This window comes from Vipera ursinii (genome assembly GCF_947247035.1).
Source record: "Vipera ursinii genome assembly, chromosome: 1".
Classification (NCBI taxonomy): Eukaryota; Metazoa; Chordata; class Lepidosauria; order Squamata; family Viperidae; genus Vipera; species Vipera ursinii.
The window spans coordinates 201,441,834-201,513,922 of NC_139512.1; the positions used below are offsets into that span (position 1 = coordinate 201,441,834).

At 38.7% G+C, this 72,089-nt stretch overlaps 2 protein-coding genes and 1 long non-coding RNA gene across 3 annotated transcripts; 2 read left to right on the forward strand and 1 right to left on the reverse strand.

Annotated features, from left to right (window-relative positions):
* The first annotated feature begins 15,229 nt into the window (after nt 1–15,229).
* Nucleotides 15,230–16,641, forward strand: LOC310633022. Its single transcript, XR_014490964.1, has 2 exons — nt 15,230–15,409; nt 16,145–16,641. It is a non-coding gene; the product is annotated as an uncharacterized lncRNA (long non-coding RNA).
* Nucleotides 16,642–25,674: 9,033 nt separating this feature from the next.
* THAP5 (THAP domain containing 5) lies at nt 25,675–35,572 on the reverse strand (the record flags this gene model as incomplete). The annotated part of the gene is made up of 3 exons (XM_083348360.1): nt 25,675–26,711; nt 28,809–28,998; nt 35,415–35,572. The coding sequence occupies 3 exons, from the start codon at nt 35,570–35,572 to the stop codon at nt 25,704–25,706; spliced, it is 1,356 nt and encodes a 451-aa protein (XP_083204486.1). The 3' UTR covers nt 25,675–25,703.
* Nucleotides 35,573–35,695: 123 nt separating this feature from the next.
* On the forward strand, nt 35,696–43,435 carry DNAJB9 (DnaJ heat shock protein family (Hsp40) member B9). The gene is made up of 3 exons (XM_083353098.1): nt 35,696–35,891; nt 40,652–40,878; nt 42,413–43,435. The coding sequence occupies exons 2-3, from the start codon at nt 40,662–40,664 to the stop codon at nt 42,841–42,843; spliced, it is 648 nt and encodes a 215-aa protein (XP_083209224.1). The 5' UTR covers nt 35,696–35,891; nt 40,652–40,661; the 3' UTR covers nt 42,844–43,435.
* Nucleotides 43,436–72,089: the final 28,654 nt, after the last annotated feature.

Below are 72,089 nucleotides of genomic sequence, written 5' to 3' on the forward strand. Positions count from 1 at the left end.
TTACTAGGTGAAATCTTTATCATATGCATGTCAACTTTGCTGGATGGCCTGCTTATGTAACCAGAAAGAATGAATACAAGGATTTTTTTGTCTTTCGGGGCTGCTCTCTTTTAGAGGAGCCCGTCTTTTGTTCGGCTGAATAAAAATGTAAAGATTGAAGGCAACTTCTGGTTTCCTGTATTTTTTACCAGCAAAACCTCAGAACCTGGATATCACATCAACTATTTTATAGACTCGAATCTTGAGTTCATCTCACTAAGCCAGAATTGTTTCAACTGTGTTTATTGAATTAGCCATCAAAATCAAGAAATCTCAATGGTTATGATGAGTTATCCCAAACCCAGCCTCCTTCATCTACCTTCCTTGTTTGCTTTTGTTTCCTTCCTAGACTTTGTCAAAATCCAATTGGCATGAGTGATTATGAGCATGGCCTCCCAAGCCAGGAATGGACATAACTAGTCCACAACACAAAGTTGTGCAAAGCCCTCCCCTCCACCCATGGCTGCCACCTGCTCCTCAAGCAGGAGCTATGAGTCAAGGAAGATGCCCATATTGAATCCGAATCCCAAATATACCAAAATTCTTTGGCTGTTCCTCTCTTTCTCTCCAATTTATACTTCTCATCATGTTAATTTTGCACTAACTTGGAAAAAAATCCTGCTGATCTGAGTCTGGTTCTGTGTTTCCAGAGATCAACAATGTCTGGTTACTTCCAAATGTTGTTGTTGTTGTTAGCTGCGAAGTCATGTCCGACCCATCGCGACCCTATGGACAACGTTCCTCCAGGCCTTCCTGTCCTCTACCATCTTCTGGAGTCCATTTAAGCTCACGCCTACTGCTTCAGTGACTCAATCCAGCCACCTCATTCTCTGTCGTCCCCTTCTTCTCTTTCCCTCAATCTTTCCCAGCATTGGGCTCTTCTCCAGTGAGTCCTTCCTTCTCAAATTTGTTGTTGTTAGCAGCAAAGTCATGTCTGACCCATTGCAACCCCATGGACAATGTTCCTCCAGGCCTTCCTGTCCTCTACCATCTTCTGGAGTCCATTTAAGCTCACGCCTACTGCTTCAGTGACTTCCAAATAGCTCTCACCTATTCTTTTTCTTCTTCTTCTTTGGCATTAATTGGAACATTAAAGTCTGAAAGTATCTGCTTTTTGTCACTTCATAAGAATTAATACAGTTTATATTACCTAAAGGAACAGGGCTATCAAATGCTTAGAAATTACTGAACGTGAATAGATATTACTTGACAGCAGCATTCATGTGAGATGTGCCAAGCAAAAACCAGGAACAAGAAAGTAAGGCGGGTATGAATTAAACTAAAATTTAGTTGCATGTAATGAAATGAATGTGATTTTCATTTTTTAAGTTTAATTTTACTAATACTATTTGGCCTTAGTCTATATTCATTCATGGCAAAATAGCCCATCTCCTGTTTTCAATTCCAGAGAAAACCATTGATTTAAAATTGTACAAAAACAACCATAAAAAGGAGGCATATTTTTATTCACTAAGCCTAAATTGGAAGCACTCCCAGCATATAGTCTTCCCTAACATAAATGTTAATATAATTTGCACTTAGCACATTTTCATTTTTGCAGTCATTCCTGACATGCTATCATCAGCAGACTCCTCATAGATTTGCTGTCTTAAACAATCACTTGGAGCTCCTTTAGCATATTCCTCCAAGCTTCACTTTTCTGCAGATACACATTTCTCTACTGTTATGTACTAGGCTTTTGGGAACCACACCACATGCGTTGCTGGAGAGCTAACGGGCTGTCTCCGGTCCTGCAATTGGTCAGCCTCAGGCGGCAAGCGCGGGTTCAATCCTATTGGCTGCTACCATAGGGCTTGGCTATATATTGGGGGCTGGGAGCGGCCCAAGCTCAAGTACAGTTCCATCAAGAATAAAAGAATGAGTTTCTCTGTACTCAGCCTTGAGTCTTCATTCTTGCTTACCAGAATCCACAACATAACATCTACAATGCACTTTTTTCTACAAAATTGTTATTTCAGAATATTGGAAAACGACACTTGTTTTCTGAAACATGGAAACTAATGCCAAAGCATGTGCTTATTTACTGAACAAATCTTGCTATAATCCAGAAAATGGTCTGTCAAACAATTGCTAAGTTCATAATCGTTAATTCATAATGTAATAGGAAAAAAAGGAATTGGGCACAGATAAAATGGAAACACATATTGAAGTAGAGGGACATCCTTCCATATAGAACTTCTACATCTGGGCTCCAGGATAATGTGACTAAACCAGCACCTCTGATGTATTACAGTTCATTGACATATTTACTTAACATGAAATATTATGCGGGCAGGCAGATAATCCTCCATCTCTAAATTAGTTGAATCGATACCCTCCATTCAGCTCCACAGAGTTGGTGAAACAGATCAGACAGTTATTCTGATCACATACATGTACATGCTGTAGAGCTCTAATGTTAGAGTCCAGTTTAATTCAACCTAGTCTCCATTCTTGTTGTTTTACAGACTACAAGGAAGAAGGCTTTTGTCTCCATGAACCATTTTCACTTGCATCACCACAGAAGCAGAGCATATATTCAATCTGAAATTTCTTCCCTATTAACATGCATTAGAAATCAATCCCTCTTGGGAGCTGCCTTGTCTGTACAGAAGATTCATGGCATAAAAGCTTCTGCTCGGGTTATTCCAGAGAATTTTAAGAGGATGGTAGCCCCATTATAACAAGCAGTTAGAAACCAATTATAGTTTTGGTCAGTGCTTTTTTTGTAAAAGAAAAAGGTGCCGGAACTCACACATGTCATACAACCCGCCTTGCCTACCCTACAAGGTTCCATCCGAAAAAGGTGCCGGAACTCCGTTCTGAGCGTTCAATGAGAAAAAAGCCCTGGTTTTGGTTTCCCTATTACCATGTTGGCAACAGGGCATGTCAGTTTCTAAATACAGAGTGCAAAGAGATCTGCATATGATGCTACAGAATGTATTCATGAAACAACAGAATCCATGTCTTCGCAGGCTAAGTTCCTTTTTTACAACTCCGTGTAGTGAAGATGTTCCCGTTTATTTTTGTGTCTGCTACAGTTCCTCCACTCAACTTTTTGCTCCACTGATCTGGATTAAAAATACTGCCATCAGAGTTGTTATGTTCATTTCACGGGCATGGTAGAGGAAGTTTTATTTGTGTAAGATATTTTGTAAGCTGGAAAAAAAATTGCTGCTTTGTAATATTTTGTTCTCTTTAGAATAGCTCCAGATATTGGCCAGGAGATCCTTTTGGATCATCTGTAGTAGTAGTACTGTAGTTCTGTTCCTCTCTCTCACTAGTTTGTATTTCAAAACTAGTAACTGCATCACCTGAGATTGTTGTTCTGCTCTTTGAAACAGGTGGCATTGTATACTGTTTCTCAGGCCTTGATCTGGTCTCCAGTGCTTTCTAATAACTACGTGAAGCCACTGGGGAGATCATTGGGAGACTTAGAAATCTGATAACAATATGCTGATGACATCCAAATCTGTTTCTTTGTAATATCACCATGTAATAGGCTGGCTCTCTTACATGCCTGCCGGGAATCCCAGTGAGTTGGATGAGAGATAATGAACTGAATATAAACCCAACATGGAAATACTTGTGAGTGTGTGTGTGTGTGTATGTGCCTGTCACTGTTCAACAATGGAAGCAGTTGATTCGGAGCATGGGACTATATTCTCCATCATTCAAAGTGCCTGATTCTCCAGAGCCACCATTCAGTGAAGAGGAAGTTTTCTCTTGTAGAATCTCGTCCTTGAGAGCCAAGGCATCCAACTTCCGCAACTTTAAGACTTGTGGACCTCAACTGTCAGGATTCTCCAGTTGAAGTCCACAGGTCTTGAGGTTACCAAGGTGGAACACCCCTGTTCTAGATTTAGAAAATGAAAAAGGAGGGCAGGTTAGCCCAGTGATTCTTTTTTCTTTAAGCAATTTATTTTCATGGTTCCCTCCTCTGTCAGTTTACTTGCTTTCAACACCAGCTTCTTTTAAGCCTGTGTTTATTTATTTATTTATTTATTTTATTTTAATCCCATTTATATCCCGTCCTTCTCTGAAGACTCAGGGCGGCTTACAATCTAAGCACAAATCAAATGTGCTTAGTAAATCAAATGTGCTTAGTGTTCTCAGTGAATGCATAACAATTCTCTCTTCTTTCACTCCATCCCTCTTGGGAATGAATAAGGAAGCTCAGAAATGAGAAGCTAGACCAGGGGTAGGCAACCTTGGCTCTTTTATGACTCATGGACTTCAACTCCCAGAATTCCTGAGCCAGCACGGCTCAGCATGGAAACCTCTCCCTTTCCCCTCAGCATGACGGGCTCAGGAATTCTGGGAGTTGAAGTCCACGAGTCATAAAAGACCCAAGGTTGCCTATCCCTGAGCTAGACTGAATCCCTGGAAGAACTAATAAAGACCATAGAAACACCTGCACTTAAGATTTTACACTGTTTCCAAATTAGATGTGAAGTGCTAGGGTATTAGTTTCAAAGTTCTAGTTTCTTCAGGATATTTTTTTTATATATATCATCAATGAGTGTCTCAAGAAGGTATTTCTCAACAGATGCTCGGGTCTTGTTTAAACACTGAGGTTTAACCAGTCTTTTGGAATAATCCTCTGCAGAATTGGGAGGGGGGGGAAAGCTTTCTCTTTTGTTTCTTTCTGAAAGGCTTAACATACACCCCTACAGAGGGGGGTTTATCAGTTGACTAGTCAACTGTCCCCTCCCCATTTCTAGTTTTAACTTGATTTTAGGCTATAAGATTTTCTATTGTGTGTGTGTGTGTGTGTGTTTGTGTGTTTCTAATCTATTGGGAGCCCTTGGTAATTAGTGGTAAAATGCCTAATAAAAGAAATCATATTACATTACAGGTCTTGGTCTGAAATAAGCAATATTCTGCATCCTCAAGCAGAGATGCATTTGTCTGTCTGGAGCAAAAGATCATAGTTATAATGATCAAAGTGTCCAATTAATTTAAGAACTTAAAAAGGGACATTTTTAACATTGATGTTCTGTGGAATGAGTTGAATCCTCTGTATGATTTATTTCTTATTCAAATTACATAAGTATGAGCAATAGCCTAAAGCAAAATAGCACTTCTTTCACATTTCTCTCTTTCTCTCTCAATTCCAAAAGGGATAGCAAAAAGATTTTGCATTCAGAAAATATAATGCTCATTCCAGTACATGGTCACCTTTTTTTCCAGACTAACATTATTTTATTTTATTTTTTAAAAATTGAACAACTCCTTTCTCTGCAAAATTAAGATGTCTATATGTTGCACTATAAAGCTATTAGGATTACTTCTCAGAACATTGTCCAGTTTGGAACCGTGGTTAGGATAATTAAAGTTAGAAATAAAATAAGTAAAAACATGAACTTAGATTTTTGGTGTATCTTGATACATTGCAAAAAAAATTCCTCATAAATGAAAAGCCTCCATTTTTATGTATTTTATGTATTTCACAATAAAAAACCTATGGATATTAAAGGCTTCTATTCCATTTATCTGGCAATATGGGAGAGAATATTTATTTTGTTTTGTCTGAACAACAACAACAAAATCTTTGCAAGGCACAGTACAAGTAGTTCTCACTTAGCAGTGGGCTAATGCCTCCTCAAGTAACACCAGCTGCCTGCAATTAGTGCAGGTTCGAGTCCCACCAGGCTCAAGGTTGACCCAGCCTTCCATCCATCCAAGGTAGGTAAAATGAAGTCCCAGATTGTTGGGGGCAATAAGCTGACTTTGTAATAATGCCGCTTGGGGGCCCCCGAAAGCCCTAATAAGCAGGCATATACATAGAATGAAGGCTATTGCTAAGCACATTGATTTGTGCTTAAATTGTAAGCCGCCCTGAGTCTTCGGAAAAGGGTGGGATATAAATGGGATTAAAATAAAATAAAAAAATAAAAAATTCACAATTGGGACTGGCAACTAAGCAGAAAATCATGTGACCACAATGGGCTTATGATGTCACTTCCCATTTGTTTGTCAAACAAGATGTCACCTGACTGACTTGTGATTTTATGTTAATTCTCTATTAATTCTGCTTATTGGAAGTGATGGTAAAGCATGCGAATGATGACCACGTGACCGTGGGATGTTGCAGTGGTTGTAAAAGGAATCAGTCAGTAAGCAAGGACTACCTGAAGACACAATACTGTATTTTTCTTTTTCCTATCCTCCCTTGGAGAATGAGAAAGAAGGAAGTGCATGTTGTGAAAGATAGAAGAGTAAGCCATCTACCAATAACACTACAAAAACTAATGGGTTTGGTTCCCCTGGTTCCTATGTTGGCACTGCTGTCCTCTTGTTTCTTGCTGCTTGTGAGAATCTGCTTCCGGTTAGGTGGGCGTCTCTATGCAAGCATGGGCCTGCCACTCAGTGTCTAAAAAGGCACAGTGTCTTTCTCCAGTACAGCTATAGTTTATATGTTGTTCTCTTTGTATGCTTTTTCTTTTAATAAGCCTTCCCAGGGGAATTGATCTAGTTCTATTGATTTGTCTATTGGGTGGGTAGTTCAATTTCATGAATGCCTGGTTTAATTCCATCAGATGAGCTTCTGCCAATTTGGTCAGAATGTAATTTACAGCCTGGCTATAAATAACAGATTTGGTAGTGCGTGCTGGCTGTAAACTGGAAATGTGCACAACAATCTGAAAGTTTCCTATATAGGACATGCTGTTTATTTGTCTATAGGTAGACAAACTTACAATAGTTCGTTTAGTGACCGTTCAGAGTTCCAATGACACTGAAAAAAATGACTTATGTCCGTTTTTCACAGTTACAGCTGTTGCTGCAACCCCACGGTCTTGTGATCAGAATTCAGACGCTTGGCATCTAACTCATATTTATGTCCCAGGGTTATGTGATCTTCCTTTTGCAAACTTCTGACAAGCAAAGTCAATGAGGAAGCCAGATTCACTTACCAACACGTTACTAACTTAACCACTGTGATTCACTTCACAACTCTGGCAAAAAAAGTCATAAAATGAGGCAAAACTCACTTGTCAATTGTCTTGCTTAGCAACAGAAACTTTGGGCTCAGGTGAGGTTATCGTTAGTTGTCTAATGAGCTAATTGGGAGAAGAGCTGTGAGAAACTTTATGTGGGTTGCTCCCTTCAAATGAATCCTTGTTCTTTTTTTTTGTATGACTTTCTTGGTGTGCTAAATTAGTTCTAATTAAAGTGACACCATGCAGCAGTTTCAAAATCAGATCAATAGTTTCATGACTTTTGCTTTTTTTCACCACCTTCTGTTTAAAAACAACCAGCATTTCTAATCGTTTATTTATTTTATTTTAATTCCATTTATATCCCACCCTTCTCCGAAGACTCAGGGCGGCTTACAAGCTTAGCAGTAGCCTTCATTCTATGTATATGCCTGCTTATTAGGTCTTTCACACACACCCCAAGCGGCATTATTACAAAGTCAGCTTAATTGCCCCCAACAATCTGGGTCCTCATTTTACCTACCTCGGAAGGATAGAAGGCTGAGTCAACCTTGACCCTGGTGGGATGTGAACCTTCACTAATTGCAGGCAGCTGGTGTTACTTAAGGAGGCATCAGCCCACTGCTCCACCAAGGCTCTGTGCAGTTAAACTTTCATGTACCAGTTTGTTATATCTGCATCATCTTTTCCTGGCTAATTTAGTTGTTATTATTCTGAGGCACAAGACAAGTGATTTGTATGCTGAAAAAAAGGAAATCTGAGAGAATTGTTTGGTTCAAAACCCAGCTTCTTGGCTAGGCAATAAGCAAGGAACAATTTATCATCATAAATTCATGATAACTATTTTGAAATAAGTGGGGATTTTTTTTTCCTCAGCAAAGAAGTTATTATTTTTCCTCAAGCCATTGCTAGTAAATAATACAGTTTAGCCTAATTGGTGTAGGGCTTATTCAGCTTAGATTGTCTGCCAGGATATAGCTTTAATAGCACAAATGTTAATTTCTTTTTAATTTTACTCTTTAATTTTATAGAGATATACTACAAAGTAATCATTACAATTGTTGCACTACTGGGGGGGAGTGCTATGAGCAATTGGGACTTTTGGGAAATTCCTTTTAAAAAGTGGTGTAGAAACTTTTATAAATTTAAAATAAGCAGTTTTTCCCTATACTTTCACTTCCCATACTAAAAAAGAGGTAGGATACAGTTGATTGTTGTTGGGTATTTTTGGCAACGCTGTTAACCATGATGGAATAATCTTGATCTTTTAAAATTGTAGTAAATATGGGAAAGTGTTGGGATGGGAAAACTTTAGTATAGTATTTACAGAAACTTTCCTATTTCTAATCTGTGGTTTGAGATAATTACTCAAATATTGTTTATACAGTTGTCAGTGCCAAATCAGGGGGGAAAGGTTATGTATTGTATTACCAGTGCTATATATAACATATGTGAAGGATCCCAATTTTTTATCAGCTTTAAAAGAACAGTTTGAATATAATTTGACAGTATAACAGAGTTTTGAAGAGATTTGAATGAATGTCATATAAAATATTTGTATTTGCTTTCATTTAGACTTCCAGTTCCATCCTGTAGCAACCCGGCTGAGGGATCGCAGGGCTCTGCACCCCACAGCTGATTTTGCCCTGCCAGGAGACCCTAAATGGGTCAAAAGTCACCTTGGAGAGATGACAAAGAAGGAGGGGTACCCCGATGATTGTGGAACGATGGCTGTTGATCCACTCGATCTGGAGGAAGCCCTCCAACCTGACAGGAGAAAGGCTAGCTGCACATCAGTGTCTAGCCCAAGCTACAAGCAGCTGAAGTCCAAAAGCACAAACCAGAACAATGGTGAACAATGTGCTTGAAACTGGGTGAGAATGTTGTTTAAGCTCAAGAATTGTTTGCAGAAAAAGAAAAACTGACTTTTGGCTAATCTTCTAGGGGGGAATTTACTAGTGTTCAAGATGGCTAAACATTCTGGATTGCAACTCTGACTGGTTGATATTTGACCCCTGAATAGAAGAATTGTTATGAAATACTGCTTTCACTGATGCCTTGACAATTGGAAACACATTGGATTACAAGAACCATATGTAAAGATAAGAACTATGTAAGAGTTTTTAGACTTTGAGATCGGCTGGTTTGATAAGGCTAACTATAGAGACTATGGTACTGGTAAAAGACTATTTGGAGGTGGCAGATGAAATGGATATTGCAAATTTATCTAAAAGGGACAGGAAATCACACCTAATATGCCCCTCTGAAAGATGTAGCCTGGAACATCAGAGATCTGCTGGAATAATACTCCAAGATAAGACAAGTACTTTTCAGGAGGAAATGTATGCCATGCTATGACAGATTCAAATAACAATAGTATCAAGCCATGATGAGATCAAAAACAACTTTGATGACATAAATGAGCACATCTTCAATCTAAACTTACAATTAAAAAACTCAGAAAATGACGATAATGAACAAATCAGATAACAGAAGATAAACTAGAAGAAAGTGACTTAAATAGGGAAACTACAAATGAAGAGAACTACAACTTAACACAAACAGAAAAAAATCTACAAGATTTTACCACAACAGTGAAAATGGAAAAGATATTTTATCCATCAGGACTTCAAAACAAATTCAAGGATAAGAAAGAAGATTTAACAAAACGGATTATGGAGTTGCCAGGAAAATCATCAGTCTGGGAGACAAAAAGCGTATATTTTACTCAACTTGTCCCTCTCACTCCCAACAACACTTACAAAAATACAGGAACTTCTTGGCAAGCGGAATATACTAACTTGGAAAGCTATTTGGCAAAAGAAGGCTAGAGTTAGACTTAAGAGATTTTATTCGACTTACCAGATGGAGTACTACATGATTAAACATTTGTTTGAATATGGGTAAAAGAATAAATAATTTTGGATATAAAGGGACCCTATAGTAAGAGGGATAAGAGATATAAGTAGTATGTATTTTTGACAATATATGAAATGTTAAAATACTGGGATGATGTACCGTATATACTTGAGTATAAGCCGACTCGAGTATAAGCCGAGACCCCCCAATTTCACCCCCCAAAACTGGGAAAAGTTGTTGACTTGAGTATAAGCCGATCCGCCATTCTGCAAGCCTCCGCCGCCGGCGGAGGCTGGATCCGCGCTCTGCAAGCCTCTGCCGCCAGCAGAGGCTCGATCTGCCATTTTGCAAGCCTGAATACACAGGAATACCCTGTGTGGCCGCGGCTCTCGGGGAAGCCCTGGCTGTCCGCTTCCTTGCTCCACGCTGCCATTCGGGGCCCGTGCATTCCCCGGGCAAATCGCGGCGCCCAGCAGGTGAGGAAACACGCCCGCTCCAGTCGCCCCCCCTTCCCTCAGGAGACGCGAAGCAAGTGACCGCCCGGAGCTTACCGAGGACTTGCGCGCGGCCGAGGCTTCGGTGCTTCCAGGATCGCGCGCACCTCTCCCAAGCCGCCATCGTCCGGAGACCTGCCGAAGTTTGGGGAGATTTAGGGAGGTGCGCGCGCAGGCTGCTTCTTTCCGCTGCGGAACGAAGCAGGCAGGCAGGGCGCGGAGGTCCGGAGACCTGCCGACGTTTGGGGAGGTTTGCGCGCGCACCTCCCCAAACTTCGTCAGGTCTCCGGACGGCAGTGGCTTGGGAGAGGTGCGTGCGATCCCGGAAGCACCAAAGCCTCGGCCGCGCACAAGTCCTCGGTAAGTTTTTTTTGTTGACTGGAGTATAAGCCGAAGTGGAATTTTTCAGCCCAAAAAGTGGGCTGAAAAATTCGGCTTATACTCAAGTATATACGGTATGTGAATGAAAAGTTTGGATATTTAAAGGTAATTAATTTTGAGAGAATTATGACCAAGAAGAATGATTTGAATACCGAGGGGAAATTAAGCTTAAGTAAGAATTTTGAAAACAGGACATGTAGTGACTTAACAAGATGACTTTTACAAATATAAGCCATTCAGAAAAGATGTTATATGTGGATGTTATAGGATATATAAGTAGTATAGTATTTTTATAATATATTAAATATCTTCTAATAATTGTTTGCTACATTCTGAGGGCATGCAAATTTTACAAATTGAACATTACTTTTAAATTTAAGCCACCATCTATTTTTATAGGAGCTAGTTTGGTGTAGTACTTAAGGAATCGGGCTAGAAACTGGGAGAGTTCTAGTGCTGTTAGACACAAGGCCAACTCTCTTTCTCTCTGTGGCCTAGGAGGCGGGCAATAGCAAACCATTTCTGAAATCTTGCTAGGAAAATGAAGGGACTTGTCCAGGCAATCATCAAGAGTCAGCAGTGATTCAAATGCACACATATTCATAGATATTTTTTTATTAACAGTTGAATAGCATTTTGTTATGTCCTTATTCTTCACCTTTGACTAGTTTTACTGCCTCTAAAGGATTCCAGAGAGACCCAGTGCAGCCAACTATAGCAGACACATTTTTTTCCAGACTTATATGGAAGACTGAAAAATACAGGGTTGTTTTAATAACTAGCTGAGAGATGCTGTGCTCACATTTGCATTGTTTCCAGAGGAGCTCTTTGGGACAATTTTGAAGCATGCCTAGCCCTAATACATGATGCTATTACCATGGCTGAATGTTTAGATATGTTCATTTGTGGTTGAAATGTTAATTATAGACCATAGTGAGAATATAGGACTACAGTGATCATAGACTCCATGTTTATAATTGAATCTACAACTTCCATGACTTTATTCATGAATGTATTGCTGGAATCTGTCAGCATTCTTTGAGGAAATGCTATTAGGAGGATACAGTTAACAGCTGCTAAAACAGGAAGCTGTTGTTTTATCACATGTGATTGTATTGTTCTTGCTTCAGGTTACTTTAGAACAGGGGTGTCAAACTCAATTTCATTGAGGGCCGCATCAGCATTGCGGTTGCCCTCAGGGGGCCGGGTGGGTGTGGCCTGGGTGGGCGTGACCTACTGGGTGGGCGTGGCTAGAGTGCGTATGGCCTACTGGGTGGGCGTGGCCAGCTCTACATCGTTCACATCAAGGGTGCCTACGGGGTCCTGGGCAGGAGTGGGACAGATCTGAGGGTCTCTGGCAGAAGGAGGGTCTCTGGGCCAGGGCCAAGGCAGTGGGGGCCATTCCCTCACTGTTTCCAGGATGGCTTCGCGGGCCGCATGAACCACTTCGCGGGCCGGATTCGGCCCCCGGGCCTTGTGTTTGACATGTCTGCTTTAGAACATAACCAAGTAAGACCAAGAGACATTGTTGAATAGTACAGATCACCCAACGGTCTAACAATAGACATTCTCTTCCACAACAAAATACCGGTATATTCTGAGAACTATAGAATTTCATCTCCAAATAGTATAATAAAGGAACATCATGAATTGTCTTTACTCTTGAGACTGAGAGGTGATAGCTACCATCTACAGATTTTTGATCAAATTCAATGTGACAATTCCTACTTGAAGCTGAACTATAGATATTGAAGGAGTTATTTATGCCACTGAATCCAACCCTTAGATCAGAGACTGGAATCCAAATGGACACATTCTCAACAAATAGCCATTCTCTGCTTGAACACATTCAGCCTTTGCAAGAGAAGGGCTCAAAAAAGGGCTCAGGATGTTGGCTGCAGCAATACACTCAAAGCCTCACCCTTTCTAAGATTAAGACACATGAAAGTGCTCAGAATTATTCAGGCCAAAAGAATATTTGAAGAGAATTAAAAGGTATCATTTAAAAACAGATTAAACTAACAATAGCAAAAACCACCATTTTTTCAGGTCTACTAGACTCTTCCACAAATGTTAAAAAAAGACTAGTTCTTGTCCTATTAATGCTGGATATGTGATGATGGAGCTAAGTATGTCTTCAGGGGGAAAGTGTTTTATAGCATGGTGACTGACAGAGAAGTTCTGCTGCCTAGTCTGTTTCTCATGTTGCTCATGAGGAAGCCTTCACTAGATGTTTGGACTGGATGGGCAGATCTATCCCAAAGGTGCTTTTCTCCAAACAACAATCGGACTTCCTTGATTTTCTTGAATCTGGTTCACTTCTCATCCAAGAATTTCTTCAGTTCTAATTAACTGGTGGGGAATTAAAAGGATTTATATTCTTTTCAGTCAGCAGTCATTAACACTCTGAGGTTTTGAAATCACATGGGGGTTAATCTGTGTCCTCAGCTCACCTGAATCAGAGTGCAAATGAGTGTGGAATCTCCCTTGACACAGGTAGATTTAGTTTTGACAAGGCAATGCTGAACGTGTCCTGGAACCATACCATGTAAGGCTTTGAAGGAAATGACCAGATCTTTCAACTGGACATGGAAGCCTACCAGAACTCATGCAATAATAATAATAATAATAATAATAATAATAATAATAATAATAATAATAATAATAATAATAATAACAACAACAACAACAACAACAACAACAACAACAACAACAACAAAAATCAATGTTATTGTAATATGGCAAAGTTGTACTAGCAATAATCTGTCTACCGTATTTTATTCCAGTTGCAACTTCTAAGTTGTTTCCAAGGTCAACCAGATGTAGAATGTGCTACAGTAGTTTAGGGAAATGGCAATCAGGGCATAAGTTATTTTTGTCAGAATACTTTAGTACAGGTAGGGTTGTAAGTGATTCAACCATCTGAGTGAGGGCAAAAGACCATGCTGGCTATGCCTTCCATCTGCTGCATAAGGAGGAGCTATGATTCCTCAAGGATTCCCAAGTCATGAGAGCTGCATCTTTATGGGGGAATCTAAATCTGTCCAGGTTAACCACTGGGACCAATGTTATTGTATGCTTACCAATGAATAGCAACTCCAAGACGACAGTTACTAACTGGTGGTCTGTTAAATGTATTGTCTCAAGCATTTCCCCAATTTTCTATATATCTCCAAGGCTTATTTGACAAGACTTGTGCTTGACAACTCCTTACCGATCTCTTACTAATCACTACAGATAGTCCTTGACTTACGACCACAATTGAGCCCACAATTTCTGTCGTTAGGCAAGACATTTGTTAAGTGAGTTTTGTCCTGTTTTACGGTCATTCTTGCCTTAGCTGTTAAGTGAATCAGTGCAGTTGACAAATTTGGCTTCCCCACTGACTTTGTGAGACGTTCGCAAAATGGGATCACATGACTCTTGGATCACGGCCACAGTTGTAAATATGAAGCAGTTGCCAAGCATCTGAATGTTGATCACATGATCATGAGGAGTCTGCAAAGGTTGTAACTGTGAAAAATGGTCATGTCACTTTTTTCACTGCCATTGTAGTCCAGCCTTTATCATTCTTCAGTACTCCTCATGGTTAATATACAAGGTTCAGGCAGTTCATTAAGTTTCTTGATTACCCTAGGATAGAAGCAAATAAATGATGAGTCTTCCAAACCCTCCCATCCCCTGGGTTTACAATAACACGGTTATTTCCATGGATATTCAACATTTTCACATGTATATAATTGTGCCCAATACTCAGTTTATGTTGGAACGTGGTAGGAAAATATGACATGTGCAAACGTCCAAACCTTTTTCAGCACTGAACCCTGCTTTGGAGATTCAAGGTTATTTGAAGTGCCGGCATCATCTTGACAGAAATGGAAGTTGTTAAGAAGAGTTAAGAGTGGAAAAGTTGAGGATAAGCACTTTCTTTAATAACAGCATTAGGCTGTCACTCAGACCACAGTGGGAATGTAGTACTTTGCTTTTGAATTACCAGGATGTCAGTAGCTTGCTTACCACATGCTGCTTTGACTGAAGGAGAAGGGGGGAAAAACACTAAAGCATGTCTTTCTGTTAAGACTGAAGAGCCTTTTTAAAGGCAATAGACACCTGATAAAGTCATTTGTGCAGCCAATTCTGGCACTTGTTCTGTTTTGGTGCCATCTATGTTAATAAGAGCATCAAATGTATCTTACATAGATGGAAGTATTTGCTTTTCCTCCCAACAATCTGATATCTGCCTGGCTTGTGACAGGTGTTTTATTTTTGCATAGATCTCAATCCCCCGAGGAAGAGCCTTGGGGAAGTTTGAAAGCTTTGTGATTATTATTATTATTTTTTAAACTATGCTGTGGCAACAAGATTTTTCTTTTTTTTTTTGAAACTCTCAACTTGGAAGCTCTCTTAGATGGCGATGCATTATTTCTTTGTATAGCCCATCGCTAACTTGGAGATCAGCAGAAAGAAAGTGTAATTTTTTCAAAGAAAAAAATAATAGGGCAGAATCCCCCGTAGTCATGAACATGTGCAGCCAGCCAAACTGAACTATAAAAAAGCATTTCAAAAATAAGAAAAGATGCTGCAGTCACCAAGACTGGACTCGGTAATCTTCAGTGTGCTTATGCTGTTATGTTTCCTGCTGACACATTATCTACCATCCTGTATTCACCTATGGTTTCTTTGAATCGTGAAGCTGTAGACTTAATTTAATTTAATTTAATTTAATAATTTGATTTCTATACCGCCCTTCTCCCGAAGGACTCAGGGCGGTGAACAGGGCAATACACAATAAAAATATTACACAAAAATTAAAAAGCCATTAAACATTATGCCCTTAAAATTAATACATATTACAATTAAAACTATTTATAAAAACCCAACCCCATCCCGTCAGACCAGGCCAGCTTGTTCGAAAAAGAAAGTTTTGAGATCGCGCCGGAAGAAGCGAAGGTCGGGGGCCGTCCGGAGCTCAACCGGTAAGCTGTTCCAAAGGTCTGGCGTGCCCACAGAGAACGCTCTCCCCCTGGGGGTCACCAATCGGCATTCTTTGATCGGCGGCACCCTGAGGAGGCCCTCTCTGTGGGAGCGCACTGGACGGAGGGAAGTTGACGCCGGCCGCAGGTGTTGCCGTAGGTAATCCGGACCCATGCCATGAAGGGCTTTGTAAGTCATCACTAACACCTTGAACCTCACCCGGAGAGCAACCGGTAGCCAATGCAGCTCACGGAGCAAAGGTGTAACATGGGAGTATCAGGAAACTCCCAAGACAACCCGCGCGGCTGCATTCTGCACCAGCTGGAGTCTCCGGGTGGACCTCAAGGGCAGCCCCATGTAGAGAGCATTGCAGTAGTCTAGACGAGAGGTCACGAGCGCATGAGTGACTGTGCGCAAGGCATCCCGGTCTAGATAGGGCCGCAACTGGCGCACCAGGCGAACCTTACACCTGAAGTGCACTGCTAATACACTGTGGTGTCAAATAATTCTGGGGGAAGCCACTGGTTCTTGTTGCAAATTCCACGTATAAGACCTTGTGCTTCAACAAAGGCAATTTTTCTTAACTTTATTTTTTTATAGAGGCAAATCCCCCTGATTTACTGTATAACTCCATATTATTTTTTATTTTTTTTATTTTATTTTAATCCCATTTATATCCCGCCCTTCTCCGAAGACTCAGGGCGGCTTACAATCTAAGCACAAATCAAATGTGCTTAGCAATAGCCTTCATTCTATGTATATGCCTGCTTATTAGGGCTTTCGCGGCATTATTACAAAGTCAGCTTATTGCCCCCAACAATCTGGGTCCTCATTTTACCTACCTCGGAAGGATGGAAGGCTGAGTCAACCTTGAGCCTGGTGGGATGCGAACCTGCAATAATTGCAGGCAGCTGGTGTTACTTAAGGAGGCATTAGCCCACTGCTTCACCAAGGCTCCTAATTAGTCTCTGAAGGCTTCCTGGAGCAAGCATGGCTTAATTGCCTTCCTGAGGGTTGGGTTTGCCTTAATCACAGGGTCAGTAGTGTTCATTGGGGTGGCATCATTTAAGAGACAAACAGACCAGGTTTTGGGGGGACCTTTAAAGGTGTCACTAGTCAATCACCAAACAAACCTAATTTCTGACAGCACTTTTGATTTGTGATTGAGGATGGATCCTTTTTTTATTATTGATGCTTGACAGAATGCTCATTGTCAATGGAAGTCTGCATTTTTGTCACACACATACTTACATATTTGTAAATTTTTCCACCTCTAAAATCTGTGCAACTCAAAGCTATATTTAGTGAATCTCCAGGGCTGTTGATGGGATCTTACAATGACGTATCAAACACCAGGGACAAATCAAAGTTAACTGTGAACCTTCAGTGTAATTTTGATTCTTTACTACAAATCCATAGAAGTATAATTTTGCTTGAATCCAGTTAGTTTCTTATAAAGTAATTCATTTGCAGTGACATACATGGTACGTTTGGGATGAATAAAATGCTATATGATTTGGCCAACATACATAGGAGGTTATTTTCTTCCTTCTTTTGAATAAATGCAGTACATAATTTTCAAATTTCATCAAGGTACTATTAATCACTATAAATGTTTAAAGCAAAATAGGATCTCATCACTGTGCAAAAAATTTATAAGCCCCTAGTTGTTTTGTATTCTTACCTTTGGCTTTAATTTGGGGTAGGTTAACTTGTGTTTTAAAAAATTAGGGTTCTCAGGGAATAAGAATTTAAGTCACATCATACTGAGAGGAGTTTAGTTTATTTTCTAGCTTTTTCCTTGTACTATACCTAAGACAATGTCACTTTTCTTGCCACTTCATATATGTACTGGAATAAATTACCCTAAGCCTTTCTGTACTTCTGACTCATATCTAGGAAAGCATATGCCACCAATGTTACACTATTTTGTTAGTTTAATCTCTTTTAAGCCCTCAATTACTTGCATTTTGTACTTCTATTAAAATTCTCAGGTCCTCCATGTGAGCAATCACTCTTGAAATCTGTTTTCTTTGATTGGAATTTATGTGTTTGTTACTTTTTGTTACTGTTATAGTTTAAAAAGCTCCTTAAAAACAGCCATTACCTTCATTCCGTGCATCACACACTTTACCTCCTATAGACAACACTTCCTACAGCTAGTAGTTTACCTCTGAGCTAGCAAACCCCTGGCTACTGAAAATTTTCAAAACACATTGACACTGCTTTATTATTACAATTATTGCAGTGATTTGGATGAGGGGATAGATGGGGAACTCATCAAATTTGCAGATGACACCAAGCTGGCAGGAATAGCCAACACTCCAGAAGACAGGCTTAAGATACAGGAGGATCTGGACAGACTCGAACACTGGGCACTATCTAACAAAATGAAATTAAATTGTGAAAAAAGTAAGGTTCTGCATTTAGGCAGGAAAAATCAAATGCACAGGTATAGTATAGGTGGTACCTTGCTCGATAGTAGTAACTGTGAGAGGGATCTCGGAGTCCTAGTGGACAATCACTTCAATATGAGCCAGCAGTGTGCTGCAGCTGCCAAAAAAGCGAACACAGTGCTAGGCTGCATTAACAGAGGAATAGAATCAAGATCACGTGAAGTACTAATACTACTTTACAATGCCTTGGTAAGGCCACACCTGGAATACTGCATCCAGTTTTGGTCACCACGATGTAAAAAAGATGTCGAGACTCTAGAAAGAGTACAGAGAAGAGCAACAAAGATGATTGGGGGACTGGAGGCTAAAACATATAGGGAACGGTTGCTGGAATTGGGTATGTGTAGTTTAATGAAGAGAAGGGTGAGGGGTGACCTGATAGTAGTGTTCCAATATCTCAGGGGCTGCCACAAAGAAGAGGGAGTCAAGCTATTCTCCAAAGCACCTGAAAGCAGGACAAGAAGCAATGGATGGAAACTAGTCAAGGAGAGAAGCAACCTAGAACTAAGGAGAAACTTCCTGACAGTTAGAACAATTAACCAGTGGAACAACCTGCCTCCAGAGGTGGTGAATGCTCCAACACTGGAAGTTTTTAAGAAGAGACTGGACAGCCATTTGTCTGAAATGGTATAGGGTTTCCTGCCTTAGCAGGGGGTTGGGCTAGATGACCTCCAAGGTACCTTCCAACTACTACTGCTTCTTCTTCTTCTTCTTCTTCTTCTTCTTCTTCTTCTTCTTATTATTATTATTATTATTATTATTATTATTATTATTATTATCATCATCATCATCATCATCATCATCATCATCATCATCATTATTATTATTATTATTATTATTATTATTATTATTATTATTATTATTATTATGTTTTCACTATTGCAGTCTGACTGAACCTGGTAATTTCCAAGCAATGTCAGCCTGAGTTTAAATGCTTGAGCTCGTTTGTCCTGCATTTAATTTCTTCAGCATTATGTGCCTTTTTTGTATTATAAAAGTTAATTTTAAATTCAAGTCAAAGCGAAAGTACTTTTGCTCCTAGAGGTCTACAGAGTACATGTAGAACAATGGGGAAAAGTTAAACTGTAATCAAGTTCACTTTCCCTTTCCTGAATCAATAAGATTTAATTACCTTTGGATTGATCTAGAGCAGACATGTCAAACACAAGGCCCAGGGGCCGGATCCGGCCCGCAAAGTGGTTTCATGCGGCCCATGAAGCCATCCTGGAAACAGTAAGGGAATGGCCCCCACTGCCTTGGCCCTGGCCCAGAGACCCTCCTTCTGCCAGAGACCCTCAGATCTGTCCCACTCCTGCCCAGACCCCCATAGGGACCCTTGATGCCAACGATGTAGAGCTGGCCACGCCCACCCAGTAGGCCACGCCCACCCTGGCCATACCCACCCGCCCCCCTGAGGGCAACCACAATGCTGATGCGGCCCTCAATGAAATTGAGTTTGACACCCCTGATCTAGAGTAAGCAAATTCTAGTATTTTGTTTATTTGTACAATTCCTATACATCCTGAATCTTTAAAAAAATCCAAAAGTTGAAGGTATCCTTTTGGGATTTCCATCAGCAGATTTACACCTACATATTGTACATCTATAGATATATATCTCTATATACTTTATAGAAAAACTATACTTCTATAAAGTCTCATAATATTTTAAAATTCTTGAAAAAATTCTGAAGACATGATTCATACAAAAGGTCTTTGTTCTTAGAAGAATATAACTGATTGGAGCATGTCAAGTGATTTTTTTCATGGCTATCTGGTATAAAAGCTCAAGATCTACTTAATTCAACAGCTCTACAGACTACGTTTCTAGGGAACAACAGTTGCTAATTAAGGGAAGGAAGCAGACTTTGACATGACAGAATCATTTGTCACATAAGTATTTGCTCAAATAAATCAGAAGTACCATTTATTTGTCAGTCTATAATGTAGTCGTAATAAGGGCACAATTGTTAGTAATTTAAATCAACTGGTGTGACTGTACTTAACCTTCATATCTACTGCAATTCTTTAGATAAATAGGGAATGATAACTAGGGAAAAATAAGTATTTCAATTCCTCATATCAGCGTGGGGATGGGTAGAGCTGCAGAGGCTCCAGAAGTCCTTGTGAAAGTCAGGGGCTCATTTATTTATTTATTTATTTTTAATTCCATTTATATCCCGCCCTTCTCCGAAGACTCAGGGTGGCTTACAAGCTTAGCAGTAGCCTTCATTCTATGTATATGCCTGCTTATTAGGGCTTTCACACACACCCCAAGCGGCATTATTACAAAGTCAGCTTAATTGCCCCCAACAATCTGGGTCCTCATTTTACCTACCTCGGAAGGATAGAAGGCTGAGTCAACCTTGAGCCTGGTGGGATGCGAACCTGCACTAATTGCAGGCAGCTGGTGTTACTTAAGGAGGCATTAGCCCACTGCTCCACCAAGGCTCTGTTTAGACAGTGCTGTGATGTTGGGGGGGAAGGAATTCCAAGGATGTCAATATTACTGGGGGTAGCATAAGCTTCTACTCCAGAAGCTCCATTCCAAAAAGAAAAGGGAGGAGGAGAAGAGATTTTTATGTTCTTCTCCTGTTTTTAACAATAAAAAATATCAGATAGTAGAACTCAAACTTGAAAATATAGGAGGATGGAACCAGCTAGTGCTAAAGACGATGGAAGGAACTGAGCTGATTTTTTAAATACAGTATATCATCTGAATTGAGGGGTCCTTGGTACCCTCTGAGCTTGCTTATTTTCTTGCAGACTTTTCATTACTCTAATTAGGTAACATCATCAGTGCTCGTAAGGGGTGCTGTTTGCTGCCTGTCTGGGTGGGTGGCGGTCTGAGGGATTCTTTGGTTGGGCTGTGGCAGTTTCTTGATTGGGTTATTGCTTACTTGATTGTTGGTCTGAAGGTGACCTTGGAGTTAATCTATGGCAGGGGTGTCAAACTGCCGGCCCGTGGGCCGGATGTGACACGCCGAAGCCGTGCCCACCCCATTGCCGGCAATGGCAAAACTATCCCAATACGTTGTACGACATGATGTGATGTCGTGAGTTTGACATGTCTGATCTATGGTGATTACTGGTGGAGAGATGCTGGAGTCTTTTTCTCTTTTGGCTGGTTGATTGTCTCTTTGGCATAGTCTACAGATGTTGTTAATGTCTATGTGTCTACTGGTGGCTGATTTGTCAAGACTGTCAGGGTTCTAGAAATTCCCTTGCATTTTTGGATTTGGCCTGGTCTAGGATTGTCACATTCTCCCAATTGAAACAGACAGAAAACAGCACTCCTTACTAGCACTGATAATGTTACCTAGTTAGGGTAATGAAACGTCTGAAGAAAACAAGCAAGTTCAGAGAGCATCAAAGACCCCTCATTTCAACCCTGAGCTACAAATATTATCCTTCCCTGGTATCATCTGAATTATATAAGCCTAAGTTACATTTAATTTCTTTTTGCAATCATGTCATGTATTTGAGGTGGGCAACCATATCAATCTATTGAATCAATCCAACAACTAAATAAATTATGCTAAATCTACTTACAAAATAAGCAGGCAATGTTGATTATCTGGATACAAATGAAGTATGTTGTGATATGCAGTCTCACTATAGAAATAATAGGTAACGTCTTATTGATTACATTAAAGGGCATTCTTACATGGCCTAAAATTCTTGAAAAATATATATTTCTTTTAAAAAATAGAAGATTCAGAAATGGTGCATTCACTTTTCTAATTGTACCTCTTTCCAACAAGTCTGTTAAAATAGATTTTAGCCATGGATCAAAATATATAAATTGACATCTGCTAGCAATTAGAAGTGAAATTGTACCCACAAATAGAAAAAGTAATAAATTGTACAATTTGAATTCCCGATAATCTGAAAAACAACTAACAAAATAGTGCACTGTATAAGTCGGAGTAGAGAACCAGGCAAAATATCCTGGAGTGTGAAGATAGTTATTACAAAAGAAATTTGTGAGCAAATGAAGTATCTCATAGCAGTTCTTAATTCATTAAAGAACATACATTTTCTTGTTTTCTTGCTTAGAACTGATGCAATGTTATTGTCACAAGCTTATCTTGTTTTCTTTATTCTTAAATGTTGGCCTGAGGGCAATACTAATTAATATGCATGGAACAAAAACAAAACTGTTGACTAGGAAAAAAAAGCAGTACATTTTAGTCCCTACAGAGCTCCTTATTCACTTATACAAATATTGGGATAGTTTTACTTGGGCTAACTTATTTGAAAGTGTCTTGCACAAAATCAAATTATTTTTTCATTGGTAATTATTTTAACTGCTGATTTTCCTTTTGATTTAAATTCTTTTAATTTTCTATTATCCTTAATGTTTTAATTGTTGCATATCATTGCTGCATGGGGACAGAAAGACGAGGGAAGTTTAAAAATAAATAAAGCCATTTTTATTTCACTGTTCAATTAGTATATACAATTACAGACACAATTACATACAGAAAGCATTCAAAACTCATATTTTAAAGTGCACATAAATAAGAGATGGACAGACATGGATACTTTTTGTCAGCTCACTAAAAGTAATTTATATTTCATTTTGTCAACTCACTGAAACGAATTTACACTTTAATTTTTATTTGCTTATACAGATCTTTCATTAGGCTCTCAAAAAGTCAATTATTTTTCACACAAAATTTCCCTTTAATTATGGAAATTTTCACAGCAAATGAAACCAACCAACCAGGAAGAGAAAGCTTGCAGTGCTACTAATCAGTCCTGGCAGGAGTGCATACATACGTGCTTGGGTTCACTCAAGATATTAAGCTATAAATAAAAAGCTTGTTTGATTTTGGCTTATAATTAAGCAAGCCACAGTTTAGTGCAGTGTAGTCCATACCCAGTCAAAGAAGTGTCAGGAACAGGGGATGTACAAATGCCCTTTGTATTGTGTATTGTGGCCATAATATTTAAGCTGCAAACCCAAGAATTTATTGCCCTATAACATAAGGAACAGTTATGAAGGCTGGTAAAGCTCTCAGTATGGACACAATACTGTAGCTGCTGGCCATTTCTCGTACATCCGGTTTCTTTAGATAATTTTGGCATAATTGCTCATGGCATTCTATTAAGCTCCCGCATTCTTAGCTGGCAGGTAAGTATTTTAGGTAAAGGTAAAGGTTCCCCCGCACATGCGTGCTAGTCGTTTCCGACTCTAGGGACCGGTGCTCATCTCCGTTTCAAAGCCGAAGAGCCAGCGCTTGTCCGAAGACGTCTCCGTGATCATGTGGCTGGCATGACTAGACGCCAAAGGCACACGGAACGCTGTTACCTTCCCACTGCAGTGGTCCCTATTTTTCTACTTGTATTTTTACGTGCTTTCGAACTGCTAGGTTGGCAGAAGCTGGGACAAGTAACAGGCACTCACTCTGTTACATGGCACTCGGGATTCAACCCGCCAAACTGCCGACCTTCTGATCGACAAGCTCAGCGTCCTAACCCACTGAGCCACCGCGTCCCTTGGTAAGTATTTACTTGTAGCCTTTTGTTAAGGACATCCTCAAAACCCTGTGAAACTTCAATTGTCATATAAAATGCTGACATTCGCCTAAGTCACAGGGGTTATCTAAATCAAGAAACTGCCATTTTCTGAGCCGCAGCAAATGGGGTTGGTGGAATCCATGACAGCTTCCTGAAGGGGGTCAGGTAGCTCCTTCTCCCATTTTAGTCTTTGGGTGATGGTGCCCAGCCTTTTGTATTGTTCCTGGCACTTCTGGGGTGGCATTACCAAACACCTTCAGGGCCATTTCACTGATTTTTCTAACCACATAAAGACCAAATGAAGAAGTACCATATCTTTGCACAGCAGCCATTTCTGGGCCTAGTCAGTTTCTGCTTATGGGCATTGAAACATGGTAGCTTGTTGCCATCCTCAACTGGGGACTTTGACGGGGTGGGGAAGGGGAAGTAACAATCAGTTCACATGAACTGGATCCAAGTATCTAGAAACCAAAGTGGAATGTTTTTACAGACAAAATTAGTCAGAGAAAATAAAACTGTACACATCCCCCCCAATGAAAGATGTAGTATGATTGACCAATTTCAGTCTCTTATCTAGAGTAACTATTGTCAGTCCTTTCTCTTAGAAGGAATGCATGGATGGGTCTCTACCTAGGAAAGTTATGTCCCTACTCCTATCATGTTTTTCTTCTCCCTTCAGCCATCATCACCTGCAGCAGCTCTTAACTCCCTTTGCTTCCAATGTTTCTTTTCCTGCCAAAAAGAAAATTCAACCCTTAATTACAGTTTCTGGCTCCAAGAGCACAATGCCTATTTGCTATTTTTCCAAATTATTTCCAGAAAAAGAGTTCATCCTGAGGGGTCCTTCGTGCTTTCTGAGCTTAGTTGTTTCCTTGCAGACGTTTCATTACCCAGAATGGGTAACTTCATTAGAGCTGGTCTAGCACAGACTAGCACTGATGATGTTAGGCTAGTTTGATAATGAAATGTCTGCAAGAAAACAACCAATTTCAGAGAACACCAAGGACCCCTTATTTCAACCCTGAGCTATACATATTCTCCTTTCCTGTCCTATCCTATCCTATCCCATTAATTCTAAGGAGATGTGGGCTATACTTTTAAGGCAGCAAATTAGAAATAAATCCTACAGTCCTCAATGGAATTTACTATGCATACTTAGAATTTCACTACTCGTGAATAACACTAGCTTGGCAAATGAAGACGACCTTGAAGGCAATGGCTCAAAGTGAAAGCACTGCAGTTGTATGTGCCCTTGTGGGAATAAGCATTCATTAATACATTTTATTTACTTGCAGAGTTATAGACTTCAATGCTGCATTCCCACACCAACTTACCTGGGAATAGTTTGGGCTTCTGCTCAATTCTGTCTAATTCTCAAGAGATAAATTCCTAGTTTTCTTGGCAAGATTTCACAACTGGTTTGCCAATGCCTTGTTTCTACGGCTATGAAAAAGTGACTGGTCCAGATCATCCAGTTGGTTTCATGCCCAAGGTGGATCTAGAACCGCTTCCCATTTTCTAGCCTGATGCCTTAACCATTACACCAAACTGCCTCTCTACCTTAATAAACATGCTTTCAAGTTGGTTTGTGTTTTCCCCCCCCCTCTCAAGCAGGAACACTGTTCTATTGTTGTAATATACCAGGATGATTTTGGATTGATGGACCTTATGACTCCAGAATAAGTTCCTTCTATTGTCTGAAGTGATTGAGACTCAATGGAGGTTTTTGGCAAATAAGCAGTATGTATGGTGTACCTACTACTAGTTTCCTCCTCCCTCCTATATCCCCCAATGCCAGCTCCCATGTAGTTCCACAAGATATCTCTATTTCCAATGTTCCATTAAAAAACTGGGAAGATACTGAGAGAAGAGGGAGCAAAGTGATAAGACTTGTTTTTATTCCATTTCTCCTTATACATAAATAAAATAAATAAACACACATCACCCTCTCTCGCAAGCAACCCCCCCCAAAAAACAAAACCCACCCCAGAAAATAATTTGCAGAACAAGTTGCGACCCATTATTTTAAAGCTTTTATTGTATCATTGTAACTTCAAATGTTGTAAAACAGTTTTCTACCATCTTCAGTTTCTCCTCTGAAAGGAGACTTTCTTCCTTCAGTTTTGTAATAAGCGCTTCTAGAGCTTTAAGTTTGGTTAGGGTTTTTCTCTCCTGGACTTCTAAAAGGGCTATTTTTGACTGCAGCTTCGTAATTTTTTGCCAGAGTTGTTCCCTGTCTGTATCTTGCCTACAGTATGAATGCTCGGTTTGTAGCACTTCAAGGCTGCTGCAGCTGTCAAGTAAAACAGAGCTTTCTGCTTCCAGATGTGTTAGTACCTCTTCTGCTGATATAAAGGAGCCCTCTAAAAGCAAGGGGGTTCTTGAGTCCTCTGAAGGAACGATAATGGTGATGACAGACTCCATATTTCCACTGAGATTTTCCAAAGCTTGCGACATGGACTGGAGCAACACAGCACTTTCATCCGTTGGTACTTCCACTGAACAATTTGCAAGGCTGGGATCAAATTGATCGGATGTAAGTTCGTTCACGGGTACGGGGACCTTACTGAGTTCCAGATACGAATTTCCACGTTCCAGAGGTGCGGCTGGCAAAACTGTGGCTTTAGAACCTGAGCCATCCTCAAAACATGACCGGAGGTCATGAACGGAAACTTGCAAATCTGTAGCAGCAGCACTAAAAATGTTTTTGATGGCCCTATTATGTCCTGGAAAATTGGAACTGGTGGCTCCTGAGTTTTCCATATCAGATGCTGTCATTGTTTGGTTTGCTTGCTGCTTATTCTGTTTAACACTGTTACCTGCATACGCAGTGCCATCTTTCACAATATTCTGTGATAGTCCCTCTGTTCTTGCTGAGCTGTCTGAATTGATTCCAAGAGGTTTTCGATATAGGCCTCCTTCGGGTAAGCTAGTTCCCTTTGGTGAGCAAGGTTGAAGAGAAGATGTTGTGATGTATGTGCTCATTTCTCTGATACCGTCTATCCTTTCCTCTTGCATTTTCTTCTGGGATTTTCCTTTTTCCTTAAGAAGAAAAAACATTCCTCTTGATACAGTTGTTACTGATTTATGAAATACCACACAATGATTCCTTCTCCTATGGTCCTTTATGGTGTAATGCTGGGCCTAGTCACTGAAAATCAAGTCAGTGGCCTTATTCCCTAACAAAACAACACAGGGTTTCAGCCCTGTACAGGTAGGCCTCAACTTACAACCAACATTTCTGCTGCTAAGGGAGACAGTGGTTAAGTGAGTTTTACTCCATTTTACAAACTTCCTTAAGTGGATCGCCACAATTGTTAAGTTCGTAACACGGCCGTCAAGTAAACAGGGCTTCCCCATTCATCTTGCTTGTCAGAAGGTCACAAGACGGGAATCACGTGACACCAAGATACTGCATCGGTCATAAATACGAGTCACCTGCCAGGCATCTGAATTTTGGTCATGTGACCATGGGGACGCTGCAACGATCGTAAACAGTCATGGTGGTAAGTTGAGGACTGCCTGTATTTGCTCTTTTAACTTTGGTCTTTAAAAAGAGTGCAAATAATGCCAATAAACAGCCTTTTCTCTGCCATTGTTTACTAAAGAAATTGGATACCAATCTTGAATTATTTTATTAATACATATTACAATAAAATTAAATAACAAATGCAAAATGTAGCCTGGATTCACATAGCTTTAACATTTTTGTAAGCTCACTTTAGCATTAACAACTGTTATAGTAGACTAAGGACCACTCCTGATACAGCAGGTCAAATTACTGCTTCATGTTAATGACCTCTTTCCTGGAATGTGACAACCAAGCAAATAAGTTTCTCAAAGAGCTGGACATTTTGCCAAGATATGCTTTCTATGATAGGCAGACTCTGGGTGACAAGGATATTTCAGTGCTATCTGATCTCTAAGAAAACATGAGCAACTCCTTTAAAAAACCAGACCTTATATCCGGGTAAGTGGTTGTGGAATTGCAGCTCTAGCTTGGAAAATAGATTTTTCAGTTAACTCATACTATCGTGATAGAGAAATTACAACAAGCATGATTGCTCTTTCCTACACAAATATTCATGGGGGAAAGGCAGTAATGCAATAATCACCATCCGTTATGTTAACATGTGTCTTTTCTAAGTGGTGGCTACAGAATGATAGAAAAGTTTCCAAAATGATTTTTTTTTCTATTCACAATAAAATCTCCCAGTTCTACCGCATGTTTTTCATATCATTGAGCATCATGCAAAATAGACCTGGATAGCAAAAAGTATTAAGAATTTTAAAGAGGTGCTTTGCTTCAAGGAAGTTTGGACTAAAACTTGCTTTGAAACATCACAGACCTGGGCTGTTGCACCTAGACCAATCAGATACTTTTTCAGAATGTGTATAATTTGTTCCTCCACCATAGGAAATGAAGTATTAAGTGAGCAACACAGCACATCATACTTTATATCAGTCATATTTGACATTGTAATTATTTTTTCCAGATGCCAATACACAAAGGCCCATTTATTTAGCCATCTCTTCTGATGTGCTAAGATTAACACATAAATGACTTTCATTTCAGTGAACTATACGCTATTTTTAGTAGTCATGTCTTAATGTTTAGATATATTCTAAGGAAGCAATGTTTAAATTAACTCTTGGATGTAAAAATAGCAAAATTTTAAACCAGGCCAAGTATTTTTAATTGATTTTTCTCCTATTCAGATCAACTAATAGAAAAACTCTGTGGGCTTTTGTACAACATACTATACAATTTGTTTGTCAAATGGAAATGAAGCATATTTTGGTTTATGTTCCATAAATGTACAGTGGGGTGTGTTTTTTTTAACCCACAGTTTATCAGTACAAATCTCAATTTAATTGCATGAGTAGACTGCAGAAGCTTCAAACAATCATCTTGGCATACCATAAATCCTTCTTCTCAATAGTAAACAGAAAAAGTATAAATGAATTAAGAATTTGGACAATATTAAAATAGAAGACCTGTTCTCACTGCCACTGAGACAAGAAGTAGGTTCTGATTTTTGTTTTTGTTTTTAGCACTGTTCATTTTACTTTCAGCTCAAACTAACTGCATTTTTTCATCCTTTTTCTTATTTTTCACATTGAGCTAAACACTGTTACCTGGTTTTCAGAGGATGAAAAAATAGTTGGCACTGCAGTTGTCTTCAAATATCGAATACCCCATCGCACATCGAGAGAATCTGGTGTAAAATGGTCACTGCAGAGGACCTGATGCTTACTAGGAGTCCAAGTGTCACGTTTCATATTCCGTAACCATTTCTCTAATCTTTCTTTATCATGGAGAGGAAACCTGCTTCAAACAATATGCAAGAGAGAGAGAGAGAGAGAGAGAGAGAGAGAGAGAGAGAGAGAGAGAGAGAGAGAGAGAGAGAGAGAATGCTTCAGTTAAGTGCTACCTTGCATTGAGGCTCTTAAAAAACATGTCATACTTGTAAAGACCTGGGAAAGAGTACATGGCAAGCAAGAGGTTCAAAACAAAGCAGCCCTCAAAATAGCCATGTTCTCTGGAAGGCTTCATGAGCTTGGTTAGAAGACTTTCCCCATTGTCTGTATGAGCACACACAGCTGCTTCACTGCCACTACCAACTGAGAACAATTCCTATAGTAGCTATGCCTTGATGAACAAAACAATCACTTAAAACTTCAATCTTATATACACTGAGATTATTACTGGAACTAGAACTCCAAAGGGATCAGATCTGATCCGTTCCAATTTACTGAAGATTAGAGAAAAACAAACTTACGTATTCAAGATGCAAGAACATTCTGCTCTGAAATTCATAGGACAGCCGCTCTAACTAAAAAATTACTGTGGCCTCTCAAGCCTTTATATCTTTTTCTAGGCTATCTACTCATAGCAGGGAATCAATCAAAGTCTATAAAGCTTCAAGTTCTTTATTTATTTATTTTATTTTTTATTTTAATCCCATTTATATCCCGCCCTTCTCCGAAGACTCAGGGCGGCTTACAATTTAAGCACAAACCAATGTGCTTAGCAATAGGTACAATCTGGGTAGTTCAAGGATTATTTTCACTCACATGCTCATGGAGATAACCTACTCTTTTGTGGTATCATCCCAATCTATACCAGGAAAGAATCACCCTGGTGGCACAGTGGTTAAAATGCAGTACTGTAGGCTACTTCTGCTGACTGCCAGCTGCCAACAATTTGGCACTTCGATTCTCACCAGATGAAGTTGACTCAGCCTTCCATCCTTCTGAGATCAGTAAAATGAGGACCCAGATTGTTGGGGGCAATAGGGTAACTCTGTAAACCACTTAGAGAGGTCTGTAAAGCACTGGGAAGCGGTATATAAGTCTAAGTGCTATTGCTATTTCAGTATCTGATTTTTACATCCATAAAATCTGAATTTGTGTTGAAGTCATTTAACACAGTGTTAAAAATTTTAATTTATGTTGAATGTTGAAACTTTAAGCTGAAACAATGTGCTTCTTCTTTTAAACTTATACTTGTTTTAAGTTTAAACTTATGGTATATATGAAGGATGTTCTTTTTCCTCTTTTTGTAATTTAGATATAAGATTCAACTGTACGCAGACTATCTATCTATCTATCTACACACACACACACACACACACACACACAAAGTTAAGTCAGAAAATTCAATTCCTTGTTTAATTTCACTATATGACAAGAGTTGCATCTTATCTGGTTGCTCATAAATTGGAGTAAGTCAGACGCCATTGGGCCTCATCAATATTTTTAGCATATTTCGTGACTGGGGTGTCAATGTTGTGTTTTCAGTTCTTTGCTTATTGTAGTTTAAGTTTCCTAGAAAACTTTTTCAACCAGTAAGTATAAACTCATCCATTTGGACACATGGTCCAGAACTTCTTTCAATATTTCAGTAATATAAATGTGATTCAACTGCATTTAATTCCAAGGCTAATTTATATTTTCTCAGATCTTGCTATTTTAAATTATTCTCTTTCTCTCTCTCACACACACACACACACAAAACACACACACACAGAGATGGAGAGAGAGAGAGGGCATTCAATTCTGATTACTGATTGTAACAAAGAATTTCAGAATTCAGTTACTATTTGGCTCATCTTAAAAGTTACTAACAGAACCCACTGAACGCTTAGACTAGTAATAAGTATTTAATACTAAAGATTGGGATATTTTTCAGCCATTTTATAAGAAGGAATAATGCAAAATTTAAAAGGCATTTTTTTTTGTTAAACTGGGCCTTTGAAAGTATGAGTACCCCAGATTAAATAAAATAAATTAAAATAAATGTTTGGTTTTTATTTGCTTTTAGGAAAAAGTGAAAATAGTTTAACTAGCTGGGATTTCTGAAAAGCAGCTTGTCTGAAAAGTGACCCTCGATCACTTCTTTATGCTAGAAAGCCCAGAAGAAATATTGTCTGTAGATGCATGTGCAGACATTGCCCGCAGGGAATAATTTTCAAAGCAACTATGTAAGCCTTGACACCTTGGAAACAGTTGCTTCCTTTCCATTTACATACTTTATGCAATCTCTTGTACAGCGTATGTATGTATGCAGTGCTTTTTTTGTAAAAGAAAAAGGTGCCGGAACTCACACGTCATACAACCCGCCTTGCCTACCCTACAAGGTTCCATCCAAAAAAGGTGCCAGAACTCCATTCTGAGTGTTCTATGAGAAAAAAAGCCTTGTATGTATGTACGGTATGTATGTATGTATGTATGTATGTATAAAATGAGCCCCAAACTCACCGTGGCAACCCAGAACAGCAGAAAAAGGAAACGGAGCATCTATACAACACATTCAAACAAAATGGATAAGTACACAACTTCATCAAAAAGTCCCTGACCACTCAACCCAATACAGCACAACCAACAAAAACCCTAAACAGAATTACACTGCCATACATCAAGAATATCTCAGAAACCACAAATAGACTACTACAACCACATGAAATCAGTGTAGCACATATGCCAACTAAAGCCCTTCAAAACATCCTAAGCAAACCCAAAGACCCAGCAACCCCAGAAGAAAAAGCAGGAGTCATCTACAACATACAGTGTAAGAACTGCAACAACCACTGTGTAGGACACACAGGCAGAAGCCTGGCAGAATGCATCCATGAACACCAACTGGCAGTCAAAAGGGATGACGAAAATTCTTTAATTTCACAACATATTGAACCATTTAACCATAGTTTCAGTTGGGAGAATGTGACAATCCTAGACCAGGCCAGATCCAAAAATGCCTGGGAATTTCTAGAAGCCTGGCACTCTGACAAATCAGCCATCAGTAGACACATAGACATTAACAACATCTATAGATTATGCAAAAGAGACAATCAACCAACCCAAAAGAGAAAAACACACCAGCACCTCTCCACCAGTAATCAGCAGTCAGATCAGCATAGATCAACTCCAAGGTCACCTTCAGACCAACAATCAAGTAAGCAATACCTCAATCAAGAAACTGCCACAGAGCCATTAGTAAACAGCCCAACCAAAGAATCCCTAAGACCACCCCACCCACCCACCCTGACAGGCAAGACACCAGAATATAAACAGACAGCAAGCAGCACTCCTTACTAGCCCTGATGATGTTACCTAGTTAGGGTAATGAAACGCCTGCAAGGAAACAAGCAAGCTCAGAGAGCACCAAAGACCCCTCATTTCAACCCTGAGCTACAAATATTCTCCTTAATTCTTTGTGTGTGTTTTTTCCCTCTCCCTCTCTCGCCAAAACCTGCTCCTTTTGTAGCTTCTCCTATCTCTGCCCTCCTCCTCCTTTTCTCTTCTGGGTGCACTGGAAGGTCCAACCAGCATGCAGCCGCGCAGGGAGATCCTGTGGCTTCTGCCGAGCCCTGCAGCTCTAGCTGATCTCCTCCAGGCCTGTGTGGCACCGCTTTAGCTTGTTCCCTCCCCTGCTACACTTGGCTAGGGGGCACATATCACCTGCTAGGTGCTAAATTACCACTGGTGATACGTGTACCACCGGTTGAGAAGCCCTGAACTAGAGCTTGAACAGGGAAATTAAATATGCCAAATTCCATAATGCGTCTTATGGTTCTTTGACTGTAGCTGTTACTGTAGCTCTGATTGTAGCTATCAGGCACTTCCAATGCCTTTAGAAAGCTTGTAGGAATTCTTCACAAGCACAGCTTGGCTGAGATCCTCTTTGTTCATCCTCAATCTGTGACACTGCCAAACAATAATAAAATTTATCAAAATAGGTCTTGGACAATGGGGAAACAAATAAGGCTTGACAAAATAAAAGAGACCTGCACAACTGCATCATTTACAATTATCTGATGCAATAAACCAAACAAATGATGCATGGCAGGGATAAATAAGCAGGGGAGGAAGGCTAAGTATTCCTACTTTATTGCTCTGTACACCGCCCTGAGTCCTCCGGGAGAAGGGCGGTATATAAAACAAACAAATAAATAATAATAATAATAATAATAATAATAATAATAATAATAATAATAATAATAATACTGGTCCAACTGAAAAAATGTTTTTTTTAATGAAAACTGAAAGATTTTGTGAAAGAAAGGAAAGGGACAAAGAAGTAGAATGAAAAGTTGGTTAAACAAATAATATGATGCTGCCATTCAGGAAAACAAGGGACGCGGTGGCTCAGTGGGTTAGGACGCTGAGCTTGTCGATCAGAAGATCGGCAGTTTGGCAGGTCGAATCCTGAGTGCCACATAGCAGAGTGAGCGCCTGTTACTCGTCCCAGCTTCTGCTAACTTAGCAGTTTGAAAGCATGCAAAAATGCAAGTAGAAAAATAGGGACCACAACGGTGGGAAGGTAACAGCGTTCCGTGCGCCTTTGGCGTCCAGTCATACCGGCCACATGACCACGGAGATGTCCTCGGACAAGCGCTGGCTCTTCGGCTTTGAAACGGAGATGAGCACCGGCCCCTAGAGTCAGAAACGACTAGCACGCATGTGCGGGGGAACCTTTACCTTTACTTCAGGAAAACAAAATATGAAGCTGCAACAACAAAATCATAGCGGAGACATGGAATATAAGAATATAAGAAACATGAACATGGGAAATCTCAGCACAGTGAAGGATGAAATGAATCAATTACAGGTAGTCCTTACAACAGTTCATTTAATGACTGTTCAAAGTTACAACGGCACTGAAAAAAAGTGGCATATGACCATTTTTCACTTATGACTGTTGCCGCATCCCCATAGTCACATGATCAAATTTTGGACAATTGCCAACTGACTCGTATTTATGACGTCTGCAGTGTCTCAGGGTCATGTGATCACCTTTTGCAATCTTCTGACAAGCAAAGTCAATGGGGAAGACAGATTCACTTAACAACCGTGATACTAACTTAACCACAGTGATTCACTTGATAACTGTGGCAAAAAAAAGATCGTAAAATGAGGCAAAATTCACAAGAAATGTTTCAGTTAGCAACAGAAATTTTGGGCTCAATTATGGCTGTAAGTCAAGGGCTACCTGTATACATTGATATCTAAGACACTGTTGCACTGAAATGGCCTGGAATTGGACACTAGCATTTTGTACAGCAGCAATTAAGGCCTTGGAAAATATATTCATACACCATGTCTATACCTACAGATAATTGTACTGAGAAGGGTTGTCCCTGTGAAAAGAAGGTTAGTCATTGAAGAAGCTAGAAAGAGTAATGACATCTTTTAATATTGGTGCCGGATATAAGAGTGCTGAGACTACTATCATGGATAGCTAAGAAAACAAAAAAAAATGATGATCCCAGAGTTCGCATGCAAGGCACAGGTGAATATGGATACATTACATGCATAAGGAGTTCTCTGGAGAAGGCTCCAACACTGGAAAAGATGGAAAGAAACAGAAGAGGAAGACGACCAGCAGCAAGGTGGAGGGACTCAGAGGCAATAGAGAAACTATTGGAAAACCTGAAGGACAGGTTGGGGACAGATTCTCCTGGAGAAAATTTACATGGTCACTAATCAGTCGATACCAATTTGATGGCACAAATTAAGTATCCCAAACCTCCCAAACTAAATATCAGAGGTGGAAATTTGTAAGGATTTTGCATCAGAAACAAGGTGAATTAAGAGATGTTCTGCCCTCCTTCAAATTAGATGATGCCTTAATTGAATATTGTTGCCCCATATCCCAAAGAACAAATGTTTGCTAACTCAGTTTATATTCTGAATGTGTATGCCAGGCAGAATTTATACAGAATTTATAAGGCAGTATGTGTGTGTGTGTGTGTGTGTGAGTGTGTGTTTATGTGTGTGTGTATATGTGTGTGTGTATATATATATGTGTGTATATGAATATATATACATACACACACACACACACACACACACACACACATATATATATATATATATATATATACATATACACACACACACACACACACATATATATATATACATACATATATACATACACACACACACACACAGCCTTACTGGCGTTCTGGGTAGATGTTGAGTGTAACTATTTGGCATAAGAATTTGCTTATGGTAAATTTTTACGAAGTAGCCCACATTGCCCTGCTGAGTGTCCCCCTCCAACACATGCTACGATGCCACGCACACTCCTTAAATCCGTAAGCTTTCCTTCCAAGGAAACACCATGAAAAATGTCCCTCCACTTTATTCGTGGAACCTATTTCCACGCCAACAGGAGAGTAATTTATGTCGAGGATGTGAGAGATTCCCTCCAGCCACCCTGGCCGCGGCACTCACGGGTAAAAGCTGAGTTTTCTCTGGTCTCGAGCGCTCTGTCCCGCTCGGTTCCTGCAACAAGTGGCTGCACAGTACCGAGGCATGGCAAAGACTTGGCGGCGGCTAGCGATTCCCGTCCCAGACGGTCCCCACTGACTGCGCCTCCTGTGATTGCTCATCCGCCCGTAGAGCCACTCTCGTCCACTTCCGCTTCCGGGAATTTTACGACCCTCCTCCTCCTCCCTCCTCCTCCTCCTATGTTTTTCCCTTTTCTCTTTCCAGCCGGAAAGGGCGCGCGTCTGGCGGCGTTCAATCCGTCACTTGCGCGAGGCCACAACAGCCTTCCACGTGCACCAAAGCGGGCAGGCCACGTGCACCACGGCGACCAATCGGGAAGCGCTTCGTGTAGGACCGCCGTTCTGGCTTGTTCGCGCCGAGGTTATAAGGCAGCCGAGCGCGAAGCGGAGAAGAGGGATCGGCTCAGGAGGGAAACGGCCGGTGAGTTGAAGGGATGACGGGGCAGTGGGGGGGAGGGCAGCCTGCTGGGGTTTTCTGACCGGGTCGGGAACACGGAAGGGAGCAAGCGGTGGGTTTGAGGCGCCTTCTTCATCTTTCGCCCCCCGCCCACCTTCACAGCGGTTTGGGGCTCGTTTTATACATACATACATACATACATACATACATACATACATACATGCATTTTTCTCATAGAACGCTCAGAACGGAGTTCCGGCACCTTTTTTGGATGGAACCTTGTAGGGTAGGCAAAGTAGGTTGTATGACATGTGTGAGTTCCGGCACCTTTTTCTTTTACAAAAAAAGCACTGCATACATACATACATACATACATACGTACATACATACAAACAAACAAACAGCGGTTTGCTAAATGGGGATTTGAACCCGAGTTGGCCCTCCGCTGGGCTCTTCTCAGCAGCCTTCACGTCACAGTCTCTCTTCTTGAGGTGTCCTTTTGTCTTCACACGCGTTTCTCTCTTATAAATAACGTGAGGAGGGGAGACGCCGTTAGTGCTTGGGGTGGTGGTGGTGGGGGGTGTGTGTGTGAGGAAAAGGAACTCTGCATGTGCTCAGAGGCCGCTGTCTCTATTGCTCGCCATGCACTCCAGCCATTAGTCCCCAAAACCCAAATGTTAAATTGGGGCGGGGCACGAAGGTTAAAAGGGGAAAAAAAAATGGTGTTGCCAAGAGATCTGGGCTGAAACTCCATCCGCGACCAAGCGAGGCTATCGAAACTAGCTTGGTCTCTGGCAGAAAACGTCTTGTGTTTCAAGCTGGATTCGGTTTCGTTTCTTTTGTGGGGGAGAAGAAATAGCGTTTTGGTCTCTCAAGCCAAGCTTTCCCACATATTACGTCTGTGGGGACAAATGACAGCTAGTTAAAGGTAAGGGGGAAATGCTTTGTTTTTAAAAAAACATTACTTTAAAACAGGGGTCTTCAAACTTGGCCCTTTTATGACTTGTGGACTTCAACTCCCAGAATTCCTCAGCCAGCATACGCTGGCTGAGGAATTCTGGGAGTTGAAGTCCACAAGTCATAAAAGGGCCAAGTTTGAAGACCCCTGCTTTAAAAGCTCACAAACGTCATGCCTCACGTCCAATAAATGTAATGACTTAGTCATCTCTTTAAACCTCATTGAAGAGGTTGAGTCAGTGGTTAAAAAAAAATGAGGTCAGGGATTTGGAATGTGGAATGTCTTCAGCTTCTGTATAACATGCTGCGTGTGTTTTAGTCTTTTACTTGAGTTATATATTGTCATTTGGAGTTTTCTGCTCTTAAGAGCTTTTATGACTTAGGAAGACTGGAGTGATAGCACCTATATACTCATTTGTCTGCCAGCTCCATATTATATATGAATTTCTGGAGGTTCATAGATATGCTTACCCCAAACTGTCCAGTGGGTTTCTATTGTTAGTTGCGAAGTCATGTCTGACCCATCGTGACCCCATGGAAAACGTTCCTCCAAGACTTCCTGTGCTCTACCATCTTCTGGAGTCCCTTTAAGCTCACGCCTATTGCTTCAGTGACTCCATCCAGCCATCTCATTCTCTGTCGTTCCCCTCTTCTCTTTCCCTCAATCTTTCCCAGCATTAGGCTCTTTTCCAGTGAGTCCTTCTTTCTCATCAGGTGGCCAAAGTATTTGAGTTTTAACTTCAGGATCTGGCCTTCTAAAGAGCAGTCAGGGTTGATCTCCTCTAGGACTGACCGGTTTGAACACCTATTATAATTTATAATAAGACTGAAAAAACTTTCCTGCAACTTCACTTGCTCTAATATTCTGTTTCTTCTATTCTATTTTATAGAATACTGTATACGTATTAAGTTTGAACTATGGTATGAAACACATTTTTCATGATGGTGTATGATCTTTATTTGATTCAGTGAAAAATTTTGAGATCTTGATAGTTTTGAATTTATATAGATAAGACGGTCAAAATAGTGATTCAGTTTATGCTTGTGAATTTTTCATAATATTAAAATATTGAGTTCCATGATCTGATTCTTTCTTGTTCTATCAATCCTCATAGTTATCTAGATCCATTATGCTTGCTCTGATTAAACTGTTTTCAGATGAATCACTACTCTTCCATTGGTGGAAGTGAACTTGATGCTGTGTATTTTGCCTAGATTGCTAAAGTGTGATGTGCAACAGCATTATACTGTAAGCCCTGCCCCTTTGGGGCATGTATTCAGTGTTGTGATGTGAAAAAGAGGTAGGGCTTATGTCACAACACTGCTTGCATCATTCAACCCTCCCTTGGCTTCTATCTGCAGATATCAATTTGCATACGTGTACATATACTATTCTACATTGGTTAACATTCCCAAGGTTTTGAAACTTGAAATTGAGTTCTTGAATATGCTTTTTTCTCTTTCCTTGTGATCCTTTTTTCTTGACCTGGTAACAAAGCTTCAGCTTGCATTTAAAACATTTTAAGAGCCTCATATCTAACAAATAATGACACATTATCTCCAATTGCAAATAAAATCCTTTGATAGAAGGATGCTATATAGAAGTAGTACAGAAGCTCCTACATAAGTTTATAAAATTAGAATGCTTGATGTTTTGAAATAAACATGCAGGGATTTACTATGTAAGTTTTAAAGTTTTGAAATCAGAACTTTAATATTCTTGTTTTGAAAATGCTCTCTTCATTGTGATTTGCTTCCAACATGATCTTGTTGTATCTGAAAACAATTTTATATCATCTCTTAGCTTTATTGAAAACTGTTCACTGTGATTTGCTGCCAACATGACACTGTTGTATCTGATAATATAGCATCTTTTTTGAAAACCATTAAGAGCAATTATAATTGCAAAATCTCAAAATGCTTAATACTGTATTAAAATGTGGATACAACAAAATTTGTAACAAGACTTAAACTTACTAAAATCTGATGGAATAAAAGCAAATTTGACTTACACCCCAGGGGGGAAAAACCCCAAAATTTGTGAGGGATGTTGCATTCAAGTAGCAAGAGTCAAATACTACATGTCTGGAACTGTCCAACTAAGTGGAAATAGAACATATTAGAACAAGCCTCATATTAGTTGAAGTGCTTAATGGCTGAGAGCATTAAAAATTGCTTAGAAATATGGCAGAGCCGTGATAGGCTCCAACCATGGAATTCAGGAGTGGATGAACACAAACTGTATGCAGCTTCTGGATGTCTTCAAAGTTGTGTCATCAAAAAGAACAGTTTGTGGGTTTTCTTTGTATGTTTGCTGTTTTTTAAAGAGCTGCAGTGGGTGCTTTAAATCTGGTTAGTTCAAGACACACGCTTTTTTTAAAACCTCTCAAAGAGCAGAAAATTGCATCCCTTCTTTAGACACAATGTCAGTGTTGTTGAGTCGCTGCAGGGTATACATGACCAAAAGAAAAGTTAAAATCTCCCTGTCTTTGTTTAATGATAATCATTACTCAGAACCATTGAAATCCCAACATTTGATTGAACCTGATTGGAATATTAAGACAACTTACAACTGAACTGTTATCACTCATTCTTAAGGACATGATGACCATAATTATTTGCCTTCTCCAAAATATATATTTCTAAATCCAAGCAGATTTTATGTTATATTTAAATGAAACAGGTTGCCTGCTTTCATTATTATTCAGTCTAATGTAAATCACATGGATACTCGGAGAAATCAGTCTTAATTCATGTTTTATATGGATAAGATGTTCAGTAGTTCAGTCTACTATTAGGTTGGTTTCTATTCACATTAAATGGTAGAACATTAACAGTGGCAAAGTGTGTACTGGTTTCCAATAGACCATGGTATCTTTATAACTAGGGTTCTTTTCTAGTTTGTGCATTCAGTATTTCATCTCAAGAGGGCCCTGGTAGAAAGGAGGAGGGAAAGGTTGATAAAGAGGCAACTTGTTTGTTTCACTCTTGCCAACTGAGGTCTCCTTACTGGCAACAACAACAACAACAACAAAAACCAGACATGTGTAGGCATATGTAGTAATTTGCATGTATTAATGAAGATACGTGCCTGTGTACAGATTAAAGTTATAATTAACAAGTTTTTACCTCAAAGCATTATCTGCATGTTGACAATTCAAAAGAACAAAAAAGCAGTTAACAGCATTGGGGTTTTTTTTTATATCGGTGATTTATATCATTGATCTGGTCTATTCCATAAACTCAGATTAGTTTATGGTATTTCAGAAATATGTTTCTTTGATAAGGAAAAGATATTTCCTCTATTTAGATAAGAAAGCAAAACAAAAAATAACAATACTGAGAGAGAAAAAATGTATTTTTTCTTAAAGTTAAACTCAACGTAGCAGGATTTGAGAACTTCCAGATGATTAACAGTGACTTTTGTCAGCTCTTTCTGTCTCTGATGTTGTATGTATAATCAAGGTAGTGTTACAGGTTCTAAGTAAATATGCTGAAGTCATATGATATTTCCTTGACTCTGCTTCTTATGTGAAAATACTTTCATGAAGATAATTATTTTCAGTAGGAATGGAAAAATTATAGGAAATGTGGAATCTTAGTTATTGAGAAACTATTATTAAGAAAGCTAAAATTTATTCCAATGTGTTTAGGCTATAAATAACATAATTCTGTCAAAGTGAAAGTTGACTTATTTATTTTAATAGCAATGTTTGGGAAATAATCTATTTTGAATTATTAAACTACAATTTTTAAAATTAGAGAAATAGCTGGATAAGGAATTAAGTTGAAAACAGAAGAATCATTTTTAATTTTTTTCCCCTTAGGAGTCCTACAATGGCTACTACACAATCAATTTTCATATTTGCACTTTGCATTTTAATGATAACTGAATTAATACTGGCTGCGGAGAGTTATTATGACATTCTAGGAGTTCCAAAAAATGCATCTGAACGGCAGATTAAAAAAGCATTTCATAAACTAGCAATGAAATATCATCCAGACAAAAATAAAAGCCCTGGAGCAGAAGCAAAATTCCGGGAAATTGCAGAAGGTAAGTTCTGCTAAAAATTAATTAATTGTAACATTTTCTTCTATTGAGTGGAAGAATAGGATTAAATATATTTATTCTATTTTATTTGAGGAAGTTCCCTGATTTAGATAGTGTTGCTACTTATGCAGAATCTGCATCCTTTTGCTTTGCAAAGATAGTAATAGATGAACAAAAATCTTAATTTCCTCTTTTAGGAATAAAGGTACTTTATACCAACATTATCACTAATTATCTTTGTAATATACTTTGCATGTTTTTATTGTGGATATTCTTTTTAGAACTATTTCCACAAATTGTTATAGCCATAGGTGGTAAATCATTGCAATAAAAAATATGTGTATAAAATGACAATGGTAGCTGGGAAAGTTAAACATAAAAATTTAGAGAAGGTTTGAACATTGTGAAAACTCAAGAGTAGTACCAGTACTATTTTATTTATAGTTTGCTTAGACACAAATGCAGTACAAGGCCTATTTTTTCCCTATAGCAACAGTCCTGTGAAGTAGATTGGATTGGGAAAATATGACTGTGTAAGCTAAAGTTGTATTTGAACCTAGCTGTCCCCACTCCTGATATTTTATTTAACCACTAAGGTTACAAGAACAGGTTAGCCACTCCAGTTTTATTTCATAGAAAAATATGGGTGTAGAAATTTTGTCTGGAACATGATTTTTAACAACTTTGAATAAAATGATATGTCTTTGTGAGGTTCAGCTTATCTAATTATTTTACTGCAGCGTCTCCTATGACTTTTGAAGGCTGATGGTGGGGAAAAATCCAACCTGCTGCTTTGGCCACAAAAAAGAGACACCTATCTGTATTGTAAAACTTTTAAAGAATATCCAGGAGATATTTTCCACCAAAATTCTATCTGGAAGCAAGTTATAGTGAATGGTTCTCATTCACTGTAAATGTATTCGAAAGTATACCTGCTTAGTTTTGAAGTGGCATATTTTAAATCTAAATTTTTTAAAAATAGGAAATGATATAGCAATTGATAGTGGGTCACTCTCTGATTCTGCAAGTAGTGTGGGAAAAGTATTTCCTGCAATATGGAGAAGTCCCCTGCTAGCCAATAGAAATTACAGAAAAGATGGACCAATTGATCTGATTCTGACTCTTTGATCGTTCTAATATTATTGATGACCATACATTATAGCAACTATCCAGTCCACCCTTTCTCATTCTTTTTTACTCTGGAAGAACCCTGGAAATAAAGCCTCAGGTCTCAGAAAACCCCTGTATAAGAAAATTATAGTTCACAGAAGGTTGGCAGCTAAGTTGCAACACATAAGAATTCATATCAGTGCAAGGGCTAGCATTCTGCAGCAAAGAAAATTAAATATTTTTTTTCAGTCATGCTTTGTCACATCATCCGTGTTGAGAAAGGTTGATCTATTCTTTAAAATTCTTATGTCTGTCTCTTTTACCTGAGAATTTTTAAAGTTGAATTGATCAAGACACCATCATGTATGCAAAGACCTGTCATGTATATCTTTACATGATTTTAAAATAACTTGTTTTATTTTTACAGCATACGAAGTTTTGTCTGATGAAAATAAGCGTAGAGAATACGATCAGTTTGGAAATGCAGATGGACGACGAATGAATGGAAACCCCTTTCAGCACTCATTTAACTTTGATTTTGATCGCTTCCTTAAAGACTTTGATTTCTTTGGTGAAAGCCCTAATGCAAAGAAAGACTTTGAAAATCATTTTCATAGTCAACAGGAGGCTGAGAGGAGACAAAGACATGCTTTTCCAGAATTTAATTTTGGAGGGGGACTGTTTGATGACATGTTTGAAGATATGGAAAAAATGTTTTCATTTAATGGGTTTGATAACACACAGCGGCAAACAATGCAGACTGGAAACAAATTCCATGGCTCTAGTAAGCACTGCAGAACTGTGACACAGCGCCGAGGAAACATGGTGACCACATTCACAGATTGTTCCGGACAATAGTTACTTTGCAGTTCCTTTTGCTCTATGCTGTCCTTAATTTCCTTTTGGCTCTATTCTTTGCTGTTGAGGCACAGAGGTTCTGCAAACAATGAATTTGTAGTTTAATCACTTTTAAGTGCTGAAAGTATAGCTAAACTGATAAATATTACAAGTGCAACAAAACAAGATGGAATGACTAACTTATTCCTTCGGCTGCATAGAATGTGCATGTGGAGAAAATCTCCATATGACAGTGTTAGATTGTAATAACAGAAGCAAGGTAACCGAATTACCTCACTGTTCACTTTATATTTTACACTCAGCAAAGTGTTGATTTAATAGTATACTAAATAATATTGTCAGGCTTCTATTTCTAGAAGTGTTAACTGGTGAGTGTGTGATTCTGTTCTTTATTAGCACAGAATTTACTATTGTAATTCTGTGTTACATTAACAGTAATGACTTACAAATGCAGTAATATATTTATGGTATGTTTTGAATTGCATGATTTGATTTAACAAAACTGACATTTCAGGTGTAAAAGAGCTTTGAATTGTACAGGTTTGTACACAAACATGTATTTAAAATGTGCATATAAACCCTGCTGAAACACTTACAATTTTTCAGATTGTTTGAAAGTTCAGATATTGGGGTTAGTGGGGGGGGTTTGAATTTTTGGTAGTAAATATTCCTGGTGAATAAGGTAAGTTACTGTTCTATTTATTGTATTCAGTTGCACAAAATGCTACAATACTGAAGAATGAAACTGCCATCCTGGAATAGACACTGTACTACATAATGGTACAAAATATTTCAAATTCAAAATAATATTTTACTTCAAAAGAAGTATTCTGCTATTGTTTCTATCATACACTACTGGAAATATTTCAGGCTTGACACAAATTGAGACCAAAATGGTGGCTTTTAGCTTGAAACCCTTTTGGAGTAACCAGAACACCATCAAAAATGGTTCCCGTAATGTTGAAATGGCTCATTTCAAATTTGAAGTTGCTATTTTAAACTTAAAATGAGATGTTTCACGTTTGAAATCATAATGTTTTATATTCTTTTTCAATATTGCTGTCTAGCTGAAGTGATTATATTGAACAAGTGACAGTTGAGTTCTCTCTTAATCATGGCACTAGTTGCTCAGTGGCTTAATGATGTCATAGAGAAGGTCTGTAGTCCCGTGGTTCAAGTCCTAGCTCCACCTGACAGAGTGAGCGCCTGTTACTTGCCTCAGCTTCTGGCAACATAACAGTTCGAAAGCATGATACATGCAAGTACTGTATATAAATAGGTATCACTTTGGTGGGAACAAATGGTCCTTCAAGTGGCAGTATGAATTCAACTGGTACTGGGCCTGTCTGAATGCGACGCCCAAATGCAAAGTGACATTGGTGTTAGAAAAGTCCCAGATGACGCTGCAGAATGCTGTCAAGTCCTAGGAGTGGAGCTAGTCTATCCCTTATGGTGCTCTCTAGGTAGTGCGTGAGCATGAAAAGAGTGGACTGGCAATCGGCAGCCAAACAACTACTTTGTAATAGCCCTGGCGTCTCCTGGTTAATGTAACATTGCCATATGCTAAATGAATATCATGCCACTTGCATTAACAATGGCACCTGCTCTGAATTTTGAGCCTCCTGCACGACTGCATATTGTAAAAATAAGAAATCTAAAGAAAGAAAAAATAAACTACTTGATCACAGGCTAAATTTTTTGAAGACCTGAGAAAGTGATCCTCCCACATACACGTTACCATTCATTGATTCTTATCAGTGTGAAAAAAACAGTTCTGTCGTATTAATGTGGATGCTAGGAAAAGCCTTCATGGATTAGTACTTCATTCTTAATTGGTAGATGGGTTTTCTGCAATATGCTGTAAAAATATAAGACTTCAAAAATCAAATTTTGCTTTAGTTCTGCTATATGCGTAAAAACATTTTCCTTGAGAATAATGGACGACTCCAGTTTCCTTCTCCACCTTGATAAATGATGAGTATGCTATTATAAGTAAAGCACCATGCATATAAAAGGTTATCTTTCACTATTTTAAGTCAATCTGTTCATAATATTATTGGTGAAAATAAGAGATGCTGAACATAATAAATTTTTGAGTTTATTCTGTAGACTTTCAACATTTTTGTGTTGCAACTGCTTAATTAATCCAGTTTTAAGAACTCAGTAAGATTCTGCAGCTAATTATAGAATTACAGACATTCTATTTGTGATAGGAAATTAGAATGCTTCACATCGAAGGTCCAGTCTCTGACAAAGCAGGCAGTTTAATTGCAGCTGATACATTTTAATGAAGTTTCGTACTGCCATGTTGACTTTGGAACTAATTGTAGTGATCTCTTTTCAAAACAAAATTGGAGAAGGAGAATTAACACTGTAATTGTGTTCCAAGTATTTGGTACAACAAAAACTACTAGATCTTTAGAAAAGTTAAGTGTAAATAAATGGATTCTGCAAGATCCAATCTGGGTCGGTCACCGGGACCAGAAGATTTGTCTTCCGAGCTTTTGGACTGGTGCTGGAGCCCATCTTCAGGAGAATTCTCTCTAGCAGAATGTGTGCTGTTCTGGGTGTGATATTTATAGTGCATTGTAATGTATTTATAGTATAGTATAATGGATTCTAGCTTGTGTTTCACATTAAGGGTGCTTAATTCTCCCCTTTTTATGTATTTAATGCCTTGCTCTATGCAGGTAATCCTTGACTTCTAGCCATTTGTTTAGCCACTGTTTGAAGTTACGGTAACACCAAAAAAGGGACTTACAACCAGTCCTTGCACTTAACTGTCACAGCATCTATATAGTCATGTGATCATAATTTGGGATCTTGGCAACCAGAAATTCTAGTCCCAATTGTGATCATAAGTCAAGGACTATCTGTACTAGGAGGCTTAATGGAAATAAACTGCTGTTTGGAAGTTAAGCTTTTGAAAGGAGAAGGAGGCGGCGAGAATGAAAGGAGATGTGTTAGTTATGTGTCAAGTGGGTGATGTCCATGGATGAATCTACTTGTTCTGCATTAATAACAAATGGTGTCCTTGCAGAATTCCCTCAAGTTTACATACCCAGATTTCTTTAAATCTGGATCACTTAAGTACTTGAAGTCTGTGTTTTTATCTGGCAGTGATATGATTGGATCTCTGAACATACGAACAATTCTATTTCAAAGATTGTGGCTAGAGAAATCACTGTTTAGATATGTTTGTTAGGTTATTTTCTGTTCATTTGAAGCAGGAATCTTACCACTGTATAATTCCCCCCCCATATGACTGCAGTCCATTGAATTGTGCCTTCACTGCAGGTGTGACAAAATATATTTAAGGAAAAAAGGAGAGTATTATGGATGACGCTACTAATTAACCTCATCTAAACCTCCTACCACTGCTAACTGAAGTTTTTATGTTCCCCAGTACTAGAAACCATCATTTTTTTAATTTAGCTTTCAATAGTAGCATTGTTTGCTGCTTATATTTGACATATTTACACTGAGTGCTACTTGGGAAATTCCAGATTGCTGAATTGTCAGTAACATCTTGGGAGAGATGCAACTTTTCATGAAGCCTGAGGATAAGCCCTTTTTTAAATAACAGCATTGGGCTGTCATTCAGATTAGAGTGGAAATGCAGAACTCTACTTCTGTGAATTACCAAGATAGCTTGCTTACCATCTGCAGCTCTGACTGAAGAGGAAAAAACATTGGCCATCAATAGAAACGTCTTAGTTAAATAGGTAAGAGGTTTTATATTTCTTGGCATTATTTGTGAAATTTATATTTTCTGCTAAACTTTAGTTCAAGCCTGATCTTTTCCGGTGACAACCTTGAATGCATTTTGCAAAGATGAAAGTACAGTATCAACATTGCTGCTTACCACACCTAGTAAGCTGCAATAGATGTTTATTTTTTATATACAGTTCTACTGGAGAGGAGTGCTTGATACTTGCTGTACTTACGGTAAATATATGCTTAAGAGTTTCTTTGTGCTATCAGATGTTGTAAGGTAAATGGTCAAAATTCCTTCTGTTGTAATTTATTTTTTAAATTGTATTGTTAATAACTATGTGTTTTCCTTGGAATGGTGAAGACATGGCTGCTTCTTGATGATTGGAACACTACAGGCCAAAGAATAGTTCGTATCTTACTAAAGTTAGCCCTGTTCACCGCCCTGAGTCCTTCGGGAGAAGGGCGGTATACAAATTAAATTATTAAATTATTAAATTAAATTAAATATTACTAAAGTGATATGAGCACAACATATAGTGTGTTGGCAACTTTGCCTCTCTGCCATCAGTTCTTCTCTTGATTTTATTTTGTATTGCCCTTGACAGAATTCTAGTATCTCATCATAAATTAGCCTAGTATTTCTCATCTTTAAAATGTTTCTTTGGCTGAGAGCCATAAAGGTGTTTTCAGGCACAAGCTGGATTTGTTTATCTTTTCATATTCTTCATAAATCATTTCTGACATTATATTTTAACTTTGACTTTGTCATGCCACAAATATCCATGCCATCCACATTTCAGGTCACATTCATCTTACTTTAAAAGCCTATTTCTCAGCAGCATCCGCTTTTTCATCCAAATCAAAACAGCCAGCTGCAAAATACAATTTCAAATCAGGTAAACTCAATTTTGTTACTCTGTCCTATAAAAGTAAGAATTCTGGTAGTTCTTGTGGTATTTATTTCCTGGGCTAGTTTACCTCAAAGGACTGGGTAACCCCCAAGTTACTACACATGAAAGTAGTGATCCCTTCATGTAGGTGGGATCCAAACCACCTAGGATTTTATTATGGAATAATAAGCACCTTGAATTAGGCTTGGAATTCGAGACACTGCAGTTTAGACAGAATGTGTGGCTGACAGTCTTGGTGAGACCACTTAAAAAAGAAAAATACTTCTATGCCATGGCAAGCATCACTTCTCAAACTGATCCCTCACCTCTAGATACAATCTATAAGGAAAAAGAAATTCAGCTTTTCCCCCGATGTGTAACAAATCCCATTATTTTACACTTGGGGGGAAAAATGGATGCTTTTCTCATTTTGCTTTTGGCACGCAACCAGCAGGAATGTTCTAAAATACAATCTGTCAGAACCAGATGAAAATAGACTGAATGCCGAGATGATACACTGGTTCAGCTCATTTGTTCTGATTTAACAGTTCAGGCCAAGACCAAAAAGACAGCTAAGGGAAATGTGGCCTGGACTTCTCCTTCAGTGGTGTTTATTTGGAATTGAGCAAAACGTGCCTTGTATTTTTCCATTATATTTCTGAAGAGAAATAGGTCTCTGGAACATGCAGTAGTTTCTTAAACCTTATTCAGTCATTCTTGGACAGCTAGTGCCCAGCAGTAATTTTATTCTGGGAGAGACTATCTTACAAAATGCAGTTGATGACACAAAGCTATCATTGATGTAACAGATGTAGAGTAGAGCTGATGGAAAATTTATTGAATCTGATGAAAATCGGATTGCTGAAGAGCTGAAAGGTTAGAGGTATATTGCAATAATTTGGTATATTTCAGATGAAGTTGGTTATAAATATGATTTTTAGCATTCAGGTGGATTTAAGAATAATATACCCCCACTTTCAGGGATATCAGTTATCAACCTTAAAGCCTTGCGGTAGCTTGTTATTTAAAATATGAAATAGCCCACCATGACTCAGATGCTGTATACATATATGTCAGAGCTAGGGAAACCAGGGGTATTTTTGACGACAGATCATTAAAAATCTTCAGTTTATGCTTTTATATCCTACTGTTGCACTCTGTTGTATAATTGCCCTTGGTATGTTTTTTTAAATGAAATCCTTCCAATTTCACTATTAAAATCTCCCCTAATTCTCTAAACTCCTGAAAAATAGGGGTAGGAGAAATCTTAGGTTTAGCCATCCTGTGATCTGAGCTCAGGACCCTTATTTACAACTCTAGACTAAAAATGTTGCCAATTCCTCATACATAATTTGTAGTGACACGTTCAGTTTTGGTTTATTCGATACAATTCAGTACTATGGAGTTAGCCCTGGTTTCATGTGCTTCCAGTTGCCATCTCTTTGATTAGCCCACCTCACAGAATGGTTATTATGAAGTGAAGAAGACATCCTCACCAACAACTACAGATATCTTGAATCCCCAAAGAAAGATGAGATGTAAATAGAAGTAAATATTTCCATCCTTCATATCACTAAAGTAATTAGAGAAGGAAGTGTGGACCTACTCTGCTTTTCTCATTTACCAATTTACAACAGGAGATATTCCGTGGAAAAATTCCACAAATTGTTGGAGATTGAGATGACTCTGCTACAAAGGACAACTCTGATGTACTCCAAATGTTTCCACTTTATAAAAATCTTTTGTGTTCTGTTCCCAACCTGTGTTGTGAGCATCTTGCAGATCTATTTCAGCTTCAATGAATTTTGACAGCAGAAATCCCTAGTGTGAATTTTGGATGCTTTTAATGATATATTATTTCCAAAATATATAGAATAAAACTCAATTGCGCCGAGATGCTACAGTCTCCAGTAGCTTTGCAATTTAAAAGCAATCAATAAAGATGTCTATCTGGATGATAAGAGAGGGAGGGAGGGAGGGAGAGAGGGAGAGAGAGAGAGAGAAGGAAGGAAGTCTGGTACCTTTTCCACCTTAAAAGTCATAATCTTTTGTGAACTACAGTTTGCTTCATAAGATGCCTAGGATTTAAATTAGGGTTAATGAGGGTAGAAAGGTGGCTATGCACATATAGATTACATGCGTATCTTATCAGATTACAAGTACTATATGTTATAACAATTGCAATAGGGTGACATTTAAATAGTTGAATATGTTCTGCCAATTTTTCTCCTTATATATTTAGATACACTTACGGTATATTTCTTTTATTGGTCTTTCCCAAAGCTTTTCAGAAGCCTTGTTTTGAGCTTCCCAGGCACAGTGCCAAATGACAGGTCCTTGTTGATTCCTGATTTGGGAAATTCCAGCTTTCAATTGAATCCTTTGCTTTGCAGGAGGAGAAATGTATTAGCTTGTGGTGGCAAAATAAATAAATAAATCAGAAGGTGTCTTGTAGTGCCTTTTCTGACTATGTTTTTATTAAAAAGCATAATTTGTCATAAGCTGCAGCTGACTTCACTGGATGCTTAGAATGAAAGATGTAGTTTGCCCAAATATATAAACAAGTGGGTCCAGTTTGTTTTTCCAAATCAACCAAGTGTTGCTCCATAGGATGTGATAGGAATTGACCAACCAGCTTGTCACCTAAGCCTGACATGCTGAGTTGAGAGAAAGTGTCTGGCCCAAAGTCACCCAGCCAGCTTTTATGACTAAAGTGGGATTACAATTCAGAGTCTCCTAGTTTCTGGCCTAGTGCCTAGGACAAACTGGCTCTCAACTTTTATGGATTTATATTGCCTTCAAACAGGTCATCCAATGACATTGTACAAATAGAATAGAATAGAATAGAATAGAATAGAATAGAATAGAATAGAATAGAATAGAATAGAATAGAATAGAATAGAATAGAATAGAATAGAATAGAATAGAATAGATCTGGAAGGGACCTTGGAGGTCTTCTAGTCCAGCCCTCTGCTCAAGCAGGAGAACCTATACTATTTCAGACAGTATAGCCCACGATTTCTGAAGATAAGCTGCTCCACTGGTTAATTTTTATTTATTTTTTTATTTTAATTCCATTTATATCCCGCCCTTCTCCGAAGACTCAGGGCGGCTTACAAGCTTAGCAGTAGCCTTCATTCTATGTATATGCCTGCTTATTAGGGCTTTCACACACACACCCCAAGCGGCATTATTACAAAGTCAGCTTATTGCCCCCAACAATCTGGGTCCTCATTTTACCTACCTCGGAAGGATGGAAGGCTGAGTCAACCTTGAGCCTGGTGGGATGCGAACCTGCACTAATTGCAGGCAGCTGGTGTTACTTAAGGAGGTATTAGCCCACTGTTCCACCAAGGCTCCATGGTTTGTCCTCACTGTTAGGAAATTTCTCCTTAATTCCAGGTTGCTTCTCTCTTTGGTCAGTTTCCAACCATTATTTTTTGTCCTGCCCTCTGATGCTTTGAAGAATAATTTGATGCCCTCTTCTTTGTGGCAGCCCCTCAAATACTGGAATACTGCTATTCATGTTGCCCATGTTTCTTCTTTTCTTTAGACTAGCCAAACCCAAGTCCTGCAGCCGTTCTTCGTATGTTTTAGTCTGCAGGCCTTTGATCATCTGACCTTTTGATCAACCCGTGTAAATGAGCTCTTTCCCTCTTACTTCATACTGTTGAGTTGGTCATTCAGTAATACCATCAACACAAGGCACTTGATTTTCCTTTCCTTTTCCAATAGCCTTCTACACTGAAAAAACGTTTTCTTCAAACTTTTGATGTAACTTTAGTTGGAATTTCTTTGTCATTTAAATTGAAATAATAGCTTATAGCACAAACTGCTCTGAACAAAACCAACTGTATTCTTGAAGCAAAATGATTCTGTACCTTGTTTACAAACAGGTGTATTTTTAAAGTTTAATGAATATTTTCTTTGAACTGTTCTTCAAAGAAAGTACTATGGTATCATTCCTCCAAAATGTAATAGTGGACCAAAATATGCTAATTTCTCATGCACACAGAGGCATAATAAAAACAATTTAATTCTTAGTGCCACTCATTTGAGTGATTTACAATAAAACACAGTCGTTCCCATTGAAATCCTTGAATCCATACTCTATTTTAGATCAAGTGTCCTCGTTTTAATTCTGAACTAACAGATTTCCACTCTCCACCTGGTGGTAGAGCATTAGAACTGTAACAGGTGTCTGCCCAAATTGTTCCCTAATTCCTGGAGGTTATTTTAAACATTCCATCAGAAACCAACTGCCTGTAGGCTAAAACCTGACTTTGCTCCCATCTATAGGGGCATCTCTTTCATCAGAGTTCAACTTCTGCCAGATTTTCTCCTCTTCCAACATAAATTGAATATTTGGGTGGCTATTATTCAAATTTATCTGAACTCAATTTATTGAGTTGTTTTTCACCATGATTCCAGTTCATGAAGGTATCATCCACATAACAAAACCAAGTAGATGCTTTAAACCAGGGGTCTTCAAACTCGGCCCTTTTATGACTCATGGACTTCAACTCCCATAATTCCTCAGCCAGCGTGCCTGGCTAAGGAATTCTGGGAGTTGAAGTCCATGAGTCATAAAAGGGCCAAGTTTGAAGACCCCTGCTTTAAACATTACCCATGTGGTCACCTCATTTATGACCCTCTCATACATGCTCTTTCCAATGCAGTTGTTAAAGGAATAATACACGGGGTTGTTAAGTGGAGCACGGGATGAGGCATCCCGTGCTTCACTCCCCACTTTCCAAATCCCCTTATGCCTTGGGCCTTCTTCCTTCTACACCCCCTGCTCCTTATCCTGCCTTGCTCATCACACACTTACCTTTTAAATATCTCCTAAGCTCCGGAGCTTGGGTTAGGGAAGAAAAGCAGCTGCTTTGTTGTTGGGCTGTGTGGTGTGATCCTGGAAGAGGCCATCATTTCTCTGAGCGGCCACAATTCAATTAGGCCACTTCCAGGATAGTGCTGCACAGTTTTGCTTCCCTAACCTGAGCTTTGGAGTTCTGGAGGTTTTCAAAAGGTAAGTGCATGATGGGTGACATGAGGTGAGGAGGAGGGTGTGGGGTCTGGTGGGGTGGGTAGCAGGCTCCAAATCTGTAGGGACTGGAGTGGGGGAAGGGTGGGTAGGCAGGTGGTGGTGGTGCTTCAGCATCTCTGCAGTCAGTTGTAAGGGCAAATACCCACCGGGGTGCTGCAGCAGTCATGCCTTTGGGGCTGCATAGGGGGAGTGGGTGCTCTGTAACTTTGAAGAGTCGCTATGCAACCGGTTGTATGTTGAGGACTACCTGTAAGCCAGGGGTGTCAAACTGCCGGCCCGCAAGCCAGATGTGTCATGCTAAAACTGCTCCCACCCCATTGCCGGCAATGGGAAAAAACTCATGATACATTGCAACATGTCACGTGACGTTGCGAGTTTGACACCCATGCTGTAAACTATACAGATGTTGCTAGAGAGGATGCATAACAAATATTGCCTATGCAGAAAATAATCTTTTTTAAAAATCAAAATCAAATAATAAAAATAAAAAAATCAAATAATGTTGGCTACTCTTTTTCAAGGATGTCTTAGGGTTAAATTTTGAGGTTTGCTGATCCCCTCATTGTTGCTGGCTCCCTCCGTTAGATAGGCAAGTATGATGTTTTGATTCATATGATTTTGACGTTGGACTAAAGCAGCAAAATTGTTTAGCAAATGGATAATGCAGTTTCATAATTTTGCTTTAAATACTATGGCTGCAGTTTGTTACGTGTAGAATGCCCTCTTGTGATTAATAACCAAGCAACTGGGAATAAGCTGCTTTATTGCAATATGTTTATGGAAGCTACACAAGGATATGCTTGTGGGTTATTTGAAACTATTGTGAGGTTTCCAGCAGAGGGCAACAGCAGATCACATTTCTTTGAGACTTTAGGCAGATTAGTCCTTTGTATACATCTTCTCTACTATTTTGTGACTTGAGTATCCCTTTTCTATCCATTTACCTATACATTGAGAATCCCCTACCAAAACCACTGAGATGAAAGAAACAACTACTTCAGGTAACTATTCTGGATCTTGATATGATGTTCTTGATGACTGATCAACAGCTATTTAACAGGAATTCCAGGTAGAAATTAATTGCTTGTTCTCATTTATTTATTTATTTATTTATTTATTTATTTATTATTTATTTTGCACACTTCAAGTCAGCAACAGCCATATTTTCCTAAATAAAAATTTTCATCAATGGAAGTATAGTTAAGAGAGCTTCCTTATTGGTTCCAAAAGAATAAAACTCTTAATCAGAGGCAGGCTTTGGGCCAGTCATTCTCTCACAGCCCAACCCACCTCCAGTTATATTTCATTTCTATCTATCTTCTCTGATTTTTTTTAAAAAAACAATCATTACTGTCTCCTGGATTCTGTCACACTAAAAAAAAGGGGAGGGGGTATGCATGGGAGTTTACTACTTTCACTTCCTGTCTTCACTACAAAGTAACCTTTTGTTGATTCAGTTCAGATCTGTTAACAAAACAATGTAGCCATCTGCCTTTCATCCTTTGCCTCTCTGAAGCTCTTCTCTTTACCAACAGGGGAGGGGGAAAGATGCAACACTTGGAGTCGGGGCAATAAGAGAATTGGATGATTGTGCTGAGGGAGCCGGACTGATATTATTTTTCCTGAAGTTAACACCTAGCAATCTGCCTGTTTGGATCACCCAGAAAAAATGCGGGTGGGGTGGGGGATGCTTGGGAACACTTTAAAACATTGAATGGTGGGGAGGGTTCCCCAGATCCTGTCTAGCATGCCTGCAATCAATTTCTCTTAATAAAGATTCCTGTTGGAAGAAACCGCTTCCAAGAGTTCTGTTTTCTTAAGATGTAGATTGAAGTGGGTCGTTACAGGATTGTTGTTGTGGGAGAAATAGGAAAAGGAAGGACTAATAGATATGTTCATCTCTTTGAGTTGTTTTATTACTTTCATAAAGGTGGAATATTAAATAATAGTAAACATCTAAGGGGAAATCTGGTACATTGTCATAAGTTGCATTCTGAAAAGCTAGGTAGGCTGAGATCTTAGCATTTGTTACTGAAGATGATGCTAACAGTGACTCATTCATTAGAAGAGTGGGGGTTCACTTCATCTCTGGAGGTGACCTGTTCCAAAGGTCAGGGGCAACAGGAGAGAAGACCCTCTTCCTAGATCCTACCAGTTGAAAATTTTTAATTGACGTGATCTGCAGCATGCCTCCCTCTGTGATTGGGTGGGGTGGGTCAATGTAAAGAGTCAATTCCTTAAGCAACCTAGTCCTGTGCCATGAAGGCTTCAAAAGTAATAAAAGCTTGAATCCAGAAGCAAACTAGCACCCGGTTCCAGTTACCTAGCAGAGGTGTTATATGCACCATCCTAGTGGCCACTAAAACTGCTTGTGCCACTGTATTCTGCATCAGTTTCAGCTTCCAGAAAGCTCTTCAAAGACTGTGCCATTTGAGAGATGATTAGGGCATGAGTGACTGAAAGGAGGGCTTCTCCATCAAGGAATGGGCTTAACTGGCACACAACCCAAAGTCGAGCAAAGGCCCTCCTGGCAACAACTTCCACCTGTTCCTCAAGCAGGAGTTGTGAGTCTCGGAGGACCCCCAGATTATGCACCACCCCATCCAAGACCAAATATGGTAAATCGCCATATGCAGATGAGCCTCCAACCACATTCACTCTTACCAGAATTCAGTTGAAGGACGAGGGGGGACATGATAGCAAATATCTCAGGGGCTGCCACAAAGAAGACGGAGTCAAGCTATTCTCCAAAGGACCTGAAGGCAGGACAAGAAGCAACAGATGGAAACTAACCAAAAAGAGAAGCAACCTAGAACTAAGGAGAAACTTCCTGACAGTTAGAACAATTAACCAGTGGAACAACCTGCCTCCAGAAGCTGTGAATGCTCCAACATTGGAAATTTTAAGATGAGACTGGACAGCCATTTGTCTGAAATGGTATAGGGTATAGAGCAGGGGGTTGGAATAGAAGACCTCAAAGGTCCCTTCCAACTATTATTATTATTATTATTATTATTATTATTATTATTATTATTATTATTATTATTATTGTTGTTGTTGTTGTTGTTGTTGTTGTTATTGTTATTGTTATTGTTATTATTATTATATAAAACCTTTATTCATAAAACATGAAACTCAGTCAACTGAACACTCAAATTGACTGGCACTAATGGTTGACATGGGTTTCTGCCAGCATCCTAGGTATCAACCAGGTATCTGCTTAAAATGTAAGATGTTCCGAATAGCGCAGTTTTTTGTAGCTTTGCTGAAGTTATTGAAGGAAGCTGCAATTTCTTGATGTATTGTGCAAAGTTTTTGTACATAGTTCCCAGTACCCTGATGACAATGGGTATCACTGTTGCACGTTTCATCCATAATCGCGCAGTTTCAATGGCCAGTTTGCGGTATTTCATAATTTTTTCCAGTTCTTTTTCTTCGACTCTGGCATCTCCTGGTACATCGATATCAATCAACTATTTGTTATTGTTATTGTTATTGTTATTAATCATCGCACAGTCAGCCAGATGTTCAGACTGGATTTGGCATTTTTGTCTACCTATCGAGTCCTTACCAAGGACCTGGGATAGGCAGATGTGAATGTTTGATGGTATTATGGTTATTGTTACAGGATGGAAGCAGTTCCTAGTAAGGCTGCCTTTTGCAATTGACTAATGGCAAATTTGTCAATGCCAATGGTGTTCAAGTGGTGCTCCAGTTGTTTTGGGGTTGCACCCAAGATGCCTATTACTATTGGTACTACCCTTGTTTCCCTTTGCCACAGTCTTTCTGTTTGTAGGTCTTTGTATTTTGTTATCTTCTCCAGTTCTTTCTCGTCTGTTCTGTCTCCAGGCACTGCCACGTCCACTATCCAGACTTTTTTGTCTTTCTTATTGACAATTGTTAAGTCCGGGGTGTTATGTTGCAGGTGCTTGTATGTTTGAATTCTGAAGTCACAGAGCAATTTAACTTTATCATTTTCTATGACTTTCTCTATTTTATGATCCCACCAGTTCTTGCTTACAGGCAAATGATATTTCCTGCAGATCTTCCAATGCACCATTGTTGCTACTTTGTCATGCTGTTGCTTGTAGTCAGTCTGTGCGATCTTCTTGCAGCAGCTTACCAGGTGGTCCACTGTTTCTTCAGCTTCTTTGCATAGGTGGCTATTATTATTATTATTATTATTATTATTATTATTATTATTATTATTATTATTATTATTATTATTATTATTCATCTAGTCCTCTACAGTCTCCAAGCACTGAAAGAGGACATCCATAGCATCACTTACTTCACCCAGGGTGGGGATACACACCTGGATATCGTGTGCATACTGATGATACCTCATCCCATAGTGATGGATGATCCCACTCAGCATGTAGATGCTAAAAAGAATTGGAGAGAGAACCAAGCTCTGTGGCATCTCCCAATCAATATCACCTGCACCAGATCTAGAGGAAGGTGAACCAGCATAAGACTGTGCTTCCCATTCCCAGCTCCTGGGGCCACCCCCAAAAGATACCATGATTGAAGATATTGAAAGCTGCTGAGAAGTCAAGAAGAGCCAGGATGGACACACTATTCCCATTCTGCTGCCACCAGAGGTAATCCAGGACTATAAGCCTGGGGAACTCCATAGCCTCCAGTGGCTTAGGCAGGGAGGTTCCTACACAGCAGAGAGCTGGGAGCTGGAACACAATAGTGGTATTAAACACTTGGGTGTCTTCCCAGAAATGGCCTAATCTCTATCTCCCATTGAAATGTCCCATGCCCATCACCACCTGAATATACTGACCTGGCCTAAGCCTCACCAATGTATATGCCACCCCAACACTGGTCTCTGGGCTCCCCCTCCATCCTTTTGTATCACTTAGCCACCCTCCTACCAACCCCAAGGTTAGTGGCAAGCCCCACAGCACTTTAACTCTTTCTTCCAAGCTCCATCAGCTAACCCTGTACTACCTTAATTGGCCTCTCTCACTAACTGGCCAAGTAGTGCCAAGCCCACTACTCCCAAATTCCCAATGTTCACTCAAGAAGTAGAACCCACTCAGATCAAACACAGTCACTCCACAGACCACACATGTCCAACAATCACAACACTGTTTCTCTTACACACAAAGACACAAAACAGCTGGCTCTCACCCTTTTACACATGAAAGACATTGTCCATATCCTATCACAAAATCCTGTGAGTAAGGTAAGAAAGTGTACACAAGAAACCTTCATTTATGAATTTTTATATATGCTGTCAGATGTCTTAGCAACGAATGCTTGGAAATTCTACTACTACCATAAACCACAATACTAACTAGTTATTATTTTTGTTAATTACTTTGAACTGTGCAGTGAAATTCATCTAATTAGACTTTCTTTTTCAACTGCTTTGAATGTGCTAGATAACAATTCTTTGTACCATTTTTGATGTGAAGTTGTCTTGACATATGCTTCCTCCTCCTTGAATATAGATTACACTCTGATCTTTGCTCCTTTAAAATTAAATTTGTGGATGTTTAGATTGGATAGGTTGTCCAGTGAGTAAAGAATATAAAGACATCAATTAATGAAAAAAGATATCAGGGTTTAGGGAAACGTATACTTAATTACCCAGGAGTCTTTCTCCTTTAATTACATTCACTTTTCTCTTTGCCTTTGCTTACATTCAAGGAGGTTGTGCCATCTACTGTTCTCCAGATAATTTTAGCAAAGCAATGTATCTCAAATTATTTGCTGTATCACTCACAGTAACCCAGATGTGTAGGCTTTCTGGTGCATTGTGTTTGTGTGTGTGTGTGTGTGTGTGTGTGTGTGTGTGTGTGTGAAAGAGAGAGAGAGAGAGGGAGATGGAGATGGAGGTTGTCATCAAAACGGAAAAGAAATTGTGGCATTTATTTTGTAGGGCTGTGATAGAAACAACGTTCTATGAATTCTTCTCAAAAAAATAACCTTACAAGAAATTTTACCAACTGTTTTGACCTACGTATGATATCATTAATGTTTCAGGCAACATAACTAGAGGAGCCTTGAAGGAATGTGACACACACATAAAAAATCAACCCAGAAATAGAAGAGAAGCTGAGGAAGAAATTAAAGATTTTCCTACCTTTATTCTCTTTGTATAGGGAGAGAGGAAATGTCAGGCTTTCAAGATTCTGTTATTATACACTAAAGGAGAATTACAGTAATTCTTACAGTATCCATTTCTAGTCTACCTCAAAAGACTGACAGTTGCAGAATGCTTTTAGGTACTATCATAAAACCATAAAAAACAGGAATTGGATTTTTCATGAGAGCATTTTGAGGAGTATGGCATCCTTCAAAGAAGAGACTTCACCATATTTTTTTTGCATGAAATTCTTTGTGAACTGTGGATTTTCTCATTAACATATTAACTTTCCTAAGGATTATATCTGACCCTGCTTGAGATTTTCATTTTTCAGTCCTGCAATGAAATTGGAAGGTCTTTCTACTGCAGGCACATCACTGCTTGCAGCAAACATCCCAGGTTTATGTGTTTTATGTAGGATCTATGGCTGGAATAGCTATTCTGTCAAAAATGAATTGTAGATCACCACCATCTATCTTAACGTTATACAAGGAGATGTCTTGCAAAGCCTCTCAGATTATGCCTGCAAATGAATGCAGGACAGGTAAAAAATAATGTCCTGTTAATCTATGATAGATGATTTCTGCTTTCCTTCCAATATCAGCAAGACAAATGGCTTTTTGATTGAAACCAGGTTTTCAACCATGTAAATCTAAGGAAATGGCAACATCATGATTTCCACTTTCATCATTTTTAACCTCTACCCCCAGTCTTTACGGGTACAGGAGATCCATCTTCAGATTTCTTTCCTAGAGAACAACACATATTTTACCTTCCCCAAATGCATTCTAGCTCTGCTATATGAACACCTTTAAATATATATATATATTCCTTAACATTTTGCATTCCATTTTTTGTAATACCTTTACACGTATAGTGTTTTGTTTTTTTAAACTTAGAACATGGGCCACAAAATTCAGAAAATGTTGAATCCATTTCAGATCATTCATTATTCTGGGGAATGTAACTTAGGTTGGTTAATATTAAGGTGTTAAAAGAATTTTGTCTCCATTTCTATTCTTGCTATCCTGGCTTCTCTTAAATGGAATACTGGTCATTGAGTGTAACTAAAGATTGACTGACTGACTATCTTGGCTTCAGTATTCTTTCTGACATTCCCTTTTCTTCAAAATGCCAGAACTTCAGATGTAGATTTGCTTTTTTAAATTTGATTCATATTGGACAATGTCAAGAGACAATATAATATACATTATCACATACTGTATGTCCAGCCTCTTATGCACAAAGTGGATGTTATATAACAGATTAATGAGAACCTAAACTAATACATTTATTGCATAGGAAAAAATAACATTAACTGTAAAGACCTGAACTTTTGGGGAATGATGGTTGTCACTTTCTTCTCTCCAACAAAAGGGTTTGCAAACCAAAAGTACAACAGGTAGACTTCTACTATGAGGTTGAAGGAGGCAGTCTGGAATTTGGGGTTAGGTTGATTGGTAGAAGAGGTTTAGGCTCAATTCCAGCAAAACCAAATAGCTGTGTATTTGGGGGCTACCTGGATAATCTCTTTCAAGGGCTATGGACTATGAAAGGGCTATAACTTAATAGTAATAATTACATACTATATTTTGCATGAAGAAGGCCCTATTTTCAAGATTGTAATGTTTCATTCTGTACAACATCCTTCATTCCTCAGCCAGCATAACTGCTGGAGGAGATGAAAACCTCAGAATTTCAATAATGAATTAGATCCTTTTTCATATTATTAAACATAAGCATGATAAATGCAAAGTTTAATACCCAGTATTTTAATCATTTGTCAAGCAACAACATTCAGGTCCTCCGCTTGTAGAATCAGCAAAGCTGAATATTGTAGTTTGAAAATCATAGGCATGATTGCTTTTAGAACTGACAGTTGTTTTCTCAGACTTATAAGTTGCAGCTGCTTGCCTTTTTCTCAAATCCCATGAAGCAACCAAATCTTGAAACATCTTTTTGGTACAACAGTAGAGAAAATTAGAAAGCACTTCTGGTCTTTCCCCTCTTTTTTATTCCTGCCTGAATGTTTAGTTTTTGTTTTAATTGTACTAGGGCAATTCAGAAATAAACCTCCGTTTGAGCATGTGCAAGAAATAGGCGGGGATAGTAACACCCGTCCTGTGGCACCATGTGCAGTAGTTCAGTAGGCAGTGAGGAGTGGAAAGAGAAGGTTGTGTTGATTCATCCGCTAACTCAATTAAAAATGAACCCTGCCATAGAAAATCTCTACAAATATGAAGTACGTGCAGTAATACGATTCCTGTGTGCAAAAAAACTTTCAGCAACTGCAATTCATTGTGAACTGTGTAATGTTTATGGACCAAACGTGATGAGTGAAGGTGTTGTACATCAATGGTGTCGCATGTTTAAAGATGGACGAACTGACGTGCACATTGAAGCAAGAAGTGGCCACCCATCTGTAGTCAGTGATGAACTTGTGCAGGAAATTGACAAAAAGGTCCATGAAGTCCACCGGTTCACGATATCTGCACTTTCTTTACACTTTCCCCCAAATTTCATGGACTGTTTTGCATGAGGTAGTGACAGAAAAATTGGGATACTGCAAGTTCTGTGCTCGTTGGGTGCCAAAACTCCTTTCTGAGGAGCACAAAACACACCAAATGGGTTCACAATGCTCTTACAGGGTGGCTTCATTCCCAGGCAGGAGATCTTTTTTACAGAAGGAATTTCAAACCTTGTAAGACGTTATGACAAATGCCTCAGTTTGAATGGTGATTATGTCAAAAAGTAATGTAATGTAGTTTTCTGATGAGTACATTAAAAGTTCTGTATCTGCGGGAGTCTGTCATTGATCACCAGAGAGTTTTATTTCCGAATTACCCTCGTATATGTCACATGCAAGCGAGATGGGCAGCTATATAAATTCAATGAATGAATAAATGAATGAATGAAGTAGTCTGTCCTCCTGACGAAAACTACTTCATAAACAGTAGCCAAGAACAAGATATTTATATTCTCACTGTCTGATAGCTTTGGGAATGGCAATTCCACATCTGAAAGTGAAAATTTTGATAAACAAAAGCAGGATGTCTTAGTGGAAGTGAAACAACAAGTGTCAGGGTTATAAAATGATCAGTCAGGTTTTAAGTTACCGCAGTAGCTGTGGGGAGGCACCATGTTGAATAGTAAATATGCCCTGCTATTTGCTATTGTCTTCAAAGTTTTCCTTTGGATTGTATTTAGAGGGCTGTGCACTCTGTCAGTGGTCATTGGAATTAAAAACAGAGTGGATTATTTCAGCAATAAAGATGAAGGCAAAGGGCATTTCCTAAGAATTAATGACCAACTGGGAAACCTGAAGGCTTAAGATTAAAAGCAATTTGTGCATCGAGGGCTGTATTTTGACCATTTTATTTGAAGTTATAATAGAAGCACACTTCCCAGGGCCCTCCAGAGAGATCTTTCATTTAGAGTTTATTAGGCAAACAGTCACTGATTTGATTCATTCCCCCGTATTCCCTTTTCAAGGACTTTTATGGCCTGCTGAACTTACATTGGCCCAGAATTCAAATATGTGCTATCCCTTGGGTAGCTAAGGACATTCCTAATACTATTTTCGTTTTTCAAGCCATTCCTTTTATGCCAGTCTCTTGAGTGCTCATAGATAAGATAGAAATCTTCCTCCTTTTCCTCCTCCTTTAAGCCAAAACAAAAAAGGGGGGGAATGAGGGGAGCTGGAAAAGGAGGTGAAAATGAGTAAGTGGGTTCCAGCAAAACAGACTACACTTGTTTTGAATTGCCTCAGTGAAAATAACGTGTGGGCAAGCAGGCTGAGATTAACTCACTAAATTAAGGAAATTGATGGACCTAATCCTAAGGCCTCTTTGGGAACCATGAAGCTTGGAATCCAATGATCTAAGATCTCTTATGCTTAGAGCACCCTCCATTTTGAGGATAACCACCAACAGAAACATCATTGGCTAGTAGATGTCCAGGCCTCCAGCAAACTATTTTGGCACTAGTAGGACTGCACTGAGAAACATTAAATTATACATTTTATTGAGGAAGAATAGAGAAACGGTAATTATTGCATAAACCATGGTTGACATTCCATCATTTTCAACAAAGAACTGCATTAATATCCCTGTAATTTTTATATTCTTATTTTTAGAAACAGTATTTTTCCAATCATCAGTCACAAATCCAGTTTTTACACCCATGTTAACAAGTCACACAGCCACCCTGTAAGCAGATCTCTGCCATCGTCCCATTGTTCCATCTATACATGCAACCTAACTGTTGTTAAATAATCTCATAACATTTGTTATTTTCCATCATTTTTCCCTTGAACATTGACATTTATAGTATTTGTTTCAATTTCAATTGTTGCCATATTCCCACACAAATCTTTGTAATACCCTTATGATTAGAAGTCATTGGAAATGTTTATGGTACCTGCTTCCATAACATTTTAATTTGGCATTATTATTCTCCTGGCTCCTGGCTCCTTTAGATTGGGGGAAAATACACAATCTCTCTTCCCCTCAATACTACATAAAGCCTGCTAACTCTATACAACATCCAATAGAAGAACAGGGTGTGAAGAGGGCTATCAGACCTGAGCTGCAAGTTTCAATAACCAGATGGCAGTAATGTGTTTATATGTTTCTTCCACCCTGCTCCCATGGCCCTTAGTGGTCATGTTGATGTTTTTCAGCCCCATCTGACATATCTACTATACATATGAATGAATAAGGGAATTATGAATAGAGAATGTTAGCCTGAGTAAGAAACATCAGTACAGAGTGGGAAACTCATGTGTAATTATTGTGGTGCATGTACCTGTCATATAACATAAATATATATCTAACATTCTTACCTTGTAATCCTGCCTCGTAATGACAGGTATGATCAGGTATTCTAAATTAAATTTAAAATTAAATTTAAAATTTATCTAATAGCTTTCATTTTAAAAAGCTAGCAAGAATGATGCATGTGTTTTGCTGACATGAGTAAGGTAGATAATCAAATCCGTATCTTCCTCCATCTTATTTAAAACCCTGACATGAAAGCCTCAATAAACCATTATGGGGAGTAGAGGTCAATAGCCACCAAGAGGCATATGAATCAGAAGATGTATGATAGGCCAGTGTAAATCAGCCCCCAACTAAATAAAATAGAAGATACGAGAGTATCTGATCCAATCTGAACTTGCATTTCTAGATTTGCAAATTGATGTGGGAAGTGGTCTGGGGTTCACAGTTCTGTGATAAAACTAAGTCACATCTGAGGCTCATTGCTCTCTGAAGCTGCTGGATACTGAGGTTAGCAGGTCAGGTTAGGGCATAGAAACATGGGGGTGCCTGCAGACTAGCAGCTCAAATGCTACTTAAGCATTTCTCTTCTACTGAAGTGATATATAACTGCTAAGTTCTATGTTTTGGCAGGGAGCAGGTCATCCTTGTACAAGTTTGAATGTACATGACAGGAAATAAGTAATCATGGCAAGATGGGGAATAGGCAATTCACTGGTTTTTTTCATTAAAATCAATGAGACATTTGTTAAATTATATAAAGGATATTTGAACATATTTTTAGAATTTGGAAGAAGGACAAAATGCTAAAATTGTAAGCTTGAGAAATGCAGCACATTATTATTTTTAATCAGTATATATTAGAAAACTTAAAGTTTTAAATATTTCAATTGATAGATTGATTATATGTCACCCAGTTAGTTTAGCGTCCAAACACTAATTTTCTCTAGGAGGCTATATTCCTTACTTTAACATTTCAGGTCTTCCAATTGTGCACACATCAACATGGCAACTAAACCATATTTCAGTATCAATATTTTAAAGACTGAACCAACATTTTAGCACCAATTAAAATATTTCTCTTTTAAAAAAATAAACATGATGTTCAACCTGATCATATCTAGACACAATAGCCTGAGGTAGAATGAACACCCTGGATGAGGAAAAACACTTTCTAGCTCATATATCAAAATACTTTATCAGTGTGATTATTATAGGTTATCAGAGGTTACAAATTGAAATTGCCAAAAGGGCATATAAGGACTAGTTCATTAGCCTGAGGGTTGCAATGCTGAAATCTTTCATTTACATTGATATATCTGTTATGTATTGCTATTAAGGGGTTAATGTGTTTGATTTAAATTCAACTGTTTTGGAGGGAAGGTGAAGTTTGGTTTTGAGTGGGAAACCAGCATTTGATTTGATTGGTTACTGCCTAGAGGCGGCAAATATAAATAGCTGTCATTCTGTCAGTTATTCTCAGTCCTGTTTATTCTGCAATAAATCATGTTGTATTAACCCGGTCTGGTTAATGCCTCCAAAAACCCACTACACAATAATCAGTCTCTAATGAGTGAAATTTGAGGGAAACAAAAAATAGCATGGGATGCCATAAATTGTGAATGTATTAAATATTAAAAACACTTCTCTAAGTTAATCATACATCTCTCTCTCTCTCTCTCTCTCTCTCTCTCTCTCTCTCTCTCTCTCTCTCTCTCTCTCTCTCTCTCTCTCTCTCTCTCTGTGTGTGTGTGTGTGTGTGTGTGTACATACGATGTGCCTTCAAGTCAATGTTGACTACCTGAAAACTATCTGCAGTTTTCTTGGCTAGATTTCAGAAGTGAGTTGCTATTGCCTTCTTCCCAGGGCTGACAGAGACTGATTGGCCCAAAGTCACCCCACTGGGTTTGCACCTAATGCAGGACTAATACTCCTGGTCTCTCGGTTTCTAGCCTCATATTTTAACCACTACACCAAAATGGCTCTCCAGCCAAATAGCCTGTGCCTGAAATCCAAATCTAAACTAGCTAGTTCCCCCACCACTACCTCCCTGCCATTCATTTAAATTTTCCATATTGACAGACGTTTACATTCAGAAACATATTTATTTAAACTATATATTTAATGCACCAAGCAATGCAAACTTTCTGTGACTAAATGAACAACGATGGGATTAAGGAATGTACAATCTTATCCCAAACATGAATGAATTTTGCTACACCCTTTTGTATTTCCACTCTTTTTTTTTCTTTCTTACCGATTTAAAGAAGGCCGTTTGGAAAGGTTACCCGTTATTTTCAAGAGGTTTTTGAAAGGGGAGAAACAACCCCCTTTCCCATCCAATGTCTTTTGCCCAAATGAATATTATTATTTATTTGTGTTCCATGCTTAAGTGTATTATCACCCTCATAATGTATCATTCCTGAAAAAATAACTAAGCATAGAAAGTCTAGGAGACGGGCATGAAGCGAATATTCAGAAGCTGTTATGTAAATAAAAAGGACAGAGACATTTCTTAAGTCCTGGGAAGGGAGATAGTATTAAGAAGTGCCAGCTCTTTGAGGTATCCAGACAGAAGCATAAAACCTAACAGTACCTTTATTGTAAGGCTACAGCAGGGGTAGGCAACCTTGGCTCTTTTATGACTCGTGGACTTCAACTCCCAGAATTCCTGAGCCAGCATAGCTGGCTCAGGAATTCTGGAAGTTGAAGTCCACGAGTCATAAAAGAGCCAAGGTTTCCTATCCCTGGGCTACAGTAACAGAATCTTGCAAGTCTGAAAGCACCTCTTCCCTCTCCTGTGTTTACTCTCCCCCAAATTAGAGAAGGTCTTCCTGAGACACTTCCCACACTCTTTTCCTTCTGTAGGCTACCTTTTATATGATGGTTATCTAGGCTGTTCTTCCTCCTGTTTCCCAAGGTCATTTCCACAGACCATTATGGGAAGAATTGGCTCCTGTCTGACTCATTGTGGTATAAGATGGAGGGCAGGTAAAGCACAAACAGGCTTGCAAGATTCTGTTCTTATGCTCTAATTCAATAAAACATACAGTAATTCTAGTTGTCCCTTGGAACCAGTCCTCCAATCTGGTCTAGCTGGTAGGATTGACACCAAGGGATCCTTTATTTAATTATGTAGGAACACAGAACTATCCTTCAGGAGCAAGCGGTTAAGGGGGACTCTTATAGGAAAAAAATTACACAATCCCAAGAAAGAGGAAAACATGAAAAAGAAATTCAAATGAGCTCCATCTTGATTTGGTTTAGTACAAGATGGGGCAGAGGGCTTTCAATATTATCCCCTTTTTACAATAAAGAACATTTCCTGGTTCCCTGCCATGTCTCTGTCTTGACTCAGGCTAAATCAAAGAGCTGGAGTGCGTTATTTTTAACCTGTATGTTCTGACAGAACATGTTTGCTTCATGTTTTACCCATTCCCTATACCATCTGAAAGGATCCAAGAATCTGGCCTTCTCTGTCAAAGCATCTGCCCTCTGGAATAGCATCCCCTGAAATTTGTACTACCCCAATCCTTTAAGTGAGCTTTGAAAACAAGCCCTGAAATAGATTGGGTTGGTATGATTTTGGTTTCCTATGGAGTATATTTTTATTATGTTCATTTCCATTTTTTGTTTTGTTTTACTTTAGTTTCAGATACTATCTTTATTTTCTAACTTAAATTGCACTCAGAGTCTTAGATGAATTGGATGGCCTAAATTTATATAGAAATCTCTCTATATACAAATAGGTTTCCTTCCTTCCTTCCTTCCTTCCTTCCTTCCTTCCTTCCTTCCTTCCTTCCTTCCTTCCTCCTCCTCCCTCCCTCCCTCCCTCCCTCCCTCCCTCCCTCCCTCCTTCCCTTTGATGGAAAGCTTAAAGAAAAAAGGAATACATTCAGGAAGCAAACATATTCTTCTTGACATTAGTTTGCTGTGAAAAAGGCATAACAAGAGGATTTGATTTTTTTTTTAGTTGGAGAAATTTCCTACATTTTAAAATATCAGTGATCCAAAGTATTTAGTTTTTCAGTGTTTTGCAGCAACAAATTAAACCCATTTCTCATATTGCATTGATCTATAAGTCTTAGGGAAAAATAGCATTTAAACCAATTATAGAGTTTATTGTCAAAGGTTGTGGGTGATTTTATTGATTTCTTCCAGAACTTAGACAATAGTGAATGATTGATTGGGCATTGCGAGAAATGATGATAATGTTACAGATTTGTAGATAATGCCACCAACACAGTCTAGGAAGATTGCAATTCATACAATGTTATTTTAGCACTGTTGAGATATGTTATGGATTATGTTTATGGTTGACTCTTCAAGGCTCGCTAAAATGAACTTAAAAGAAATTCTATATTTCAAGTTCAAAATTATCTCATGTTCAAGAAAGCCTGTTGCGTTTGATAGAAGAAAGGTGTGTAATATTGATCTGCTAAGATTCGTTGGAAAAGCACAACTAGTCTTATCCTAGGCAATTAAACCATAAACCATGATTTGCAAAATACAAAACCATGATGTGTTTTGTTTGATTTGGCTTAATTCAGTATATGAATGCTGTTTTGCTTTCCTGTCCTTGTCTTTTCTTCTCTTCCTGAACTTATAAACATGGCTGGCAAGTTATTTTTGTGAAAAGATTCAGAATAAGGTTTGATATCTTATTTTCTGATGTAAACACATCTGCCTTGTTTTGTTTTGCAGGAGTCTTCGAGAGAACCAAACTCTATCTGTCCTTAGGATTCCTATACAGGACCCCTCTCTTGACCACACCCCAAATAGCTAGACAGAATGAAATTTATTTATTTTTATTTATTTATTTAGATTTATATACCGCCCTTTCCCAAAGGACTCAGGGCGGTAGGGAATTGAATTGAGCCAGTCTGATTCCACACTAAAATGAAAGGCAGAATTATGGCAAAATAAGAAATATCCATTGAGTCAAACATATAGTATATCTTTATTGGAACTGATAACATGTGGAATATATCAGTAAGATTTCCATTAGAGCAGATTCAGTTAGAATGGACACATACTTATACTTACCTTTGTTCCTGAACTTTTTAGTATCTAAATAATAAATATGGGCAATAAATGGACTGTACAATTTTAGCATTTTTATAGCGTATTTATCTTCTTTCTTTTGTTACTACCTTAATAAGGATGAGGAAGAAAGTAAACTTATATTTCTTCCAAGAATTCATGAAAAGAAAAATAAATCACCTCCAGATGCTTCTTTAGGATCCGACAGTTTAAAGAGTGCTTTGGGGATCTGTTAAATATTTTATTCACTTCCCAGAAATTATCTTAAGAGACTTTATAGAAAGAAGTTACATAAATGTCTTATAGGGGTATATAAAACTAAAAGAGTTAAAACACCTTGATTTATATGCTAAACATCCCTCTATCTCTCTGCAATCAAAAATTACTCTTGGTGACTTACATAGGCCTAGATCAGTGTTTTTCATCTTTGACAATTTAAAGATATGTGGACTTCAACTCCCAGAATTCTTTCTGGCTGGGGATTCTGGAAGTTGGAGTTCACACATCTTAAAGCTGCCAAGCTTAAAAAAAACACTGACCTCAATGAATAAGTCCTTTGGAGAAACAAATGTTATTTCCAGAAAAAAAATAGGGAAAACATTTTAGCTCTTAAAGCAACCAGGCAAAGCAGCTCTTTTGCACTGACATTTGAAATATTGCTTTGCCATTTTCTCTCTGTTGTGTAAATAAATGTGAAACATTCACCTTAACTGTATCGTCTATCCATTGGAATTGACAGGAAAAAAACACAGTCTGTGGCACTTGAGAGACTAAACACATCTATTATCGTGTAAAGAAAAGGAGGAAATAATGAAAGAAAGAGAACTGCTTTAGAAGTTACAAAAACATGAAGGAGGAGTTAGATATGGCATAAACATTTTTGCCTTTCATACATAAATAGCCAGTATGGTGTAATAAGACTTGATCTTTATTTATTCCATGAAAAATAATGCTAAATCTCCTAAATTCCCGCTCAGTGTTTTGCAATGACCTCAACAATTTGACTTGAAGTAAAGGCCAAGCACCCAGAAGCAACAGAGCTTTTGCATATGCAAGCCAAAAAAAAAATTGTTATTGGATGCCATTTTCATCATACCGTAATAAAAAAGAACTACTGGAAAATATGCAATAATTAATAACACCTTTAATGGAATCAAACTGACAAAAGGTGATGAGAATAATCAAAGATTCTCCTTCTTGAATGTTATCAGCAGAGAAAACAGTGGCAAACCTCAAATCCAAGTGCATCATAAAAACAGCCAACACTAACCTAGTACTCAAACTACTATAACAATAATCTAAAAACACACACAAAAAATAAGCTGTACACAACAGGTCACTTAACTCCTTGCATCTCCATAGCACAGTAAGCAACAATAGAAGAGAATATGTGTAGCTTAGAGTTGAACCGTGGAGTTCTTGGTTTCTCTCTGAACTTGGATGTTTGCTTGCAGGCATTTATTATCTAACTAGGTAAAATTAAGCAACAGGATGTCTCCAAGAAATCTTGAGCAATCCCAAAGACCCAGCAGTCAAAGAAAACCAGACAGGACTCATTTGTAGTCTATAAGGACTGTGAAAACAATTGTTTATATTATCTTTCTTATCCTTATATTTCCCATTGTAAATGACTCCTGTGGGGTCCTTTTTGACTTTTGGGACTTTGGATTTTCTTAGGAAAAATATTGGTAGATGCCATCAATGAACATATATTGCCAGTCAGAAGACATCCTGAACCTTCTTTACTTTCATAAACATCTAAGTTCAAATACAACGTCACCTGGGAAACTACACATTTTAGATCAAGCCAGGACTAAGGGTACAAGTGAATTGCATTGATTCTTTGACAAATTAACCATCCACAAGCATATTGAAATAAGCCACATTTATAAAACCCTCAGAAAAATCAATCAAAGGTCAAAGGAAGAGGCAAACAGCTGAGCACACCCTGCTTACATCACATCAGTTAATCAGCAATAAGTAAGAACAATCTAAGAAAAAAAACTACTTGCCAAGTCTGTTAGGACAAAATGCGATAAATAAATAGCCCTCAAGCCCGATTTCCTACATGAGAGCACTAAAGGTGTTACAGGTAGTCCTCAGTTTATGGCCACAATTGAGCCCCAAATTTCTGTTGCTAAGCAAGATAGTTGTTGAGTGACTTTTGCCCCATATTATGACCTTTTTTGCAACAGTTGTTAAGTGAATCATTGCTGTTGTTAAGTTAGTAACACGGATGTTAAGTGAATCTGGCTTCCCCATTGACTCTGCTTGTCAGAAAGTCACAAAAGTGATCACATGACCTCAGGACACTGCAACTGTCATAAAAACAGGCCAGTTGCTAAGCGTCCAAATTTTGATGACCATGGGAATGTTGCAACAATCTTAGGTGTGAAAAACAATCATAAATAACTTTTTTTCAGTTCTATTGTTACTTCAAACAGTCACTAAATGAATGGTTGTAAGTTGAGATTTACCTGTATTGAGTATGGGAGTGAAATGGTTGCAAAAAGAAAGCTGAGAACCCAACAATTCTACACTGTACCATTTCCAGATTCCAGCCCAGTTTGAAGTGGATCTGATGCCATATGCCAACCATGCATGTTTCCAAATCATAACTCAATGCACCTGTCTAACAGTTTTATCCCTGAGCTACAAATATTCCCCTTCATTGGAACTTTCTCATTCTCATTCCACCAGAGAGGCACTTCACCATCAGATGGTCCCCTATGGAAGAAAAAGAATAAAGAGAAGTCTTGTCAATTTTGCTCCCAGCACTATTTGCCTGGATCACTGTGCTGGCGAGCAAAGTTTCATTCTAGAATTAGAACAGCTCTGATCCATCAAAAATGTGTTTTATGATTTAGCATGATACTTGTCAGATCATATGGGGGGAAAAAACACAAGCAAATGGAGAAGTTACCATGAGAGGAACCAAAAATTTGTCAAACCATCTTATTGATTTCAAGACTGATGAGCAGGAACGTTAATGTAGTTCAAGCAAGGAAGTGAGGTAAAGTCATGAAAAAAACAGGTAACCTACAGATATCTCCAAGGCACTTATAAGCTGCATGATGATGATGATGATGGTGATGATGTTTTGCCACCTTGCCATCTTGATTGAGCCAGAAATAAATCTGTTCAGCTTCTTCAGGTTTGGTACAAAATTGATTTAAAATGACTCAGGTTAATAATGTAGACATCCCAACAGTAAAGTTAACAAATTAAATTCAATACATGACATAACGATATACAGAAAAAAAAAACCATCCTCAGACCCTGAAAACAAACAGCCATTGTAAAGATTAAATACAAGTTCAATACTGCAGGGCTAAAATAACAAACTGAAGGAGACCTGATGTTCTTCCCTTGTTTTTAATTTAAAGTCTCCTTCAGAAAAAGTCAGTATGTCTGCATAAATCAACCAAGTTTATGTGGCTATCATTTCTCTTCTCCAGCTGACAAGCATAAAACAATTGTGGAAGTTAATCTTGGTTTATATCTATTCCAAACTTTCAGTGACTTTGAGAAACAGGAAGTTATTGGAGTCAGAAGGGCATGATTTGAGATTTGGGTGGCACACCCTTCTTGGGCGTGACAAACTTAAGCTTAATTAGAGATTTGAGAAAATCTAATGGAATAGTATTTGTCCATCATCAAAGGGC

Excerpts from the sequence above, each read along its gene's own strand:
- DNAJB9 (XM_083353098.1), top strand. The coding sequence starts at position 40,662 with ATGGCTACTACACAATCAATTTTCATATTTGCACTTTGCATTTTAATG. Across the intron at positions 40,879-42,412 it reads ATTCCGGGAAATTGCAGAAG|CATACGAAGTTTTGTCTGAT; the intron begins GTAAGTTCTGCT and ends TTATTTTTACAG.